This window comes from Notolabrus celidotus, chromosome 18 (genome assembly GCF_009762535.1).
Source record: "Notolabrus celidotus isolate fNotCel1 chromosome 18, fNotCel1.pri, whole genome shotgun sequence".
In the NCBI taxonomy this organism is placed as follows: Eukaryota; Metazoa; Chordata; class Actinopteri; order Labriformes; family Labridae; genus Notolabrus; species Notolabrus celidotus.
In genome coordinates this window covers 15,354,167-15,412,792 of record NC_048289.1, presented here as the reverse complement: position 1 = coordinate 15,412,792, position 58,626 = coordinate 15,354,167, and the positions used below count along the sequence as shown (strand labels likewise).

The 58,626-nt window shown below is 38.4% G+C and overlaps 1 protein-coding gene across 1 annotated transcript; it reads right to left on the bottom strand.

Moving 5' to 3' along the window:
- Window positions 1–12,662: 12,662 nt before the first annotated feature.
- On the bottom strand, window positions 12,663–54,494 carry LOC117829666 (rho-related GTP-binding protein RhoN-like). Its single transcript, XM_034707276.1, has 5 exons — window positions 54,172–54,494; window positions 52,340–52,427; window positions 24,036–24,145; window positions 17,442–17,576; window positions 12,663–13,682 (listed from the first exon to the last, which is right to left on the bottom strand). Exons 1-5 carry the CDS (start codon window positions 54,277–54,279, stop codon window positions 13,428–13,430), a joined length of 696 nt encoding a protein of 231 aa, XP_034563167.1. The 5' UTR covers window positions 54,280–54,494; the 3' UTR covers window positions 12,663–13,427.
- Window positions 54,495–58,626: the final 4,132 nt, after the last annotated feature.

Below are 58,626 nucleotides of genomic sequence, written 5' to 3'. Positions count from 1 at the left end.
GACCTGCTTGTTTCACAAGATGGTAAGTCAAAGTAAAAGAGTCAAGCTATTGTTATTTAAAAACATCCTATGGGCACCATAAGAGTAGGAACATAAATGGGATGCGTCCATTCGTTAGTTAGAAAGATGTTTCTCTAAAGAAAAAAAAAATCGATGAACTTCATGGCAGATCCTTAGAAAAAGAAACTGCATCTTCAAAATTCAGTGGACTTCATACTCTGGGAAATGTGTTTTTTTTTCACAATATGAGGGCAATCTAATTTAGAGGCTGTAATACCATACAGTATCTGTGAGGACCATAGTGGTAGACTGAGAATTACTGATACAGTAAGGTCATTTGATAGAGTCAGGGAAAGTGTGTACTTGTCAGTCATCACTGGGGTTATTAACAAAAGAGTAAATAACTAGTTGAATCATGTATTGTTTTTAAGGTGTAGATTCTAAGTTTAAAGATAGTCCTGTGTTACATCATAACACGGCGGTAACTGAGCTCACCTCTGTGGGTGTGTGGAGGTCTTTGTGTATAAAGCAGGTTGCTTTATGTCCTCGTGTGGACTGAGAGTTCTTGTCATGGAGGACATTTCTGTTCAAATGTTTCACCAGGGAAATTAGCAGACAACAATCTGTTCGACCATCTGGAAAGTTTCAGTGAGCTTGTTTGTTTCTGAAGCTTCACATCTGTGTGTGTGTACGCAAACATGTACAAGCAGATTGGCTTCAAACACCTGAGGGCAGCTCTTTGCCTCCCAGCTAAATTCGGCATAAGCAGAGTGATTTTTCCTGTTTTTCAAATTGACTGAGGAATGTGTGTGTGCTAGGGATTTTTTTGCATCTCCAACAAGAACTAGAACAACAGTCAAACATTGTGAGGGAGGCACAAAAAACAAAACCACTGAGATATGTATTTGCATACTCAATCAAAAAGAAATGAAGGAATCAGTTAATTGATTAAGTAGCCAAAGAATCAATACAAATTATTTTATTTTTTTGACATTTCTTGTTACATTAGCCACATGGCTCTCGGGTTGGAAGTTATTCCATTTTCTTTTAAATATATCAACAACTAAGCATGAAATAAGATACAGGCAGACATGCCTCATTTGATGTTATTTGTTCTACCTTGTTGATACCTGAAATTTTCAAATATTACCGTTAACTGTCATCTTTTTTTTTGATTGTCCAGTACCCTTAAAACAAACAAAAGCAATGCCAATCACATTCGCCTCAGCTGTACATATCTTTATGCTAATTAGTAGTGTTGTAGTACTCAAGACCGGAATTGGTCTCGAGACCGGTCTCGTCTCGGAATCGAAAGCATTTTTACTCGATCTTGTCTCGGTCTCTGACCAGGCAGACTCAGTATTTTATATCAAGACCGGTCGAGACCACCACTGATGCACTCTGTGTCCCTATCATTACTGTGATAAGAGATAAAATGAAACTTAAGGAGCCCAAATAAAGGCAACAAAGACAAAACCAAACCTTGTTTGTTGCTTTTGATTGTATTCAAAGCAAACTTAAATAAAAAAAGCAGAAGTCTTTTATTTTGTTAACTCTCATAATAATTTTTCATTGATATATGGTCTTGGTCTTGTCTCGGTCTTGCCCTGCCTTGGTCTTGGTCTTGACTCGGGCTCGACCCCTAAATGTCTTGGTCTTGTCTTGGTCTCAGTGCACTCTGGTCTCGGACATGTCTTGGTCTTGGTTAATGTGGTCTTGACTCCAACACTACTAATTAACACAAGCTAGCATGCCAATGTGAAATGCTAAACCAAGCAGCAAACTATGGTGTTGAAAAATAAAATCAATGAAGAAGGGAAAATAACTGCTTGTAATTATTTTTAGCAAGAGGTCGACATTAGTTTGCATAATTAGCTGGGTGAGCGAGGTTGTTGCTGTTTGCCAGGAGACCAAATGTCCACTTCAACTCCACTTTTTCACCTGTCTCTAATCTGTTCAAATGTTATGTTGACAAAGGATTTCAAATATGGCTATTGCCGTCGTTTGGCAACGTCAGAAAGAAACCAGTGACGTCAACCAAGACAACTTCTGTGTTTTATACAGTTAGTAGGTTAAACCTGGTCAAGTAGGAATGCATGTGTTGTCTTGAAAGTATCCTTCCACTGATACTTTGATCAAAGCACTGCTGAGCCTTGAAGCCTCACAGAGCTGCTAGCATAGCTTTAGGCTAAAACACACAATTCTCTACTTCCAGTCTGTGTAATGAAAATGTTTTCTGCTTTTATCTATGACAGTTATTGAATATTTCTGTTTATATTTTTTAGACTTTTTATTGAACACAGTCAAATAATGAAAAAGTCATTGCTGGAAAACAGTTGCCCTATCTTCACTCTCGAGATTAGATTTTCTTGTTTGCCATGTTAAACCCAGTGTTACAAATTTAGTCAGGTCCTCCTGGGTCAGCAGTGAATTTTTGTTATGTAAATCTTATGTTTATCCTACGAGATAACACCTGGAAAACTTAACAATTAGGAAGTGCCAGCTGTGTTGGACACACAATTTGTCAGCAGATCAAATATAGCTCATGTTCAAATCTTTAGATGTGCTTAAAGTCTGAAACAAACCTCTGACAGAAATTGTGTGCAAGAAAAAGACCACAAAAATAATGTTCTGCTATCTTGTTTGAACTTTTCTGAATATTTTCATGTTTGTGTACTTGATGTACTCGTTCATGTAATCCCTGTGTAGTCAAGTTTCTGTGAATAATGGAAGCACTTGATTACCCTGACTGCTCTCACACTTGCTGCAGTGATCCTCATTGGCTGCTGACCTGAAGCCTTTGAACGTAACGTAACACTTAACACTATTTCTGTCAGACCCTTTGGCTGCAACCCAAAGAAGTCTCAGTTGGGGTCACGAGTAGGGAAACTATGTAGTAAACCAACGAGTTTGGTTGCTTTGCAAGCTTGATCATACTGCTTTAACTTTCTCCCTTGTTGAAAGTAAGGTCACTGAGGCTTTGTTTACTCCGTGTCAAATTTGCAAGTAAAATTCCACTTTCAGTAAAGTTTTATTTTTAGCAATGTGTGTGCGTGTGCTGTAAATATGCTTGTTTATGCAACTTTTTTTTGTTTTGTGTATTTGTTCTCCCCACGTCTTGACTTCTCAAATTTGCCACCTTCATTGTTGCACAGAGAGAACATAGGGAAATGTCTCAGCCCTCATGGACACAGGGCACATATATATTTAATCTGCTCGATTTTACATACTGTTTAAATGGGTCTTGCATATTTAATGACTCACTCTCTCCCACTGACACGGCAGCCATTACCCTGGCACTGCTATTGTGCTGCCTGTAATTCTCTATGCCGCTCTTATTTCCCCTAATTCCCTTTCCTTGTGATGTTAAACGCAGGGATTTGAGTAAAACTGAACTGATAATAGAGCAATTTTGTCGGCCATCTTCCCCTCTCAGAGCATTAGGGGGTTAGTTTTATGGCCACTGACACTGTGCAAGCCGGAAAGGCATTAAAGATGCAGAAGGGTTGAGCCTCGGTGGTCACTGATCACTGCTGCTTTATAGTGGAATTAAAATGAAAAACGGACCCCCTGCAAAGTGTGTTTGTATCAAGATAATGGAGCATATAATAATAATGTCGAGGAAGCAATTCAGCCGGATAGATTCCTGTCTGGATCTGAAGTACATCAACACACTTATTTTCTTTTCAGTGAAACCGTGATATTAATTTTACATGAAAAAGTAATATGACTACATTTGTACTTTTAAAATCACTGCATATTACTGCACATTTTGTTCAAAGGCTGCCTCATCTCACAAGGGACTTATTATGCTGGTCGTCAGCTGGGTTTTGAAACCTGAGAGTTGTTGTTAGGGTTGATTGTTGCTTCTCTGTAAAACATTATGCTCCCATTCTGGTTAAATGCTCTGTGATTAGATGGTTAGATTGAAAAGCAGCTCTCTAAATCCTGAGGAACAAGACTCAGAAGCGCTCGTCTTGTCGTCTGAGGCATTGTTCATTTAATCAATCCAGCTGAAGTTTTAATTCTTCAGGTGTCCCTGAGAAAGATACCTCAGTTAGTGTGAGCCTACATTTAGACTAGATATACAGTATCTCACAAAAGTGAGTACACCCCTCACATTTCTTCTAAAGATGATGCAGAAGAAAGCCTGCAAACAATTTGCTAAAGACAAGCAGACTAAGGACATTGATTACTGGAACCATGTCTTGTGGTCTGATGAGACCAAGATAAACGTATTTGGTTCAGATGGTGTCAAGCGTGTGTTGGGGCAACCAGGTGAGGAGTACAAAGACAAGTGCGTCTTGCCTACAGTCAAAGCAGAGCATGATCCCCCCCTCTTCGGTAACTGGGCCGCAGGGCAGTATTCCAACATGATAACGACCCCAAACACATCTCTAAGACGGCCCCTGTCTTGCCAAAGAAGCTGAGGGTAAAGGTGATGGGATGGCTGAGCATATCTCCAGACCTAAACCCTATTGAGCATCTGTGGGGCATCCTCAAACAGAAGGTGGAGGAGTGCAAGTTCTCTAACATCCACCAGCTCCGTGATGTCGTCACGGAGGAGTGGAAAAGGATTCCAGTGGCAACCTGTGAAGCTCTGGTGCACTCCATGCCCAAGAGGGTTAAGGCAGTGCTGGAAAATAATGGTGGCCACACAAAATATTGACACTTTGGGCATTTTCACTTAGGGGTGTACTCACTTTTGTTGCCAGTGGTTTAGACATTAATGGCTGTGTTGAGTTATTTTGAGAGGACAGTAAATTTACACTGTTATACAAGCTGTACACTGACTACTTTACATTGTATCAAAGTGTCATTTCTTCAGTGTTGTCCCATTGAAAAGATATAATTAAATATGTGCAGAAATGTGAGGGGTGTACTTATTTTTGTCAGATACTGTATTTGTTGCCTTGTAAGATGTTTCTGCAGATGTAATGCATGAAGTGTTTGGTTACAAGGAATTTGGGCGTGTATATACAGAGACTGTCATAGAGCTTTCACAACCTAGTGAGCATTTTTACGCTGGAAAGTGAAAGTGTTCAATGTCATGGACTTGGATTGAATGTCTATGTTTAGACCAGATTTGGGGAATCTGCTTGTGTCAAAAGATTAATCACACATTCACTTGTTTTCAAGCCACATCTAAATTTTTTTGTAGCAAAAATGACTTTTTAAAATGCATCACAGACACCAACGAGGAAAACGAAAAGCTGGTTTCAATCCCACAAATGCATTAGCACAGTGGCCTGCCGCTCTACACTTGTAGCCAATGAGAGCTCTTAGTGACCATCAAGTTATAATCGAATACATCAGCATCCAGCGCTCTTTCCATGATGGTAGAGTTGCAAAGCCAAAGCCTTCTTCTTCTTCTTCTTCCTTCATCTTTGGAAGATGTTTAAAACTGCTCTCCATCGATGTTTCTGAATCATCCTGGGAACACCACATAGACCAAATAAATAAAATGGACTGACTTTACTTCTGTGCATCAACTAAAGCTACAATCTAGAAAATGAAATTGTATAGATGCAGTCATAAAAAGTATCCTTTAAGCTCTACAATATATAAGTTATCAAAGACCAGATCATATTTATGTTCCTGACAGGTTGCTGTAATTGTCTTTGAGCTGGTTGAACATTCAGACCTGATCACCTTGGTAGTGCTCACTGGGAATGGACTGGGACACCATTTTGGTGGACGAGCCTTTATATACCATTAGAGCAAAGTATCTACAGTGCTTTAACACTCCTCTCTTATCTCAACTCAACTCAACTCCACTTTATTTATATAGCACCTTTCATACATAAAAACATGCAGCCCAAAGTGCTTCACAGAATAACAGTCAGAAAACAACAGAAATGGTAAAATTATAAAAGGCATGATTATAAATAAAATACTTAAAAATAAAATAAAATCAGAACAGTATAATTAATTAAATAAGTAATAGTGGAAAGAAAAGTTAAAAATAAGGTAGTATTAACGAGATCAGGCGAATACAAGAAATAAATAGATAAATAAATAATTAAATAAGATAAATATATTTTAAAGCAATGATTAAAATAATAATACAAATAATAATAATAATGCAGTCCAGGGCTAAAAATAAACTACTCCAAAGTAAAAGCTAGATTAAAAGGGTAAGTCTTAAGTTTACTTTAAAAAAAATCTGCTGTATCCACCTTCATTTGATTTAGCCAAGTGATTGCACTGTGTATTTCAACAGTGGTGCCTTTTTGTTCCTTCCTCCACACAACTTTGATTCAAATTTCTAGCCATTAGACCCAATGTTTTGTTTTTCTTCCCCTTCCCAAATTGAGACTCATATTTGCATCTCTCTCAGCTGATGTTTTCAATCAAATATTTGCTTGCTGCTTCAAACTTAGTCTGCCCTGCAACAGGCTGAGATTTCAGCCCATCTCACACCATGGCTACACATATGGCCAAGTTGGCATCGCCACTGCAGCAACACAAAGCCACCAGTTTGAGTTTTTTGGTGAATTTGATTTTGGTTTTGGGAAATATTGTTCTTGAACACAGAATCAAGCTGTTGCTGAGGTGGTTTCAATTAGGGATGCACCGATTCTACTTTTTTGGTCCCGATATCGATACCTGGGCTTTGGTATCTGCCAATACCGATACTAGCCGACCCGATCCTGGTATTGATTTAACAATCAATTCCTTAGTTCCTTATTCCTTAATGTGAGGATGGAATCATGTTTTGGCAACTTCAGGCTTTTCTGACTTGATGGTGAACTGTACCTGGGTTCCAAGTGCTAAACCAGAGGCTGGAATCCCTTAATTTCAAGGATCCAGAACAATTAAATCCAATAACCTGTCCTTTTTTTTCACACTTTGAATCCATTAATAGAAGGTTTCTTGCTTCTTTGCAGTAGGCTACAGCTGACGTAAACTTCTTCCTTTGGGCTATTTTTTGCAAGTTTCCGGTGGAGTTGTAAGCAAAAGAAGCATGTCCCTGTAGTTATCCTCCATCATGCTCCACCAGGGCAAAAATGCATAGAACGGCCGGTGCTGATGACGTAGGAGACGCACATAGCTGTTGTAAACACAGAAAAGTATAGAACTGAGATGAATAGATCTGCCATATGGATCGGCACTATATATCGGCCCCTTGTCACCCATATCCAATCTAGCTTTTTGAGTCCGATCTAGCCGATATCCGATACCAGGATCGGATCGATGCATCCCTAGTTTCAATTCAGCCTGGGGGACAGAAATATGTCTGCACTGACTTTCATTGCAGTCTACACAATGCTCAATAATCCACAAAATTCCCAAAAGCCTCAGTCCAGTCTTTACTCGTGGATTGGTGACTGCAAGCTAAAGTAGTTCTGTCTTGACTACAACAACCCCAACTTATATCAAAGCCATTTCATACACATCCACACTGTGTTTTTCTTTGATTTTCCCTCACTTTAAACATCAAAGTGATTTCAGCCACCATCTTCCTTTATTGTCAGAGAACTCTCGCTGAACTATCTCATCAGCTTCCTTGGAGTTTCAACTTGCTCTCTGTTTTGTCTTCCTCTTTAATTTGCTTGTGCATTAAATCCACCCTGCTCCTCCACCGAGGACTCATCCCTGTCTGCTTTAATCCCAGGAACTGCACAATAATCTACTCAGTGTATGCACCTCTGGATTACAACACTGTCCATGTGGTACTTTTATTGCCTTTTCCTCTTTGTGATTTGACTCATTTTAAGCTTCTGGTCCATGCAGAGTTCATTTCTCATCGTCTTATTTCAGCTTTTCTCTCCCAAATCCCCTCAACTGAGTGGGAAGCATCCGACATTAGCTGAGAAACTGTTGCTATCAAAACACTTCTGCAGTTGCTCCACAGTGTTGCTATACTTGTTGTTGAATGGGATGTCATTGAGCCAGCTGTGTCTGCAAGGACAAGAGGGATGAGTGTTTGCTAAATGTGTTTGCTCACTTCAGCTTAAGTCCACAGATATCACAAAGTGGTATCTTTCATATTCTCTAGACTAGAGCATCAACATTTCTGTCACCAAAGCAGTGGCTGACCCAGTGCCTAAAGCTGAGGTCACACTAGGCTTCAAGTTTCCACCCTAACTTGATTTAACTGGTTATTCACAGGCCCACAGCTGGTATTAAAAACTCAAGTGTGTAGTGTGAGAGTTGTAAGTTGAGTATTCAAGTCCTATTAATGAGTAATGTTTTTAATACAGAGCCAAATCCCAAATGACATTTACATATAGCACACATAGAGCCAGTCTTAAAATAAAGACCTAACATTAATTCACAATGAGAAAGAACTTTGCAACAGTAGCAGGGAAAAATTCCGTTGGCAGAACCAGACTGAATAGACATTTTTTTTGACTGGATGGGTAGAGAGAAAGTGGGAGAGGGAGAGAAGAACAGGTGGAAAGAGAAAGAAACAGAAAGAGACATACAGGCAAAAAAAAAAAGCAATGCCAGTATGGTAGATACTGACAAATATTAGCAATAACAACTATCATAATGATAAAAGAGAAGTATAACTGATAATAAATGTAATAGTTGGAGTCTAGCAGCTCTTAGATTAACATTGACAACTGAAATAGGATTATGTAAGCAAGAGTGGTAATTGTTGTGGCAGCAGTCGGCAGATCTTCAGATCCAAGTCAGCAGGTGGTACACAACAGTGAGCCACAGGTACTTAAGAGAAAGGGGGATCAAAAAATCCCAGGGTGATAAATGGTTACTGTGTATTAGTGGGACATAAATTCAATCAGATACAGAAAGAAGTTCATATCAAGTTTCATATCAACCACTGCCCTTCTAACATCGCTCCTCTGGCTCAAGGCGTCCCCCAGGGTTCGGTGCTTGGTCCCCTTCTGTTCATTATTTACTTGCTACCTCTTGGTAACATCATCCGTCAACATGGCCTTCATTTCCACAGCTACACTGATGACATCCAGTTCTAAATTTCCACCAAATCCATAACCACTGTAACACACTCCACTATCATTAACTGCCTCTCTGAAATAAAAACATGGATGCACACCAAACTCTTATCACTAAACTATGACAAATCCGACCTCATAATCATCGGCCCCAAGTCCCTCACGAATCCCATTCCAAATTTCAGTCTGACATTCAATAACTCAACTCTGTCTCCTGCACCTCACATCAGTAACCTTGAAATAATTTTTGACACCAACCTTTCTTTTCAACACCACGTCACCCAACTCACTAAAACGACCTTCTTCCACCTCAGAAACATAGCCTGCCTCCGTCCATTCCTCTCTTTCTCTGCTGCCGAAACCCTTATCCATGCATTCATCACATCCTGTTTAGATTACTGCAACAGCGTCCTGTACGGCACATCTTCCAAAGTCCTCCATAAACTGCAATACATTAAGAACTCTGCTGCATGCACCCGCCCCCGTGACCACATCACTCCCGTCCTCCAATATCTTCATTGGCTCCCCTTCCTTTACCTACAGCATACAGTTTAAAATCATCCTCCTCACCCACAAAGCCCTCCACCACCAGGCCCCTTGCTACCTCACTGACCTCCTCCAGCATCACACTCCTTCCAGTAACCTGCGTTCCTCACATGCTAACCTCCTGTCTCTGCCTCACAGAACCAAGCACCAAACCTGGGGGGACAGAGCCTTCTCCATAGCTGCCCCCATCCTCTGGAATTCACTCCCCACTCATATCCCAAACTTCTCTGACCCTTCAACATTCAAATCTCTTTTAAAAACTCACCTTTTTAAGTTAGTTTTTAATTTGGCTTGTACTGTTGTTGTTTTTTGTTTGATTTGTGTCCCTTGTTCCTTGCTTGTATTGATTTTAATAATTGTACAGTGTCTTTGAGTTTTTGAAAAGAGCTATATAAATAAAATGTATTATTATTATTATTAAGTTGGTGTCCAAAGTCTTATTCTTCATAGGATAATTAGAATAAACAGTATTACTTTGGACATTGATTTAACCACTGCAGTAAATCCCTCCCTGTGTGTGTTCCCAGCAAAATATAATATATTTATTTATTTATTTTATTTAACCTTTATTTAACCAGTTGAGTTACTTGAGAACCAATTCTCATTTGCAATAACGACCTATATAAACCCCCACAGGCACTTCTTATTAAATTACTATGCAAAGGTTGTCACATACTGTATACATGCAGGATACTCATAGCTCTGTCTATGTAGACATCCTTTCCAATCTGACTAGAGAACAGTTCTGGTCTCACCCTGGGCTTATGGCGTGACCTTGCTTGGCAACATGGCAGCGAGGCTGTGAAATGTCACTTTTCCATTGCTCATAAAGGCAGCAACTTGCTGCAGGGCCTCATCCGTGATGGTGGGAAAAAAAAGGGTACAAGAGCCACTGTTAAAGGTCAGACTGCAAGATTCATGGATACAGCTGTATTAATTTTAAATGTGAGGGAGCATACTGGTTTTTTTATGATTTTACTGAATACTCTTTTAACAGTTTCTGTGTGAATGGAAGAGTAACATAAAAATTATCATTTAATTTCCAGTGCTGAATTTTGTTTTTTATAACACAACATAAACAGCATTTTTTTTTTCTTCCTTGTACAGTCACTTGATTCTGTGAGCTTCTTGCAAACTTGCATTAAGATGCCTCAGACTTAAATGCTCTTCAAATAGCAGGGTGATCGTAGCGACGCATTATGTCATGTCCATGAAAGTTCTCAATGTTGTCCTATTTCAAGCAGAAAAACAAGGTAGTGTGGTCACTTAGGGTGATCACAGGAGCTAATCAGTACATAAAAATGTTGTTCTTGTTTGTTTGTTTTAAAGAAAGACAACTAGAATCTAGAAATCAACAATACAGTGATAGAAGAACCTGATTCATATTGTGAGACTGTTGATCTAAGTTTTGTGATTGTGCTGCTAAGCTAATGTCATGTTTATGCTAATACTGAATCAATCTGCTATTTGCTCTGGCTTATTGAGTATGCACCTCGTGACTGTGTTTTTTCTACAAAGGAAACAAAAAGAATCTGTTGTCCCAATAAGGTCTACTGTGTGTGCTACTTCGAGGGAACAAGTCAGAAGAGTTTGTTGAGATATTATAAACAGCCAACTGAAGCATTTAATTGTAGCAGACCAACAAATACACAATTTTTTAGGGTCCTATCATGTGACAAGTTAGCTCTTATCGTCAGCTAGCCTGCAAACAGTTGAAGGTGGGTCAGTACCATAGACTGTATAAAATATGGACGTAGTATCCGTGACGTCACCCATCTGTTTCCGAAGAGCTGTTTTGAGGCCAATCGTCGTTGCCAGCCATATTGCTGCTGTCGAGCGAGTGTGAAGTAAAAAGACGGGCTTTGAGCCTCCTAGCCAACAGCTACAGTGTTCCCTCCTGTCAATCAAGTCAGCTGTGCTTCTCATTGGAAGACTCGTAATCTAAATATCTTCGAAATTGCCGCATTAGAAAAAAATTCACCCCCCTCAGAGTGTGAGCTATCCAGACTACACTCGTCTTTTGTACCAGGCTGTAAACATATTTCTGCTGTAAAGATCGGCTTTTTCCCATTCATGTGAATGTGACTTCCGGTACTTCCAGAGCCAGCCTCAAGCGGGTCCTCAATGAACTGTAGTTTTTAGCACTTCTGCATTGGACTCATATTTTTAGACCGGAGGTTGCCGCTTGGCCAATACATGATACATGTGCCAAAAGTTAGAAGAGCCCCATTGTAGCCCAGATAAGGCAGCAGGTTTCAGACTGTGCTATCTGATATCCACTGAGCCCTTTAAGCTGTCACTGAATGCTTCCATTACTGCTCACTTGTCATACAGAATATTAGAGGTATCTTCTAACATTTATCCAGCATAGATTCAATTTTAGATTTCTCAAATGCTGCAAGTTTGTGATGTAAACCTGGACCTTTTTTTATTTTTTATTTTTTAAGTTATATTATTGGCCTTTTTGCCTTTATTTGATAGGACAGCTGAAGCGAGACAGGAAATGTGGGGAGTAGTGAGCGGGGGAAGACATGAGGGTAATGGTCGACCGGCCAGGAATGGTAGACCGCTAGGCCACCAGCGCCCCAACCTGGACCTTTTTGCGCTCATTATCAAACTTGAATGCAAAAATGTCAAACTTTAAAAGCTTTATTACTGAACATAGTAAACATTATGCCTCTTAACACCAGTATGTTAGCATTATCACTTTCATCATGTTAGCTTTTGCTATAGGCTTTTTTTTTTAAAGGCTAGATTACAGACATGTATGGATCATAGGCTTGATGGAAATGTGTCTTACTGTTTCTCATTTAATGTGTCGTGCCATTTGATGAGTTTGAGTTAATAAAACTATAAGATTTCTATTTCGATGGGCTACATTGTGCAGTTCTATAACTTTCTTTTTATTTCAGCAGCTATTTGCTTCTGTGCTGATGATTTAGTCTGAATTTTTAAAGCACAAATTTACATCTTCCCCAGAAGAAGAAGCTTTTTCAAAGAGAAAACCGTCTTGTCTTACAGAGAGCTGGAAACAACCAAGCTCTTTGCTCCAATGAACTGAGACGCAGTGAGAAATAGTGTGGCAAAGATAAAAGCATAATGGATCAAAGATCTCCCAGTGTACAGTTTACTTTCTTCAGCAAAACAATTCAGGATCAATCTCAGTCAAATAAGTGAGTTTGGTATCAAAGCTGTTCCAACACGTTGCAGAGCAGATTTTTTATTTCGTTATCACATGTACAACATAATGTAACAGTCCCACTAACTCCCTTAATGACTTTGATTCCCAGTGTGCATTATCAGAACAATATTAATTTCACAACACTTCTGAGTTATGTGGTCAGTGATTATTCAGATTTTCATATTAAAAGCACTTGTGGTTTAAGAAATTAGTGTCATCTCAGCCCACAGTTTTTTAAAAATATTTTCTGTCCAGATTTTCTTTTGAACGTTTCCTATGAAGTGGAACAGCAGAGTTCATCCGCTGACATTTATGAATGACTCAGAAAAGTTAGCGTGCATCATATTGTGCTTCTTTTACTTTAACACTTAAAGATAGAAAAGCAATTCAAAACAGGAAGCAACATAAAAGAGGTCAGGACCAATTCCTGCTAGTTGATATTTCCTATTATTTTTTCTTTCATCTGCACACTCACTTTTTCTGTCCTTGTTTCGTCTTTCATTATAAAACCTCCTGTTTGTGTCCATGACTGTTTTTTGTCATACTGTTCAAGTAAAAGCGTTAAAGAAATAAAGCTTTTCCCCACAACATATAACCTCCCCTGATGAGAACACGGTCACAAAGAAAAATAACAAGGAGAGTTTTCCTCAAAGAACTCCACAGGATAGCATTTGCTCTTGTTTTCATCATATTGTCTTTTATGCAGTGCAAAGATCTGACAAGAATTCACCAATAAATTAAGTTCATCTGCAGGCCAGGTTGCTGGTAAACTGGTCCTACATTAGTGTGCAGCTCTTGGCCCGGTCCTTTCTGATTGTTGGAGTCTGCTCGTGAATCTCAGTCCGGGGCGGCTGCTGGGAGACCCGCTTCAGGCCACGACGTGACCCAGCTCGTTTGATCTGAGGCCGATGGATGCGGAACACGGACGATAGTGTGGTGACGTGGAAAACATCGCGGACGCTGTTCTCTGAGTATTTTGAGGTGCATTCTGCGTAGGCCACAGCTCCAATCTGCCTCGCCAAATTAGTCCCCTGAAACAAAAGACAAATAAAGAATAAAAGTCTGTTGAGAGAAAAGATCAAATAACTGATTCGGCCAGTGGGGGGCAGCAGATTAAACTGTGAACAAAACAAACTCACCATATGTATGTGGCAAACATGTTAGAATGCTTTGGAGGTGCTACATAAAATCAATATCCATGTCCTCTGATGAATGCTTTTATTATTTACACATCTTTTTGCCCTAATTTTGGTCTCTACCATTTTCCAAGAGAAAAATCTGGCTTTTCAGTCCCAAATTCTCCTTCATGTCTTCATATCTTTATTCTGTCTGCCATTTAAAGCAAGGCTGTTCGTTAACATTCTTGCTGCAGTTGCTCAAAAAGTAATTATGCATGCACTAAACTCTTTAAAATTTCCATTTATTTTGCCTGCCATCTTGGATATCATTTAAGCACTACCCCGGAGTTTCCAGCAGTGTGCTTTAAACGTCATGCCATGCCTCTTAAGACCTCCCTTTCAAGAAGTGTTCAGGAGTGCATTTGTGAAAGGGACTTCAGACTAAATCAGAACCTGTTAATTTGCAGGCTGTAAAACCAAAACAATAACCTCAATAACCCTAAAATGCTTCAAAGAGCTGGAAGAAACTGTAATTGATGAATACATTTAGCTGTTCCTTCTTTACAGAGAAAAGTGTCTTATTGGCCATCTATTCAGTTTTAGGGTAGGTACCTTAAAAAATAATATTGCTTAAAAATATAAACATTATCTAGCTGTACGCCTCACTTTGTTTGTTTGTTGTCTAAAAGCAGGTGACTCAGCTGGAGCACTGCTGAGTGGTGGTACTTGGAGCTATGGCAAGATAATTGTGTTTGTGTGTTTAAAAGAGACAGAGGGGTCATGTGGTGGAAATGATGCTTTTTGCATTTTTGAACGTCCTTATAAATCATGTTGAACCTCTCAAAGAAGCCTCATGTTCCTAAACAGCACAGAAAGTAAACATTCTCATAACACAACACTTGATTTTTTTCGAACCACACAGTACTGTGAGTGCATGTACAGCCAGCTCCAGCAGGGGCACTCGTAAACATCCCCATGAAGTTTGTTATTACCACTATTTGCTACATGATGTTACCTTATCCCTTTGTGGGTATCAGACTATTGTAGCTGGTCATGTACACTAAAGACCCTTAGTTAATAAAAGCCTGCAATCTCAGAGGCATGATAGCTAGCTGGGGCACACAGAAAGCTGAAGATACTGTATACAGCTATGAAATATTCAAGGCCTATCTGTGCTTCTGTAAAAGTCAAATGGAAAAGCGCTGCTAATTCCCAGTAATGGTTTGGACCATCTGAAATCCTGACTGGTTTATCTTGTATATGATGCCACATAATACACTGACTCTGAGTTATTTGTATGCTGAAGTTAGACAAAAGAAAGCTTTAATAACACTTCTTCTTCTTTTATTCTTTCTTTTTGGAGTTTTTCATCAACTGAATTCATCAATGACATTGGCAATAAAACATCTTCACTGTCTGAGAGGGATCAGTGTTGGAGGTTCTATATAAAAGTATCTCTTCCTCTGAAATAATATTAAAGGCTTGAGGTGTGCTTCCAGGGAGGCTCCAATATTTTCGCATTAATGGAAATGTTCCAACACTTCAAGCCTCCATCTGAGAGCCTTAAGGCAATTACAGCGGTAGTCACACAGTCAATGTGCGGTTCATTCTGGTGGGAGCAGTACCCCCCCACTGGAAATCACATCAGTTGGTCAAGTGGTGGAAATGTAAAGTCCCAAGTTTGATTTCAGTCCCCTGAATAGGCCCAGTAGGAATACTAAAAGGCTGAGTTTTAAACTCCAGTCATTTGTGATACTTTTATATTTTACATGTTTTTGTATTTACTTCTCTTGCCAAGATAAAGGCTCTCATTTGATACTATAAAAAAAATGGACACAAATTATGGCTCAGATACTCACTAAGTTGATTATTCACTATAATCACACAACAAAGCAAAAATAATTAATATTGCTATTCACCATATTTTCACAGCAGCTATTTTTCTCTAACATCTAATATGATAATAGCTGTTGTTTTGTCATACTACTGTATCTGAAAATCATGTCAAAAATCTGATCAAGCATTATTATTTCACATACCTTCTGAAATGATTTAACAACTGAAAAGACAAAGAATTAAGTCTGAGGGGACAGCGGGTCAAATTTGAAAAGAAAGCTAACATATGATGCAAGCTAGCTTAAACGTTCAACCGCACCCAAGCTAACATCACTGTTTGATACAGGAGGTGACAGCAAAGGCATAAATTCCTCATGTACAAAAATACGTATCTGTTAGCTAACATCAGGTAGTAACAGTAATGTTAAACATGGATGTTAGCTTTCTCATGGTACGGTAAGCTAGGTGTAATGTTAGCTTAGATGGTTTTTAATGCTTACATTGTAACTGTTCTGACTGTTGTTGGTCATAATGGGTTACTAAATGTGTTGCCTATGTCCTCTATTTATTTTTTTTAAAGTTTTTTTGGGGGGCCTTTTTGCCTTTATTTGATTGGAGAGCTGAAGAGAGACAGGAAATGTGGGGAGTAGAGAGCAGGGGAGGACACGCAGGACACGTTTGACTGGCCAGAAATTGAACTTGTGACCCCTGCAACGAGGACTGTAGTCTATGTATGTGGGGCACTTAGAGCGCTAGGCCACCAGCGCCCCCTATGTCCTCTATTTTTATGGTCTTTTTTATCATTTTAGTTGCTGACCAGTTGAAACCCCACAAAAAACTGATATGCCAACTACTACTTTGTACAATCAACAAATATATTACAAGTGACAACAATGAAATAAGTACGTGAGCTTCCCATCCTACATTTGGCAGAAGAAAATAGCTATAATGTGAATATACTGAAGATTTTTTACGTAGTCTTGATTGTGCTTCATAGAATAAAAGACCATAATAAGATATGCTCTTGGTTTACTTTGTGTGTTCTTCAGTTAAGACTTTATACAGCAAATCAAGGTATGGTCCTTAATGTGAGGATTTTATTTTAAATTGGATGGCTAGAAGTTTTAAAGTTTTTAAAAAAAGCTTCTTTCACACTTTTCAGGGAGACTTCTGCTGTGATCAAACGTTTCTGTTGGATAAGAGATGAATCACTTTGTGCTGAGAAACTCATCTGAGGGCTTGATGGACCAATTTTGATGTCATTACTGACAGGAAAATGAGAGTGGTTACATTTGCTTTGTTGGAGGTATGGGGAAATATTAATATGTTGACAAATGCTGCCAAGAAGCAGGAATTCAAATTTACATGAAAATAGGCTATTAAAATTCATGCATGCCACTGTTCATCGCTTCAAGACACAAACAAAACAATTGCATTATCGCACATCCGGCTGTTTGTCTCCATCTTTGCTCAGTCCTGGCTCTTTCATCCTCCTTGGCTTTTCGTGTTTGTTGAAGTTATGATCTGAAGCAAATGTCACTCTCGAAATTCATTTTCTAAAGTTTTGTTTATGTGTAAAACAGCAGATCAAAGACGTGGGTGTCATTTGGCTAAGATGATGATTTAAGATGAGAACATTCATCAGTGTTACTGTAAGCAAATTAAAATTACTGCTCTGGAGAATTAAAGTCAAGTTTGTTTATAAGTATACGTTAAGTATGTTAAGCTATGGAGGCAGACATTAAAAACAGATGTTACTTTTAACATGGGTTTGCCACTTTGGATCGCTAGCTGGCTTTCTTTGGGAAAAAAAGATCAGTGTATGTTTTTCTTCACCTGTTCATGGGTGACAGGAATGAGTCTGTGTTTGGAGAGCTCTCTCAAGACGTTGAGGTCCGTCCTCATGTCCAACTTGCAGCCGACCAGCACCACTTTGGCATTGGGACAGAACTCCTGCGTTTCACCTTGCCACTGTGTGTAAACAGACAAATGGGAATGAGTCAGTGCAATTTGTTGTTTATCAAAAGGTAGATGAACATAACAAATGTGTAGCTGTGAAAAATAGTCTGGTCAGTGACTGCTCTGTCTGGTGATAAAGCTTCCAATGGTACATCCTTATCAGGCAAATCAAGTTCTTCTGCTCTGAAACAGGATACAAGTTTCTCCTAGAAATTTCTGGAAGCAGAACTATATCTACCTCACTTGAATTAAACAAACCAAGCAGGTGCAAACATTTGGTACACAGTGTTATGTATATATGTCTTTTTTAAGAGTCTAATAAGATCATCATCATTATCATTTCTGATTTCTGCTTAAGAGTAAATAATATTTTTTTAATTCAGGTAAAGTCCTCTCCAGCTTGAATGATTGGAAATCTTTGGTTTAAGGCGTTTGTTAAAAAGTACGTCTTTACACCCTCGTTGTTATTAATAACAAAAACATGATGTATTGATTACTCCATGTTGCATATTTGACACCAGTATTAGCATTTCAAGCATTTGTTATTTACTTGTAGCATGTTGTTTAACAAATGTTGCATCCACCACCTCTCTATTCACATGGGGATGCTGCGATTATGTCACATTGTTAATTAGGTTCTTTACATTACTCTACAACATTTGATCCGTAAGGCAACTGGACTGGTAGAAATTCTTGAAGACGTTTCACCTCTCCTCCGAACTGAAGAAACCTTTCGGAGAGGTGAAACGTCTTCAAGAATTTCTACCAGTCCAGTAGCCTTACGGATCAAGCTTTGGATTACCATGACCTGGATGGCTGAGAACCTTCACAGACACACTCTACAGCATAAACTGTGTAAACTGCATATAAGTCATATAAGTGACTTTGTATCTGACTGGTTGGTCACCTGTAACAACACCACCACAACCCTTTTGCATGTCTGACAAAGAGCTGATTCACGGCAAAAGAAAACCTAAGATATGAAAGAACTTTTGTATAATCCTTAAGGCCCTCGGAGCCGGTGTTGTCGTACATCGCATTTTTGAAAGGTAATTTCAGCTGACAAAACTTTGCCTTTCAATACAGATACAAAATAAATACGGTAACAATACATCTGTTTTGCTAGCTACAACATGTGCTCAAAACACAATGATAGTTTTGGTTCAAAGACAGACAGAGACAAAGACACACAATCCTCATTACATTTGACTGACATGACTCAAACTATTAAACTCTTTGTCTGTGCGACTCCAGTGATTATCTCCTCACACCATGGCACAGGCAACCACTTTGCACACTTGCTCCATTTGTTCTCCTTTACAAAGAGATTCTTTTGTTGTTGTTGTTGTTTTTGTTGTATGTGTGTGTGTCTGCTGTCTGGGGCTCCAGTGTGTTGTGCTGCTATGCAGAGTGAGCTGTTGCCTTTCAATAGACCCATCCGTCGAACAGTACGCAACTGGTAATAAGCAGCAATTTAGATGAGTCACAAAGGAGCCATGGGAAGAGCGGCTTATTGTTTGTGTTAATGTTAAGAATAAGTGAGCGATTTGTACAGAGGGAAGAGCAGAATGAGAGCTGTCGGAGCGGAGAGTGTGGTTAATCAAAAGAGAAAATTAAACTGCAGAACTGAATAACTTCGGCTGACAAGTAACTGCACATTTAAAATATAACACTCAGAAATGCTGTATCTTTGAGGACACAAAGTTCATGCCCTCTGTCCACCAGCTAAAGGAGATTTAATGAAGTGAGTGAATAATTACACTGATGTTTTACAAGTCTTTCAGTCTAATTTCTAGCCACGCTAACAGCACGCCTCTGGGATAATGTCGGTCAGTACACCATTTTGGTCCAGACTAAAATATCTTTAATTATTTAACTGTAATTTTAGCACACACATCCCTGATTCACAGACAATGAACACTTCACTTCACCTTTCATCTCACCCACCAGGTGATAAATTAACTTCATTCATTACTTTGGTTTGTGACTGATTAGAAAACGTCAGCAAGAGGTCCTGTTAGAAATAAAGTAAAGCTGAATAATTAAAGAAGGAATGGGGTTCATATAAATATATCACTTTGCCATGTAAGCAATCATTTTTAACATTTTAGCATACTTATGTTAGCTTTTTGGTAAAAAGCCCCACTTGGCAAAGGTTAAGTCCCACATACCCACTAGTTAGCAATAAATAGTGTTCTTGTTAAGATGAAGTATCTTGAAATTAAACTAATAATGTAAATTTTGATTAATTAAAATAGATTGAATTCCAATTTCACATAGCCGCCATTTTCCTTTACATCATGCTAAAGATACAGATCAGCATTTGAGATTGATCCCAAATGCTGTTTGAGTTTAAATGTTGTATGTCATACTAATTTAGTGTATCTTAAGAATCATTATTTCACTAATTCATCATATTTATTGACCAGCCGCTAGAAATGGATTTTCTATAAAGAACATATTTGGAAACCTATAACTATAAAACAAATGATAATGTAACTACTCAGCCACTCACTAACTTACGCCTCTGTTAGCTAGGTGGTGGCTAGCTAAGGTTACTGAATTCTAAATGAAGAGTTAATTTGCAAAAACAGATAACTCACTTTTAGAATAATTTAAGAAATGTTTCAGAAAACAAATTTTTTCTATTAATAGCTTTAGGTATTATCAACCAATTGAAGTTGGGTGGCTTTGACTAAGTCAAAATGACATTACTAATAAGAGGTATCTTGAAAATGTAACTTTATAAAATCTATGTTTACAAAGAAATAGGTTTTTTGAAAATTTATAAAAACGGAGATATCTGTTTTTGCAAATGAACTCTTCAAATTCATAGCTGATATTACTTTAACTAGGGAGGAACTTAACAGCAAAAAAGCTAGGACTTGTGTTTTTGCCATAAGTAAATACTACAATGTTGTGCAGAGGAGACACTGCGACATTGCATAATTTATTTAACCTCTAAGATTTTGTTGAAATTCAAGAGTTGGCTGACCTTTGAGGAGAAGTGAGTTGCAATAGGAAGGAATTTGGAAAGTATTATTTAATCCTAAACTATTAGATACATGTTTTATCTTTGATTCTTAGTGGTTAATACTCCATAGAAATGGTTTATTATTTCTCATTAGCACACTGTTGCTATGAAGAATACACTGTTGCTAGGAGTGTTTTGATCACAGACAGTAGCGTGCATCAATCCACCAAAAGAAGTCTGGATGATTTGATGTTGCTCTGTTTTCTTTGGAAAAACCAACAAAAGACAGGAGAACAGTGGACAAAAGGCAGAGGAGGTGAAAGACACAGAAAGGCTATGACAGAGGAACAAAACTGAAGAAAGGACACAGGGGTCCTGTAATTGGTTCTTGTGTTTTTTAAATGGAAGTAAATGGAAAAGAAAATGTTACAGACACTGGCGGTGACAAGACAGAGAACTCAACTACGTGGGGTTGAGATCCTACTGACTTTGTTTTACTGCACAACTAGTGGAAATGTTCAATTTAATGTTATTAATTTGAGTTGTCTCATTTTGAGAGGGCTAAAGAGTTAACCGTTAATATGCATACAGCTCAAACTGGCAGTGTAATCATTTTTAGTGGGAGAAATAAAATACATTTTAGAATATTCCATATATTATATTTCTTCAGTAAGTGGCTCTGAAAAAAACGTAATGTGTATGGTGAGCAGGTTGGGGTTTCAATCTGTATATTACTACATATTTACCCTTGAACGTGCCACCTCTCTAGTAGCTGTTTATCAAGCACACAAAAAGAACAAGTTCTGTGTTTTATATCGACCCAACTTGTGGTGCTTTTTCAAATTTACAGACATTTTGTGTGGTAAAACCTGCAGTTATAAAAACATTTACCAAAGCAGACAGTGCTGTTTGATTGATGATATTTGTGTGTTGGCTTCTGACATTTTTGAGTTCTGGCCTTCAGGATAAATGAAACCCTGGTGTGTAAAAGTTGAGGACGATGTAATTTGCAGCCCTGAAAGTTTGGTTTTCAATCAGGAGGTCAAATTGCAGCTTTCAATATTTATTTCACATGACTGAAACTTCTCCATTCAAAAAGGCAGAGAGATAGAAAGATGGCAAAAAAGGTGGTATAAGGATACTTGCAGTCTGCTAGTCAGATAGTTAGAAAAAAGGGAAGGTGAGAGAAACGTCGCCAGTGGCAAAGCAAGTGTTGAAGCATCAAAAAAAGGGTGATAGCTGGAGTAGCATCTTTGGTTTGGTGGGAGAGAGACATGACATTTGAATGAACAGTTGAAGAGGGATTGGACCAAGGAGAGAAGAGGATACAAAAAATAAAATTGAAGAAATAAAGAAAATTGAAGGGGCACAAGGAATACTTGGGCTGACAGTTAGCCAGAGATGGAAAAAGACATAACTGCTGTGTATCAAAAGGAGGTTATTTAAGAATAGAAGCTTGCAGAGAAAATAAGCAAAAAATTGACAAAATAAATGGGAACAGGACAAGTTGGCACATTACCATACTCACACACCGAAGTTAGACAGCATAAAGATAGGTTATTTGTTGTCTTTGAAATGAGGGATCTTTCAACATGTCACTTTGGCATCCTGTGTATGCATTGAGGGATCACTTTATTCAACACTATTCCTGAGGTCATCTAATGAGATCAAGGGTCAAGTTAGTTCTCAAGTGGACTCCCTGGGGATGTGAGAATTCGTCCACCATGAAAGATTTCTATTTTGTCTTGTATTGATGATGTCATTGATGAATGATATGCCGACTGCAGGAATGTCTTTAGAATAAAGAGGCTGAAGGTTAAATGTTCCAATACGATCCTCATGGACATAGATGATATAATGGCTGTGCCACGCTGAACTGAAATTGAATTGTAAAACTGAATCTGAATTGTGTAAACTGAAATTGAATTTTTTATTTTTTGAATTTAAGGAAAATAGAGTGTTGAATTTTCAAGTAGGTTAAATACAATTTCAAAGCAAATAAATTCAGTTTAAAAACATTAAATTCAATTTCAAATCATGCTTTTTAAATTCAATATTATTATTCAATTTCAGTTTCTAGTGGCACAAATCTCAGCCCATACACATCATCATCATCATCATCAGTAGCTGTGAATGAATCTTTGCTTGTGTTGTTCTTGTTCTCGTATGTAAGTCGCTTTGGATAAAAGCGTCTGCTAAATGACATTGTAACATTGTAACATTGAATTAAAAAAGCTGTAAATATCTAAAATGAAACTGGTTCAAAAAAATTTTGAAAGAAGGAGAACACACTAAGTAATCCAAAGCTTGATCCGTAAGGCAACTGGACTGGTAGAAATTCTTGAAGACGTTTCACCTCTCCTCTGAAAGGCTTCTTCAGTTCTGACCAGACTGGGGAAGAGCTAGAAAAAGAAGAAAACTGAAGAAAACTGAAGAAGCCTTTCAGAGGAGAGGTGAAACGTCTTCAAGAATTTTGACCAGTCCAGTTGCCTTACGGATCAAGCTTTGATTTACCCTGACCTGGATGACTGAGAACCTTCACAGACACACTGTAAGTAATAAAGACAATATAGAAATAATACAAAAAGTACAATATACTGAGAGTGTGGTCTGGTCTTGTTCTCTGTATTAAGTGTCATGTGATAACTTTTGCTGTATAGGCTGTAGATAAAGAAAAAACATGCTAACATGAGGGTTAAGTCTGTTTTGCATAGACTGTGTTACCTTGCAGGAGATCGTGAAAGCCTAATCCTGATGGTTAAATTGAGGAAACAAAGCACGATGCAGCAACAAACAAGCATGGCTAGCAGGACAGAGACTGGATTTGGCAAACCCAGACAACTACAGCCTCATGCTAACTTTGGCTAAGTTCATTTTGACTAACATCTACTTATAAATTAAACAATGTGTCAAATGACAGTGTGACATTGTAAAAACTATCTTTTGAGAGACATAGAATCTTCAGCTTCATAGCTCTGAAGAAATTTGAGGCATAGGTTTAGCTAGCAACTTTACTGTTATGATTCTCTTTGATGGTTTCATATTTCCAGGCAGTGTTTTGAGCTAAATGAAAAACTACCTGCTGAGCTAGCTTGTATCTGTAGCTGTTTGAGAATGAAAACAGCTTAAATTGATTGAATACTGCACTGCATGTAGTAACAAGGGGCTAACTTTAACACCAAGTTTGCCAGTCTGTCAAATTAATTGCTAGCTTGTTCCCACTATGCTACAACATCAGTTGTTGCTAATACAGAAGACATTTCTTTCATTTTCTTTTTATGTGGTTATTCTATGAAAAAAATTCTTCCATGGTAAGTATAGAAAAATGTTTAGTGTGACCTTTATGTGCACACTGTATGATTGTTATTTAATAAGAAGGACTTCAAATATCAGAATTCCTCCTCTAAGGCTCCTCTGTTGTTTGATGTCCTGACAAGAAACAGAGCGTACCTTGAAATCTGTCACACTGTGTTCACTTCTCCTAATGTGATACTGACCTTTTTCAGCACGCTGTCCAGTGTTTCCGGACGGCTGATGTCGAAGCAGATGAGCACTGCGTCTGCATCAGGATAAGCTAACGGCCGCACATTGTCATAGTAGGCTGAACCTGTGGGCGAAAACAACACACAGACATGACCAACTTTTTTCAAATGGAAGGTATGTACTATAATTTAGTTTCTTTTCTAGAGAATTAACTTTTCTATCACAAAGTGAATCATTACAGAGCACCTTCAGCTGTAATAACTATGATTAAATGTAATTACCATGAACAAGGCCACTCTGCAGATGACAATGAGTGGGTGAGATTCATTGCTTTCGAAACTAGCAGAGAGGGCCTTGACCACGAACCCTGGGTCTGTTGCTCTGACAGGCTTGAATAAGCAGACAGACAGACGTGTGACAGTGATATAATGACTCGCTCACACAAAGCGTCACCTGGTATTTCAGAATGGCATGTTTTTCTGCAAGGGGCACAGGCTGAATCGAGCATTGTGACCTGGGGAAGGGGACAAATTCCTATCCAGAGGGGACAACATTCCCTCTGCGTTTCCCTCTTTGTCTCCAGCACTGCAAGCTTTTGTCACCACGCACACAAGGCTTCGGCCACTTCACAGAAAAATGTGTTTGTCAGAAAATTCCCAAAGAACCGAATTAATTGAAGCCACTGCCATACATCCAGCCCACACAGGAAAACCTCTCAAAAAAGTTATCTCGAAACAAGCCCCCTTTTAATTAAAAAAATACTGAAGGGCACTTTAAGTTCTTATATGTTAGTCTTCCTTTGACTTATCCTGCATTCTTAAAAAGCAGTCATGAAAACAGCAGCTTGAATTCTAAACATGTACTTGACAGTTAGCTTGTTAGTCAATTCACCACTCAAAAATTTGCAGGGCAGCATTTGTTAACTCATTTCAACTCATTTGAACCTGACAAATTAATTTCATACAGTATACGCTGTATGTAGCCTTCAACTTAGGAGCTTGAGGAAGAATGCCTACAGCTCCAAACTGATATATTGCTAAGACCTGCTCTACAAATGACTTCATTTGTATTCATTTAAAGAATGTAACAACACACTCATGTCACCACAATTCACAACACTGTGTTAACAGCAGTGCTTCAACTAGGCTGGTACACTCTGGTACACAGACTTACTAACTGTTCCTTTCCTGTCCTCCTCAAATGATTGTTTCTTTTTGTGGTTTATAATAGGGCCTAAAATACATCACCCATGGTGCACTACCTGCTAAGTTAAACATGTGTGTTGTTAACACATTTTCAGAGAGTTAAATGTTATTATGAAATGGATGGCCAAAACTATTTGTACTTTTCTGTAAAGTACCATTTCTAGATTATGTAACATTGACCCTTTTGCAGGTAAAAATACATGTGCATTATGTTTGCCCCAAATAGCAGCCATATTTATCCCTGTGTGTGTCATTTTGTCAAAATATAACCCCCAAAGCAGAAATATGCATGTGTACATGTGTTGTTGTGGTCAAAAATGTCAAACTAAAGGTCACAGGCAACTTTTTGCCCCGTCTCTGACTGATTCCTACCCCTGGGTTTCACTCTCACCTACTTTAGCCTTTTGTAGGTGCAGATCGAGTCGTAACATCCGCAGCAAATGAGGATGATTAATTCAGTCGAAGAAAAGAGGGGGGCATAAAGACTTAAATGAATAAGACAGCCTCCATAAACCTGCCGCAGGTTTCCATCAGTGAAAGGACAGCTGCAGTTCAGCTTCACGCTGTCAGCTCCACCTCTGCATTAGACTGCAGCTGTGATCAACTGATCCTTTTAAAAAAATGTTTGAGTCTTTGTCTGCATAAAAATCCACTGGAGTGTTTTCTTTAGGACTCTCTAAACGGAAATAAAACCCCACTTTTCTTTTTGAATGTCACTGCCAGTGTTTTTCCATTATTTTCTGCTTGTTGTGTTCATGCCTTTTTTTGTAAAACAACACCAAATCTTCATCTCGGGTCACCTGAAGCTGTGCAAACCATATTTATGAAATACTGCTGGTCTAATAGGATTGGTTCCAGTAAAAGAAGTAATTTGCAGAGCTGCTGTGTGAGCACTTTCAGAAGTATGCTGAACTATATAGACTACAAATGCAGAGTCATGTGTTTCGGTCAGCTGCTATCAAAACAGCTTTTGCAGAATATTTCAAAAGACTTCAAAAATGTGTTTTTGCCCATAACACAACAAGTTTATACATGCTTCTTGTTTATGATTTTTACATTTAAATATAAAACTGACTAGCACTTATGACTGTGCACTGAAATACATCCAACTGAGCTTTTTTACAGCTATCATAAGTCCCTACAAATAAATCTGCTTTGAAATAACTGCAGCCCAACAGCTTTGTTGACTAATGAGTCCAAATAGTCATAGAACCAGAAATTGAAAAGTTGAATTAGGATCAAATGTGACGTATTAAGTGAGTCCACCAATCTCCCATTATTTTCTTTTGGTGTTTTCAATGAAAAAATGGTTTAAAAAAAGAGTTGAACAACAGTAGACTGTCCAAGGATCACATTAAGATGCACTCTATGCAACTTTCACTGCATCAAGGCAATAATACACTCCTCTTAAGCAGGTAACCAGGGATCAGCCTTATCACTGAAACATCTCCTACAGTGTTATTATCAATGCGTATGTGCGGTGCAACCACTTCGCTTTAATACACTATCCGATTGGCTGCCTATGCAGACAACGTGAGCTGTTTATTTAGCAGTCGGTCTATCAAGTCTAGCGGATTGCTTTTCTCTGGTGTATTAAAGTTAGTTGTTACTTCTTCAGCAGTTATATAGTTGTTTGTTCTTCAGCCAAGTCCTCCTTTGTTCTTTTAAACCTATTCCTGCCAGAATAAACAAGCATCAAGACTCTCTTGAGGTTAATGTTTCTCTCACTTGAATCCCCTCCCCTCTGCTCTCTTCACTTCCCCGAGAAACAGAGACCTAACATGTCTAATTTTAAACAGAAGACTTGATTAAAATGTCATCACACAAGAGGTTGTATTGATTCAACAGATATTTCTTAAAGGCACAGTTACATACACATATAGTTTTTGGGAAATTTGCTATTTTGATTCTTTAGAGAATTACATAAAAAGATCAATACCACTCTCATGACTGCAGATAAAGCAGCTATCTTTACACATTTAATACTCAATGCTATCTCTTGGATGTGTAGATTACTGTGAGCTTAAATGTTTGTATCATAACCTAAAACTAATAACTATGTTTATATCTCAGAATTGTATGTGAAATGTATTTCTGCTTCCCATTGGTGACATAAACAAGTCAGCTGCTGCAGGTAAAATTGGGGCAGAGGCAGTGATTAGATTAGCTTATAGCACAAAGCTAAGGTAATCTTACTGATCCAACTTTCTTTTTTCTGTTGTTGTTCACTTTGCATCAGATTGAACCATAGACCGTTACATTTGTGCATACTCTCAGTGAGATCATTTATTGGTTGGAGCTGTTAGGAAGACCAATAATGGTGGACGCCATATTGGAAATGTTGACTCAAACTAACTTCTGTCTACCTAAGAAACTGGCACAGAGGAGGAGATGAGTTCTAGCCTAGCAACCTAACCCCCATACAGTTGTAAAAATGTTTATTTTAAAAAGGGTTTCCTTTGCTTCGGAGCCAGCCTCAAGTGGACACTTGCGGAACTGCAGTTTTTTGCACTTCCCTATAAGTGTCATTTTCCAACACCAGTGGTTGCAGCTTCGATTGAACACACAAGATACAGCATAGTATTGTTAAAGCTAGAGAAACACGTACAGCTGCTCACTGTGATCTCTGTTTTATGTGCCACATTAAGCTAACTGCCCCCTTGTTTAGTTCCATACCACATGTCCTCAGTTTGCTCCAGTTGACTTCAGTAAAGGTCTAGCATGAACTGGGTATAACTTGTGATCTTCATTTAAAAGTCTGAGGTCATTAAGTGTATTTGACTCTTGAAATACTTCATAAGTAAATCAAAAATCATTTAGTCTTGGTTTAAACAAATATAACTGTAGTACTTATTTGACCCTCATAATAAGGACACACACACTCACACACACACTCACATGCATACCAACTGACTGCAGTGCAGGCCTCAAGGCTCCATGATGTCAACTAAACCATGTTCAGCACTTGAGCAGCAGCTAATGTGTATTGATCTGTGAGGTTTTTTGACCCTCCCGGGGACCTGTAGTATGATGCCCCTCATGGGAAGATTCCTTCTGGTGCAGCAGCATCAAGAAAAAAACCTTCAGCCCATCTGTCTCTGTCTGAAAGCCTCTGATCAAAAACAAACTTAAAAAGCCACTCAGACACTGGAGTACTGCACGTTGTCAGCTATCTCTAAGGACAATGTGAGTGACACTTCAAGTGTTTGAAAGTTCATTAAGCTTGTTTTTTTGTTTTGTTTTTAATGGAAAAAAGATGTTATTACAATGTCAAATTTTGTTTTATTTTGAAAAATTCTACCTTAAGTTTCAACAAAAAGAAACTCAAACACATTAATGCACACATGTAAACTCCACTTCAAAACAAAATGTCAAATGTGCGTTAAACAGAGGCTGGTGTACAGCATTTGACACAGTGACGCACAACAGTCTGGGAAAAAGCAGCACCATGCTGTGACTCCACATGGGGTTGTCATGCTTGTGATGTTTGAAACTCACAAAAAGTCTTGTTTCCTTTCTTCTCACGTCTGTTAGCTCAGAAAAACACACTGCCAAGCGAAGTTGTGTCCAAACCCTCTTGTAGCTTTTTTCGTAATCCACTCGTCTGCTGCTTTTTGAGGGATGAGTCTCTGGCTGTGTGGAGAGGGTTTGTCCTCTAAAAACTCTGCTATCTAAGTGATATGTTTCAGGAGAGCTACACAAAGCTTTTTACAATAATGTGACACATGAAGCTGCGTTTCACTCCATGCTTTGAAAATGCAAATGAACAGAGGCTAAAATCTACCTTGATGACAGGAAAATGAGTTAAACTATGAGAGTTTCAGAGTTTGCATATCCTCTCCCTAGCTCTTGATTATGTGAGAGCCTTTAACACAAAGCATTGAGCCCTCTGATGTCAGTTCACAGTCACAGCTTTCAATGAACATGTCAAAAAATTAATGGATGCAAAGGAAATTAATTTGCAGTTTTTTGGGTGAGTGGAGCTGCGACTTGGGATTAGTTTTATCACCACAGCTCAATTTTCCAAAACTGGAAGTAACAAATTAAATTAATTGTGTGTGGGATTGGTCCAAAACGTGAAGTTTCAGTTTACTATCATGTTCCTGCACTGTAGTATAAAAATGCAGAAGAACACAAAGTAAAGAAGCTTAAAAAAAAGAGTGTTTGGCATCTTTATAGATTAAGTTTTGGGCTTTTAATGCCCTCATTTAGAACATATAACAGTCGACAGAGTAGGAAACTGTGAAGGGAAAAACAGGGGATGACATGAGACAAAGGGCTAACAGCCAAACTCCTCCAGATCCGTGTTCGCTCCATCTCTGATCCGTCATGGCACCGGATCGAATATGTCTCTACTCTGCTCAATGTGTTAACTCCCCTGGATCTGCTCCGTTGCGTTCTGGCTGCGTCTCTGATCCAGAAGGTCAGAGCCCTCCGGATCAGATACACAAGACTTCTATATTTGCTCGATGTCGGAGCACAATGCATCAATCAATCTCAACATAGAGGAACGAGCGGGACAGGAAGTCAGGCACCAAAACAAAATTACAACATAATTTTCAGAATAAAATATTCCATGTTATCATCAGATTGTATTTCACTTAACTACAACAACAAACTGTCATAATGGGCGAAGCAAGGCCTGGAGTCATCAGGTCAGAGGTTTTCAGAGACCAATAAAGACAACCTGGATGAGGAGAGGAGTTGGATATTCTTTAATCAGTAATTACCCAGGGAAAACCTCGGTCACAACTCCAGCTGTCCTGCGGTCCTGCTCCGTGCTGAGATCTGTAAACGCAACCAGTGGGTGTCGACCATAGACTGTATAAAATATGGACGTAGTGTCCGTGAGGTCACCCATCTGTTCCTGAGTGCTGTTTTGAAGCAAATCGACAGTGGCAGCCATATTGGAAATGCGGAACTCAACCAGTCAGAGTGTGACGTAAAGAGAAGGAGTTTTAGCCTCTTAGCCAACAGCTATGTGTTCCTGTCTGGGAGTCAAGTCAGTCATGTCCTTATTTGGGCAAAAACTCGTAATCTTAATATCTTCTGAGACGTCACGTTAGAAAAAAATTCACCCCCGTACAGTGTGTGCCGATAGAGAGATAAGCTATGTAGAGCCAAGACGTGTTTTTTAACCAGGCTGTAAACATGTTTATTAATGCTGCAAAGATCGTCTTTTTTAAATTGCCCTCTATGTGGTTTCCGGTGTTTTTGCAGCCAGCCTCAAGCGGATTCTCAATGAACTGCAGTTTATAACACTTCCGCATGAGATTCATAGTTTGAGACCGGAGGTTGCCGCTTGGTGTCGACGGATCTGGTGGAAGTCCCGGGTCAGGGTTGGATTTTAACCTGGGCTACCTGCTTGGAGGACTGGAGTCTCTGTACATGGTTCCTAAAGCATTGATTGATCCATTTGGTAGCATCGTATTTCCAGAATCGCTGCACATCCGCTGTACAGTCCATCTCCCCGATGTCTCTACTCATTTCTTTTTTTGGCAAAAATGGTTGCAATATGACAAATTGCTGCTCAACATTTAGCAGCTCCAACTCTGACATAAAACGCTCTGAATCGCCATGGTTTCCTGCACAAGGACACATCAATTGAAAAACTACCTGAAGGTGCTTAAGGAAGGTCACAAAAATACACTGTCTGAGCTCTACTGCAGTGATGAACAACCATTCTGCCATAATAAAATAAATGTGGTGTTTTAATGACAGCCTGATAGGTCGCTCCTAAATCTGTCAAAGATAAAAAAGTGTCGGTCAAGTTCCTCCTGTTCAGTTTTGTTGTCCTTCAGACTTAATGCAAGTTTGGATTAGAGGAGCAAAGGCTGTTTAAGAAATAAAGTTCCATTATCAGTAACCTTCAATGAGCCCCAATAGGTTGGTTTCTTAATTATAAATGAGGATGGAGGTATCATCTCCTTTATGTTAAATATAGTCAATCTTATTAGTAGTTTTCTTAACATGCCAGAGATTTCTCTCTTTTCTCATTTTGTATCAACCTGTAAAACTCATAATGAAGCATGCAGTTATTTTTGGAAATGCCTTTTGATAGTCAAGCTCAAAGCTGTAGAGTGACTGATAACAGACGATCAGACTGTGTCATACCTTTCACTTCTCACCGCTCTGGCTGTTTCAGAAATAACACAAACACATCGGGAGATATTCTTCCTAAAAATCGTCAGTTTTTAGGTTTTCATTCAGGGCTGAATTTCTTTCTATCACCTTCCACTACATGCCGATGCTGTGTGAAACATGGGAACAATATGACTTTCTTGTAAATAACAGAAGGGAAATCAGCTTGTATCTTTCAGTGATTTTCACAGTGTAACAGTGTCTACATGACAGACACACAATCAGCTTAGATAACCACTCAGTTTATCTGTGGAAACACTTAGAGACATCCTGCTGAGCAGAAATTGAGCTGTTCTGTCACTCTCCCTTGACAGAATCACTGTTGACTTCAGTGCGATTTTAACCGTAAAGATGTGCTACGTGAAATAAACATATTTGTTTGCCGTGTGATTGAAACCAGTTCCCCACTGAGGTAGAAAAACATCAGATTTTGACTTCCTTTTGTTTACACTGAAACTGGTTAAGGTGTGTAAATCTTTTTATACTTCTACAAATTAATTCCTCACAGGCATACTTGTTGTTTTTAATGGAGTTGTATGAGGTACTCATTAGGGATGTACATTTTAAGTATTTTCCGTGATCGATTTTTGGACATATTAACGATCAATTATCGATTAATTGATAAAAAAAAACATTATTATTCTTACGTCAAAAACAAGGCCAAATACGTTGTTTTCCCCCTAAATAATATTTTCTACAGCAACAAAATGCATCTAACTCACAGGATTGAATACTGGTACATGTTTGACACGCAGAATATCAACGATCAGGCTCATAGAAATATTCTACTCGGACATAGTCTTATAAAGTGAAGGCTCATAATACTAACAGAAAAGTACTTCAGACTCACAGTGTCCAGTTTTCTGTCTATTCGTTCTTATTGAGAAAAATAAACATGTGTATTCGGTCAGGTGTCAGCCAGGAGCGCAACCGGGTCATCAACAGTCCCGCTGGAGAAAAGCCCAGACGGCTCTGATGTTGCTGCTCTGTAAACGTAGCGTACCAGAATTTCCCACCTGTCTGTTGCCTTCGTATCCAAAGGTGGGAAATATCCTGTTTAAAGTTGTCAACCTTCGTGTCTGTGTTGTTGTTGGCAGCAGTTTTGTATTGATCCTCTTTTAAAAAGCGCACGTGGAGACCTGACGCACAGCCGCAGCCGCCAGCTGAGCGTCTCCGCTGTGCGCAACACCTTTAACAGCTGATTCACAACGAAACATGCTTTAAACTTAAAACACCTCCCTGATAGATGAGTGTAATATGAGAGCACATGATGTTTGTTCCACGTGACGGAAAATTGATAACAGAAATGTGTGTTTCGAGTAATTTCTTAACAATCAATTAATCGATAATCGATTAATTGTGGTCATCCCTAGTACTCATCAATAGTAAGTGTATGCCAGCCAGCTTGGCCCCTACCTGAGAACCAGCACAGAAGCTAGGCTATCAAACGCTACAGACAGGGTCAACGAAACCACATCACTTAGCTAGCTTTAAGAAAGTCCTAAACTGCAGGCGGAGGAACACAGAAGTGTTGCGTCCACAAAACAGCAGTGAGAATCTTCTACACTTACAATTCTAGCTTACAATTACACCAACTATATTTGGGTCCAAATTTCCTGTCAGCAGCAGTTGATAGCCTAGCTACTGTGCTGGTTAGTCTAGCTTCACAAGCTGGTTTCTGAATAACAGTTTCAAACTGATCTGCTGCTGGCAATACACTTAAGGCTGATTTATACCTACCTTAGAGCCTGCATGGTATGATGGAAGAAGATTACGCCAACTTTTCAAAAAAATATCACTGCACAGTTGCACTATGGGAAATGTGTTAGTAGCTTTGATTTTGAATTCATTTTTTTAATTTAACTTTTCTTATACTATGTCTGAATAAACTTCATGGAAATGCAAACTCATTGGAATATCGCTTTTGAAGTAAGAAAACTCCACATTTAATAAACGTTGTGCTTTTTCCACAGTTGAAAAGTTAATTTTCACCTGGGTAAAATTAGTAAGGCAAAATGTGTATCAATAAGTCCACTTTTCAAAGTTTGGCTGCTAGTTTAACTTAATTTGCTTTTACACGAGAGACATTATGTAGGTCAAAGTAAAACCCTAAAATAAAATCATGATATGATACAGGAGATAATCACACCTCATCGATTGGTCTCCCGTCCATTAAACCACTTCAACAATGTTCTGTATTCAGGTTTCATAGGGGGAGGATTAACTTACTGGAAGTATCTGTACACTGAATATAAAGCTCTATGCTCACAGAACACAAGTGACTAAGCATTTTTTAAGTAAAGCCATATAAGTCATGGATTTGTGGAGTATCTTGCTCTTGTTGTCATGTGTGCTTCTCTGCTTAAACACAAAGAATAGTGTAAGAAGCAGCATGCAGGAATGACTGATGGTGGAGCTTTTGCACAATATGCTTGTCAATAATATAACAACCGATTACCACACATGTGCTCAGATGCTTTGTAGGGTTTTTGAGACTTCTGGTAAGGTCTTTGTTCTGAATATTTAGGTTGTTATATTCTTGTTCAAGCTTCAAAAAATGTGTTGAGTGTGAAGCAATGAGTCTTATCAAATTTAAGTTCACAAAGCTGTAACTAATCTAATTTCCAATGTCTGACTTATTATTGAGATTGATTCATTTAGATCCAATGACCAGTAACAGAATACCAAATTTAAGTTAAAAAAATCTTGGTGATTGAAAATGTGTTTCTAGTTTAGTAGGCACAGACGGGGAACACTTGCAGTAAGCAGAGTTTTGCCTGAGATCAGCAGTAATCCTTCAAGTATCCTTCATCTTAATGACAAAGTGACATCTGGGCTTCTCCCCTTTCACATTAAACCTCCCAGCCCCTTGCTGTGATTTAAACGCTGTCTAAGCAGCCTTATGTTCATACATTCAGCCCAAAATGTAGTTTCAGAAACATATTTTGATGCACAACCTTGGACACATCCTCAGTGTTGTTTCCTGGAATCACTGGGTGTTTCAAGTCTTGCAACAGACATCCTCCTCCAGGCGACCCGACCGAGGCTGACCCACGGCCTGTGTCCAAGAGGCATTCTACTGCCCCCACTGCTCTCCCCTTTTTAACCAGATCCATCTGGATGCTTTTTCTGCTGCCTCCACAGTGTTGTAGGGAATACATAACCCATGAAAGTTGTGAAGTGGAAGAAAATGTGTATTTTTTTTAGGCTGTGCACATCATTCAAGCAGAGTTTCGTGGCAGCCATTTTCCTAGGATATTTACACTCTGTTAAAACTTCTAACTACTGTGGTTCAGGCATTCCTTCATTCTCATAAGCAACTAAAAACGATGGATAGTGAAACCCAGGGTAGTATCAGGTCATATTTCAAAGTAAAGCAACAGACTTGACAACTGGTCAGATGCCACTAGACAACAGCTAAAATCAGCATTTAGCCACATTTCAGCTAACATTACTGTTAGCTAGTAATACTCACTTTACTCATCGTATTATGGAATACTATCAAATGGTAATCTTAGCAAGGGAGTAGATAAATGCTAACATTAGCTATATGTGCTAGCAAATATGTTATTTGTTATTTTTTGATATCCTGTTAGTCCGTTAAACAGCTGTTCAAAGTAACTGAAAAATTAGGACATCCGACAAAAACCCCTTCACCAAATATGAATCCAGTTGTTGAGAGTTGCCCATAAATACTAAAAGTTTGAGAGAAGTGATCAGGCTGAAACATAGACTGTTTCAGGATGACCACAGCAAAAAATACATCACAGTTCTATGCAGTAGAAACCCCTGCCCTGTAAGTACTGGTGAAGGTGTTGTGGGTTTGATAGAGCAGGGGTTCCCAAAGTGTGGGTCGGGACCCCCTGGGGGGTCGCGAGACAGAAATGGGGGGTCGTGAGATGTCTTCCAGAATCTTTTTCTTTTTTTAATTATTTAAAAATAGCACATTTTACCGATTATAATAACAAATATCAACAAAAATAGTAGCTTAACCTGAAATAAAACCTTGAAAATATAAAATGTAATATGTTTTCTGCCTTTCTTTTTTGCCTGATGACTCCTAATTTTAGGTTTAGTAAACATTAATTATCAAAAGCATCAGTAGCAGCAGGTTAATTCATAACGGCACAGGAAACACAGCCACATGCTCATACAGGTAGGATAATTTTCTGCAGACCAGCTAACTGAAGCCACATTAAATCACTTTGAGGGACAGTGGGGGTTGTGAGTCTTTGGCACCAATATTTTGGGGGTCGCGGGCTAAAAAGTTTGGGAACCCCTGTGATAGAGTGCTCATAGTGTCGTCATGCATTATGTGTAAGGAAAAGAGAGGGTCTTGGGTGGATGGTTAGACCCCTTGAGTGCCAAGCATGTGTGTTCCTGTGTGGAAGTAGAATGCCCTTTAAAATGTACAAACTTTTTAGAGTCACATAATGCAACAACTTAGGGCTGTGAATTCAACTCGCCACCTGAAACATGGCACACATCTCATCCTTTTTGGATCTCCATGGCCTAACAACAATTCAGAACTCTTGCCTTAGTTGTCCAATTTGAAATGTTTTAATTTATTGAATTTGATGTACAATCAAATGTTCACCAATTTGGCAAGGGATCAGTTGCTAGTTGGAGATCCAAACAACATGAAACAAACAACAAAGGAAAATACCAACACTCGGCTTAAAAAGTACATTTACCAAATTGATAAAAAGATCAACAAATTAACGTAAAGGCATACAGCAAAAAAACACCAACAAACCCCTTGACGTTAAGCAAACCCTACTTAAGAAGAAGTTCCATGAATGAGTTGAAACATTAGACTTAGCTGATGTAATGAAAGGTTGGAAACTGTTTGATAGTCCGTAGGTGCTACCTCAGTGAAACTGCAGTTGCCTTTGGGGTTTTAGTTTGGCACACAGTATCGCCATCACGTTTCGATTTGATGACCTAAGTGGCTGCTTAACGGAATGAGGGTTTAGTAATTCAGAAATATAAGCAGGAGCCAAGCACTGAAGTGCCTTATAAGTGATTAGGAGAATCTTGAAATCAATTCTTAACTTTACTGGCAGCCGGTGTATGGAGTCTATAATGGGAGTGATGAGCGATGTAGGACCACTCCTTGTTAAATGCGTAGCTGCTGTATTCTGAACAAGGAGTGGTCGTGCCAGAGCATTTAGATGAAGGTAAGTGAAACTGTATTGCAGAAGTCAAGACAGGAATATATGTCATAAATTAAAGGCCAATACCAATATTCAGATTTCTGCAATGAGCTATAGACGCAAAAACAGGATTTCAGCAACATATTGACATGATTGAAAATAGCACCAAAGTTTTAGAGTGTGGTTTGACACAAGTCGCAACAATTGATTAGCTATTACCATTTGTGCCATTTGCAAAGCCAATAATAAGTTTGAGTTAAGGTGGTAACTAAAGTCTAAAACCCTACAAAAGTTAATATAGATCAACTTTGACTTAACCCTCCTGTTATGTTGCAGGTCAAATTGACCCATTTTTAAAAATGTTAAAAGTTTTTTTTCGCTATGAAACTTCTTCTGCTTGGCTTAATTAGCGTGAACAACTTATAAAATGAAAATGGTTAATTTCACACATTTGCAGCCCGCCCTGCATGTTCATATCACATACTGATCGTAAGTCAATTTGACCCTGCAGTCAAAGTGGAGGCTAAAAGGGGTCAGAAATGTCAAATACTAAATGTTTCTTTGCAACTGTGTTACATATTTCACCCCAATCACTTTCCAATGTACATAAAAAAAGGTTTTAACATTAATTTTTATAAAAAACAAAAACAAAAAAAAAACGACTGAGTTATCCTCATTGAACCATGATCTGTGAAAATTAAAGAACACCAATGCTCTAAATCTTGATTTAAATGGTTAGCAATAGAGTTAATAATGAAATTTAAGAAAAATGTAAATTGGGATTTTTTTGGGGTTATGACACTTTGAATCATTAAATAGAGGATTAAGAATAGTGGGTTAATCTCAATCTATAATTTATAGTAATCATCATCTTTAGGCAAAACTGACAATGGTTTGCTGGTTCCAGGAAACATAAATTTGCTGCTTTTCTTCATCATTTATAAAAGTAAATAAAGAGTATTTAAGTTTGAAGCAAGTTAATGAGTCAGTTTGGACTCTGGAAAGTGGTAATTACCCTTTGTCATTTATTTTACATTCTAAAGGAGAGCTGCCAGTGTGAATGCATTGATTATGATGCGATAAAGGTTGAAAATGTACGTGTATTTTAATGCCGTGCTATTTTGTCGCATATGGCGCTCCATAGTTGAGTCCCCTCAGCGTCTTCCTGCTGTACACTGTTGCTGTGGTGGAAAATAACAACACCACCGAGCCTTTGAATAACACATTTAACTTTAAAGTGCTGAATGAATTGAAAATGTCACCAAATTACTTTGGGTCTGAGCTAACACCTACGAGCTGAGTATACAGGTGCAACTGGTCAGATGGATGTCAGTCTGCATGGATATGTACTCATATATGATATGCAAATGTATTCAGCTTTGTCAACTTAGGTTAACATGCGAGACTCACATTTTAGATTATATGAACTTAATTCCACAGGGAAATTATACAATATCAGTACACATTTAAAAAAAAACACTGATAAGAGCCATGTTACATTGTCGATATGGACTTAAAAACTGCTTTCCTCGTTCCTGATATGGCCACTTCAGGGTGCCACCTCACAATTAACACAAATATGAGATGCTGTATGCAGCCATCTATTTTTGTAGGATGTTAGTGTTACTGTGCTCACTATGTTCACTCAGACTTTCTGTCTCTCTTCGACAGACTTCTCGGTTACACATTCACCAGTATCCAAGAGACGAACCAGTAGTCCCCCTGGGAGAGTGAATGTGGACACATCCAGGCTATTGATTATCAATGTACCCTTGGTTGTCTCATGGGCTGGTTGAGCAGAAGAGATTCAGACCAGGATGACTGGGGCACAGGCTCGCTGCATGAAACCCTACTGACACTCATCAAATCTAAAATCAGCATTCTTTCTCTGGCACATGACTCTGAGCGCTTAGAAGCCTGCGCTCTACTCTGACACTTTATCCTACAGTGTCTGTACATGTATTCCCCAAATTCTAAATTCTGTCGGAGCACTTACTTGCAAGCTTACTTAAACATACACAAACCAACCAATGTTTACTAGAAAAAAAGCATCAACGCTTGGACTCGAAACCCGATCCCCCCGCTATCTGTACTTCTCTCCAAAAAGCCTCTGAAACGATTCAACACATCAAGCTATTTTCTCTGTTCGTTTCTGTCATGGAGCCAGGTGCCACTCACACAGATACTCGCTCAGAGCACATCTGGATAGTGCTTTCAAGCAGCCAACATGTAATTGGGGTCGTAAAAGCTGCTCATGAATGAATGATGGATTGTTGAGGCAATCTCAGCCACAGACTCTGTCTGAGTTAGATGGATGAAAGGATGGAGAGATGTTTTGGTACCATTTTTACCTTTAAAATACTGATTCTGAAAGCTGTCATTTGCATTTTTTTTATACCTTATGCCAACCAAGTACCAGAGTGAGAGTGCTCTGGTACTTGGTTGGCATCTTCTGGCTTGGAGTATGTTTGGCAAGGAACTTTTTGTACACAAGTGACTTGAAGGTTGAACATAACTGAGAAAAATAGAGCAAAAGCATCCAAGGGTACCTTATGATTCAGTAGGATTACTTTCACATTATTTTAATTCAGATACCTGAGCCAACGTAATCAGTGGCTCAGTTTGGAGCGCCCTCAACTATTGTTCCAAATATGCCATTAGCTGAAATCATTGGGCTTCTACCTCGAAAAAGAGGCCATAGAGTGACGCTGCTTTAGCTTTTGAGTTGTCGCTTGTAAATTTTTTGTTGTTCTCAAATTCCTGTTGAATCAGCACTCGCCATTTTATTTTTGCTTATGCTAGCTGCATCTACTGCTGCTTTGCATTTTATCAATACATTTTTCATATCTATATAATAATACAAAATTCACATTACCAGACTATATTTTATCATACTGTTATATACCGTGCATCCCTAAAGAGGATGATTCTATCATGGTTAGAAATGATAGTATGGGAGCACACTGGCCGATATCTGATTCAACACTTTAGGCAACATTGGAGGCATATCTGATTTCTGAATCTTGTATGCACAATTCTAGATAGATAGATGGGTCCAATTTGATCTTTAAAGAGCTTATAATGTTTGCTAAGTCTGCACAGCATGTAACAGAGAGAGCACCTGTGATGTTGAGTTAAAACAAAGGTGTTGTTATTGACTTGTCTTGCCCTCAAGAAAATATCAGAGTTGACATTCTTCTGAGCAGGAAGCTGCCTGAGGGACAGAGTTCAAGACTGCAAACTTAAATCCTTTCCTTTGCTGCTCCTTGTTTTAAGGTGCGACTGTGCAGGTCGAGCCAGTTCTTTCACTAACGCTTACCTCACACTTTCATATGCTAAGCTGTGAAACCAGCATATTTTTCAGGTTTGTGTTTTTCAGTAGGAGACTGCTGCAGGCAGCAACTACTGATCTTTGTTGTCAGAGCTACAGAGAGAAATGAACTCAGAGTTCAAAAGAAATGCATTTTTCAGCAGCGACTGTCACACTTGTTCTTCATGAATCCAGGCAAGATGACTTCAATGCTCTATTTCAGACACTTTTATATGTATTTGTGCATCATGATGAAAAAACAGTTACATGTCAGATCTAAAGAGAAACATACAGAAAGTACTCATTCCCAAGTCACTTAGGATGGCATCTTGGTCGCCAAACCAAACACGTCAAAATAAGATGCTATAAGTCCCCCTCTGTGACATGTCTGGATGTTGTTTTCTAGCTTTATTTTAATTATGAAGACAGCAATATGGCCTCTAAATAGCAGGAACAATTTGTTCCAAATACTTAATACTTTAAACCAAGAAAAAGTTTGTCTCTGGTGCCCAACCACATCTCATCTAAAGACAAACAAACCCATGAGCGATTACGTGGGTGCTAACGTGGGCACAAGTTTGTTGACTATGTTGAAATGAAGACTGCGTCAGGAATAATGGCAATGACACTTGAACTGTGCACCACCGTGTTTTGTGCTGGGTTAAAGAAAAGGCCCTTCATGTTTAGAGCAACAGTTTCACATAAATTAAACTTATCAAGTTACTGTGTGCCTGCCTACTGTACATGTCAAGTCAAGTCAAGTCAAGCTTAGAAAAACAAACAATAAAACAAATAATTTAAAAGAGTGGATATTAAAAAAAAAACAATAGATAGTACAAGAAAAAGCCACAATAAATAAAAGCAAAGTAAAAAAGTTGGATGTCTCGCTCATGTCATCCATCCATCCAAAAAATCATCCAAAAAAATATCAACTCTTACAACATCTCCCTTCATCACATCTGAATAAACTTCTTCCTTTCATTATGCCATGTTCTTGTACCAAAAGACCTCTAACTCTAAACTATCATGCTTGACAAGTCATTCACATACACACACATAAAGTAAGAAGGTGAAAGAGGACACAGGCTGTATTAATGGCAAGTTTGATATTAATACATGATATATAATTACCTTGGATTCTTGAAAAAAAAGTGATTTTAGGGCATATTTATAATTACCATGAAATGAGTCATTAAGAATGTAAAGGTCACCCTTGGAGTCTATGTATTAATCTAATTTATGACCTTTTACGTCTTACATTGGCAAATTGGTTTATTATTGAGCAGATGCTTCTTGTGAGCAATGAGTTTCTTTGGTCTCAAGTCAGAGAAGTTCTTATTTGACCAATGTCAGGGAGGACAGTCATTACCGAGGAGGACATGAAATATAAATGAAAATATCACACACCTACAAAATGTCCAGGCGGGTTCAGAATCTCTAATGCTATGATGATGTCACACTGCTGTTTTCCAGGCTGTAGGTAGGGATGTGTGCTTTTAGTGGACTAAACAATTAAATAATGTCCCAATGTTAGTCAGCACGCAATTTTCTAGTCGCTCAAACTATTAATTAGTATTTTTATATTGTAGGCCCTAAATGCAGGTCATATTTTGGGTCAAAGCTGTAGCCAACCACCGCCGGTCAGGGCTGCAGCTTCTGTGAATGCTTACTGTAATACTGCTTTAATGCTCTACTACCCAGATAATAACAGGCACAGGTGAAAGATGGTATCTTGTAGCCTGGCAGAGTTTGGAGGTATTTTGATCTAGAAAACGGAGATAAAATGAAGAGGTTGGATCTGGTTAAACTGGTGTACAACCACTAGACCAGAGCAATGTGTAACCAGCACAGGCATGTGGAGGATAAAGGCAAAGGAGGGTTGAAAGCTTGTGATGCTAGTACTGCTAACGACAGCCAACCGTTAGCCACAAACAACTATGACATTGTTTACCCACAGTCACTGTGGCCCATGTTTAGCCAAACTGTGCTCAATTTTGACTTTTTTTTTTCTGAGTTTTTTCTTACCTTAATACTAGTAGGCTAGTTGGAATTTACATTTCCGTTTAAACAACTGGAAAATTGGTCACTTCAAAATATCCCTTGTTTGCCAATAAATTCTGAAACCTGACCATGATTTTTGACTCAATGCTTCCCAATTGATAGGCTTAAAAGTCACAAAGTTAAAATCTAAGGGTGACCGAGTGTTTGCTGTGCAGGCCCACGACTGTGAAACGATCTGCCTGAGGATCTCAGGCAAGCTGCATCAGAATCTTCTTTTAAATCACAGCTGAAAACATATTTATCATTGTCTGCTCAGTGCAGAATGGTCGGCAGATCAGTCAGAGTCAGCACCAATTGAGTTTTCTTGTAAATAAAAACAGATTCGAGTGAGTCACTTGTAGTATCTGACCTGCCGGGACATTCTGAGTTAAGGGTAAAGGCAGCACCAAATTTCCAGTGGAAATGAGAAAAAAGACTGAGAGAGGAGTTCAGAAAAGACATGAAGACAGATCGAGAGACGGACAAAGAAAACGCAAGGTAAGCTAATAAAGTGCAAGAGTGCTGAGAGGGCAGTGCCCCTGTACAGGGAGGCTCATGACCTTGACTTGTTGGAACTTAAAAGAAGAAGAGACATGGTGAGGCAGCCAGAGTGGATATAAAAAACAATGAATAAAATTAAAGAGAGGAAGAGGAAAAAGTGCAGAGAACGGCAATTCAAGGCACTAAAACTTTGTTAAAGCACATAAAGTCTGTTGGGATCAGATTTTAAGTTTTTTGTCTTGTTATTTGAGCCATCAGAGAGCAAACATTCTTTGCTACACAACTGCTGTGTCATCATAATCAACAATGCCTGCAATTTGAGACTAATTAGTTTTTGGTTTTATGGTGATTTGAGCTTACAATTGGCTTTTAATGACTCCACAAGGTCCAGTGCACATTAAAATACAGCAGCTGCCTCTTACAGGAGAAAAGTTGAATTATTACTTTAGTCATTTGTTATGAGCAGAAAGGATTTGTTCATTTTTAAGTCTTTCCCAAATGGCTTTTGATATTAAATAGATATTATTTTCCAGTTTATTTTTTCAGTGTAAAAAACTTTTATATCAGCGTTTGTATTTAATCAGCTTGAGAAAGTTTATCTTCTGCTAGCTCTCGAGACGTTTTGTCTGCACAAATATGAACAGTGGTGAATTTTATTATGATTTTAAAAACCAGAAAACGGGGGAATGGGCCAGAAAGAAAAAGAGCACTCTGCATCGGCCAACTAAATACAACTGCACACCAGAAAAGCTAAAAAATAATCAATTTCGGCTTATGCTCAAATTTTTATGTTGCAACATGTGCAACAGTTTTGGTGTGGAATGAAAAGGACAACAGAAGGTGGAATATGTCTCTTGCAATTAAGAGTTTATGGCAACATTCCAAAAAGAACTGGCTAACAAGCGCTCTCTGTCAGACTAAATGATGAGGTGAAACAAAACGGAATTCTCGCACTGATTATAAGACCTTGGCAGAGGCTCACTTAAATATTAAGGTATCAGCAGGGCAACTTTGGCCAAACTAGATGGCTCCACGTCCATTAAAAGGGGGTTTAGTAATTTTAGCATTTGCCGATTAGCTTGTTATATTTAGGGACCTTTAAAGGACCTTGTTATGTAACATAAAACGTTTTGGTTGTCAATGCTTTTATTTTGGTGAGTTCAGTTTGAGTTTTCTCTACTGATCAGCATGGTAGCCATTTTGAGCACATTTCCAGAGGATCACACAATCTAGTTCCATCCTGCTTTCGTTCAACACCTTGGGAATTGCCGTTTTACTATACTGTTTTCATCAGTGCGAAACAGCTAGTCTAACTCTTTCTCTCATTAAAATTCCTGCCAACTACAACACCTGGCCTGTTCTTTGGAGGATATTTTGGGACAACGAGTTAGACTAGCTGTTTCGCACTGATGAAAACAGTATAAACCTTAAGAAAGGTACAAAGAGTTGAAATCTGCTGACTTCTTACTAAGAAATATATTTAATTAACAATGCATGAGGTGGAAAGAACACTTTTGTCCCACGGCCCACTGGCTGATTACTTTTGCCCTTTTCCAATTTAACACCTTGTTGCAATGTCGGGCTCACACAGTTACAGTTACAGTTTTTGTGTTAAGCTTGACTCTTTTGGGTCCCAAATTTTAGACCAACACGAACCAAAAACTACATCTCCAAAGAAAAAAAATGTTGCTCTTGTTTTTTTTTTTACTTTCAATAAAAATTGTTTTTTTTTTTACCATGGTAACTGTAAACTTCTAGCAATAGCAAAGACCTTTAAAGCAGTATACTGCTTCCAAGTGTCAACTTTCAGAGTTGAAATATGAAGCCAATTCAAGAGTGTAAAACACTTCCATTTTTCAAGTGTCAACTTGAGGCTGACTCCAAAGCCCCATTATTGCCCACATTAAAATGCCTTTTTTAAATTAAACATATTTACCCCCTGATGCACAAATGTTTTCAGTTTCTATACTTCTTTACTTTTTGCTACAACAGTTTGTTTTATGACTCATCCATTTTGATTATGTTAAGGCGCAGAGTTCTGCATTATTAGGCATGAGTAGGATTGTGACTGATTTGTCTGACAGGTGGGCATGTTGTAATCATTTTTCAGGCAGCAAGGTACGGCCACAACTTTCTGCCAGTTTCTTGTGTAGTTTGAAAGTCAGTATTATGAATGAATGAATATAGCAACCACAATCTTTGGCTTTCATCATGCCTCCTCTGAAACCACTGGTTGATGTCACTATGACTACATCCATGTTTTATACAGGGTACAACCTTCAGCGTGTTACCTTATATGGCAATATCTACCAACTTTACTGTGATTAAAGCTAGGGTTGGTAGTCACGGAAAACTAGCATGAATTTGAATGTAGCATTTCCTCAGGACTCCGTCTAACCCCTCCCCCACTCCCCTCGGAGCTCCTCCAAAACATGCTCACATGCACGAGCGCCGCTGATTCATGACCATATGATCATGATTCATTCAAAACCGGTCCTCTCCAAAACATTATTATAGTGAAAATTAAAAACACAAACACACATGGCTGCTGTTAGTACTCACAACTGTCATGCTAGCATTATCCGGTTGTACTGGTGACACGATATCAAGAGAAAAGTTATAACACATATATAATACTGTAACAGCTCTACTGTTTGTTGAACGTGTTCAGTGTAGATGCTCTTAATTCCTACAGTGTTGACAGTTAGTGAAGGCATCAGGAGAGGTGTAGAGTGTGCGAGTGGGAGAGAGGAGAGACAAGAGGAGAAGTTTTGCATTCATTCAAACATTGATTGTTGCTTTGTTGGTTGGAGTGATTACGGCTGACAGTAACCGGTTATTAAAAATCAACGTGTTCACGAATCGTCTCGTCATCCCTACAACGTCCGGAGGGACGCTACAATGTAAATTTCTGTAGGACTTACTAAATGTCATTAATTATTTTGCTTGTCAGAGCCCCTGTGGTTAGAGCTTTTTAGATTCTGATCCTGAGCAAAGCACCTCATCGAGTCAGAGGGGACAGGCCTGAGGTTCGAGAGAGAGGGACATAAATAGAGTCAGGGGAAGCAGAGGCAGGAGACGGGGACGAGGAGTACACGCCGGGGGAAATGTACGCGCAGGAGGCGGCCAGAACGGCAGGACAGGATTTGATTGGTTTAAAATTTTGGCACCCAAAAAACGGTGATTGGTTGGTGTTTTCCCAGGTTTACTCCAGCTGTAGATAGCAGCTTTTTTCGCTCTTTTTTAAGAACACATTATGTAATGATTGCCATCAGGACATGAAGATCATTTTAACCAGTATAACAAAAAGTGTATCTAAATTTGACCACCAACACCAGCTTTAATTCAAATAAAAGCCTTACAGACTTTTTCTGAATTTGACATTTGAATGTCTGCAATTCTGTGTCAGTTTTGAAAACTTAATCTGCTGAGGAAGATCGTACGATGTGATTGAAACAGCTTCAGATCAGCGTCTAAATGAACCTTGGGGTGAGGCTTGTTTGTCAACTGCTGTTTCCAAAACCAGGAATGCACTTTGAATCTTGGCTCAACTCGCGCTGATCTTAATCTTAAGCCAGTGTCACACACAACACGGCATGAAAGACAGAAAAGGAAAGAGATTAAGATTGGCGGAGAGATTGGGAAGAAAATGAAGGCTAGCAGAGATGTAAACAGAAAAAGGCCGAGGGGGGAATTAAGTTTGGCAGGCTGGGAAAAAAAAAAAGAGAAAAACAGTTTAACCTATGAGGCAGAGAGTGTGAAAACAAGTAAGCAAGGTTGGTGAGGCAGTGGGTGGTGTAGCAAGATGAAGAATGAAGCAGACAAGGGGCAAGTGTTTGGTCACACAGTGAGAGCCTGATTAATTAAATCCACTGTTTGTTTCTGCACAATGAGAGGGCAGCTTGGAGGCTTGTTCTGGCACCTCGCCTAATACTCTCTCCTCTCTGTGAGATGGAGCAACACTCAGCTCCTTCTCCTCTAATCTGTTATCCACACTTGAGCTGTGGTCTTATATCTTAAAATCTGTGATGACAGTGTGCTCCTTTATCATCTGTATACATGTCCTTTGGGGGTCTTAAGCCACGCACAACAAATCTGTTTTGTTAAAAGTCACTTGCAGAATGAAATTGACCTTCAACTGGTACTGCTCTGCCTGCAATTTAAATCCAAAATCCTCGGTAATTGAATCATCCCTCAAATTTCCACTGATTTTAGCTTGTTATTGTGCTTTATCTCACTCATAAAAGAACTGTTAAAATACTTAGTGTTGAAAGACAAGATTTTTTCATTACGCTTGCATGATCTCTGAGTGTTAGTCACAGCCTCCTACCCAGTGGTATGTTCATCTGCTGTCATGCAAACTGCACACACTGACATGCCATGCACCATCACATACGCACACAAACTAAATGTCTACAAACATTTCTGTGGCTGTCTGTTACACATGCCTGCACATGCCTGAGAATAAACACACTCACAATCCAAAAAACAGCAGTATGTACTTACTCAAACAAAATGGTGATGGCATAAAAAAAAAAGAAAATGTATGAACAGAAGTTTAAAACTCAAGGGTATTGCAGCAACTGTTACAGTAGGAACCATTCTTGTATAATAGCCAACTGACTGTAATCCCCCGCTCAGTCCTTATAGTTAGAGGAGTCGGGTACCAGTGGGACTTGTGGGAATACTGATGTAGTGCCAATGTACCTGTCTCCTGAGAAGGACCCAGAATAGCTTGCAGGGACGCTGCGAGGCAACGCACCTGTCTCCTCTTTAAGCCTTATGGAGAGCTAGAGGGAGCAAGCCTAGGTCAGACTTGCTTTACTTACCATAATTTACATGTTTTAAAATCTTTTTTTTCAGAGAAATATTCAGATTTTTAGCAAAATTGCACTTGTTTTTCTTGCTTTTTGTCTGTCAATATGAAAACATTAAAGCGTGAAGTTACAGTCAGTTAGCTTTGCTCAGACTGGTAAGAAGGGGAAAACAGCTAGTCTGGTGAAGTATAAAGGTTAAATAGTTGCTGCTTATTGTGACATTTTATAATTATTAGAATGTATCATAACAACAGCCGGCAGAATCACAGTCACCACATGACCACAATCACCCCATCTAAAGGCTAAACAAAGCAGTCAGTGACAGTCTTTACTCAATTTTAGTGAATTATGGCCCTTTTCCACCGGCCCGTCTCAGCCCTACTCTACTCGACTTGACTCGACTCTACTCGGTTTGTGTTGCGTTTCCACTGGCGGGGCATCTCGTGTCAGATACCAGTTTTTCATACCTGCTCTGCTCTGGTTCCAAGCGAGCTGAGCCGATACTAAAAGGTGACGTCGACGGACTGCCGGGCACTGATTGGTCAGAGAATGTCGTCACCGAAGGGTCATGAACGCGACGTTTGTGTTTGTGTTGCGTTCAAAATGACATGTCAGTATGAATGAGCGCAGCACGAGTTGTTTGCCTGAACTAGCTTGCAGGTGGCGCTCCATTTTCGCGCAGCTGTGTTATGACGACCCCGCCCACCATGAGACGGTACTCGGGCTGGTGGAAAAGGTACCCAAACCAAGTTGAGTTGAGTCGAGTTGAGTCGAGTTGAGTCGAGTTGAGTCGAGTTGAGTCGAGTAGGGCTGGAACTGTGTAGTGGAAAAGTGCCACTTACTATATCGATGAAAGTTATAAACATTTTAAGTTTTAATGCATTTCTAGCTGCTTGTCTATATAGAAATATGTAAGTGTGATGTTTCAGACATGAGCTTTTTGGTTAGTTTAGCTCTGACTGTAGAGACGGAAAACCAGCCAGCTAAAAAATGCCAGTGCAGGAAATGCTGCCAGTAACTTTAGCTTCACTGCTTAAGGTGCAAAGATTCTGTTGTGCAATGTTTTTTTGGTTTAGTCCAGGATTCAAATATGAGGGAACTGTATTGTAGAAGATGACCTAGCTGCTAGCTAGCAATGTACAAAAGTGTCTAGCTAGGAATTTTCTAACCATATTAACATTACTGAAGCTCATTAGCGTTGGGATACGCATTCATTTGTTGCTTAGGTTGAGATATTGTTTAAGCCGTTTTTCGACCGCAGGAACTTTACCCCGGAACTATTGACTTTACCCCTGAATTACGTGCGTTTCGACCGGAGGAACCAGGGTCTAAATTTAGTTAGTAGCCCCTGCTTGGGGGTAGTACTTTTCAAAGGTCCTGGGACTTTCAGTTGAACGTAACAGTGTTTGTGGAGTTTACACAGTTGTTGAAACACAGAGGGAATTCCTGGGAACGCATACTAGTTTAGTTTTTTATTAAGATTTCAAAATATTATTTAATATAAAAAAAAATTCTCCATACATCACTGGCCTGATTTGCACAATCCACCCAGGACTTCAGCCTGCGGTCGAAACGCAGACAACAATGGGGGCACAGGAACCTTTTAGTTCCGGGGAAAGTAGTTCTGGGGGCTAAAAGACCCCAGAACTCTTGGCCAAAATGCACCTTTACTGGTGGAAGTGTCTACAAGTTGTCATCCCGTCTGTGTGCCATGCTGCGACATTTTAAGTCTTCAGCCTGAACATAAATTAAAGTTTCTTTTTTCTGTGTCCTGTCTGTTGTTTGTACAAGAAAAAGCAAATGGGGGATTTTATGTCAAAATCAATCAATCATCTGAAGGCATTTTACATAAAGAGCAGCTCTAGACCTTGCTCTTAGTCCAAATAAGATTAAATCTCATCTCATCTTAATCCACCGTGAGCAGTGCCCTTTGTGGCATTTAGCAATTTTACAAGGCAAGAAAAAGTTCCTTTTAATTTCTTGGCCTGGTGTAGTTAGCTCTAAACACACACTTGTTCTCACAAGACAAAGTTCTAAATAATAAATAAAACAGGTATCATTTTTTAATGAGTGAGCTGGTGCGTAGACATTGTCGCCTTTGGACAAAGTTGGCTAGCTGCTTGATGCTAAGCTAAGTTACTTCATTTATTTAACAGAAATGAGAGTGGTATCATTTTTTAATGTGACTCTTAGCAAGAAAGTGAATTATCCAAAATGATAAAGCTCCCTTCTTAATTTTTATCTGTACAAGATCCAGTACAATTTGGCATACTTTTCTTAGTTAAGCCAAATTGTTATATAAACACTAGTAAATTAATTATAATTGCTTCATAAATCAGTGGAAAGCCATTAATAATTTCAGTATTTAGGCTGCTTAGTTGTAAAACACCCTGTAGCTGGTGTTTATTCTCCAATAAACCCTTCTAAAGTATTCCTTATTAAAGAGTAATACCCATTTTTCATTCACAAACTCACACTCAGTGAGTTCCTCTATATTCATAGAGGAGGTTTGGCAAACTTTGGTGAGAAAATACCTTACATCTTATTCATTCAGTTACAGACAGTCACACCTGCAAGCGCTATGTCCACTATGTTGAGTCTCTATTGTGTGCCAAATGCCATTAATATGACATATTACAGTCATGAAAGCTTCCCACAAGAACATGAATTGATCTTTTAGCTGGTGGAGTAATTACTGTTTAAGCATGTCTTCAGTGTAATTGTAATTCATCAAACAGCTCATTGAGGAAAAAAGGTGTATGTTAAACAACCAGCAATTTTAGAGGGTGTTGTTTAAACTTAGAGAAGTGGCCTCACCCACGGCAAACCATCAGGCAACACCAGCTTCTGCAGCTGCAAGCTCTTAATCTGCAGCTTGTCTTGCTGGTCTTTCTGTCTGCATGGGTGGAGGCTAATGGAACGCTGCACATTAAAGCTGCTCTCTGTGGCTGTGTGAGAACAAGTTTTGGGGAGTTGTTACGTAAGGGGGAAATGAAATGCAAAAAGGGCCTAAAGGCTGACAAAGGGAGAAAGTTTGCTTATATGCAGAGACTGAAAGAATCTGACTGCTCTACAAACTCTCTAGTCTTATATTCAAAATGCAGAGTGCAAAGTTTGCCAGCCGAAAATAATCAGTCCTCAACAACTGGAGTGAGCTTTAGAGTTTTAAATAGTGTCCTTAAAGCCCTGTCCCCTCTGTGAGTGAACAACTTATTCTCCCATCAGCAATTTTTGTATACAAATAAAATCAATTACTAATTTGAATAGTTTTTTATTGCATGGAATGGTAATTGTGCTAATTTATAACAGTAATAAAGCCATATATGCATGACAAGTCATACCGCACTCAGAATTTTAACGGCTGTTCAATACAAAGCTTTGACAATTTGTTGCTTTATTTTCAGTTCAGTTTAACCCAAATGATGAGTGTTAAGTTTACCTGCTATTCGCATGTTTATCAGAGGTTTGTTTGAGTCAACCAGACAGTGAAACTACCAACTACTTTCTCAGTTAATGAGTTAAATCTCAGCCTTTTTAATCGGAAGAAGGATGTTAGTCAGGTAGCAAAGCTAAGCTTACAGCAGCTCAGCTGGCAGCACCCAAAGCCTAGCCAAAAAATGTGTACTTCATTCACTGAATTTTAAGCAACTTTGAGTATTTAGAAAAGCGCTATATAAATCCTAGGAATTATTATTATTATTATTATTATTATTATTATTATTATTATTATTATTATTATTATTATTAACCTGAAACTGCTTTATTCAATTATTTTAATTACCTATTTTGGTTGCTTGAAAAAGAAAATGATAAACTTAAAAACAAGCTAATGGCAGCTCGGTTCTCAGCCCCTCCATCATGTGGCTATCGTAGAGCATCAGAGAAACACAGCTTTTTTTCATGTGAAACTGGTCTATGTTAAGGGTTTTTTTGTTTTTTTGCTTGTTTGTGTGTTTTTCTTTTTTTAAACATGGATTCTTTGGAGAGATAAATCATTTGAATCCTGCACACCAGAGGGTCAGTGTACAAGTTTATAAGTTGCCATAAGGGCACCACTTGAGATTATCGGCCCTATGAAGGTATATCATTTTGGGCCCCACTTCGTCACAACCACAAATTACAGACAGACCGATTATCTGCCGGGCCGATTATCTGCCGGGCTGATTATCGGCGCCGATATTCAGCATTTTGACGCATATCGGCATCTGCCTTTTTTACAAATTGAATTTAAAAACTTTATTTACCATAGAAAACATTAGGGAGCTATTTATTTGTTTAAGTTTGCATTTAACTTTATAAGACATGCTGCTGAGCCTGGGAGCTCCCTGCACTTTTTGTTAGAATTTCAAAACAAAGATGTCTATTGTCTTAGATTAAAAAAAACCTTTAACATGTTGAAAATCTGAAAATCTGTTTACAAACATATGCTTAAAGGCATTTAAACTAAGTTAAGTGTTGGAGTTTGTATTATTCCAAATTTTGACACCAATATTTCCCCTTTTACTGCAAATGAATATCGGTTCCAAATATCGGTTATCGGCCTCCTTGACTACTAATAATCGGTATCGGTATCAGGCCTGAAAAAACCCTATTGGTCTATCTCTACCACAAATATTCAAATACTGTGTTTTTAGGAACCCTTTCAGTGATCCCCGCTTTTCTCACCACTGTTGCTCCTGCATTGCTATGTGTACCGCAGATATCCAACTGACAAAGTGTAAGGAGGCAAGCGTTGACTGACAAGTTGTTTATCCTCTCACAGAGCTGATATGACTTTTAAGTGGCTGCTCACAACAAACCACAGTTGTCAATGTGATGACAGGATTGGAGTCGTACAAAGACTGGCTGTACACTCAATATGTGTGTGTGTGTGTGTGTGTGTGTGTGTGTGTGTGTGTGTGTGTGTGTAAAAGTGGTGCATCTTTAACAGAATTAGATAAGTAACAAACATATAGTACTCCTAACAGACTGCACTGATACACTCTAGCTGTGGTTGCTAACATTTTTGGCCCAGAGCCTGGATGTTGTTGAACACTGAGGATTCATCTGCTTGCCAATCTGGAGAGCTTGAGTTTCTCAACAACTCATCACATCGGTATGATAATCTATTCACACTAGGAATCAAACCAAACCACTCCTGCATCTTACCTGAAGTGTCCCACATGTTGAGCTCGATCCTCTGTTTGTCGATCTCAAAGCTGGCTGTGTAGTTCTCAAACACCGTGGGAACATAGTTCTGAAATGAAGACACGTGTGGCTATAATTAGATGATGCTCAGAGGAATCTGTACGATGTACGATTTGATTCAAGCCAAGATAGTGTAATGCTGGAGACATGATTATTTCAGTCATATTTCACTCATGGACATCAGAGGCACTTGAGACTGTGTGTGTGTGTGCGTGTGGAAAGTAGATGAGGCCAATTCGAAGCTTTGACCCATTTCCAATTTCTGAAATTTAGGCCAACAAGCTTTGATTTCATTATCCTCGACAGTTGAAGAGTTTAATTTAAAAATTAACTCAACCAACAAAGAGGATACTTCACTCACTCTCTTCTGTTTTGCTTCATGAAGCATATAGCCTACTGCTTTTAGTCATTTCCAATAGAATAGCAACAATCTTTATTTATGTCATCAGTTGAAAATGTAGACATAATAAACATGCTGATTTGATTAAAGGAAAATCCTCTTGTGAGCATCCAATCAAAATGTGAGGAAGAAAATTTGAAGATAATAGGAAAAAGAATATTGTTTTATCCAATATAATTTGGGGTTATATTGCGGAATGATGCCAGCATACATTTAAAAGCTTGTGATTCACTTTTGTTTTTTGTTTTTTAATGGTTTGTAAAGCAGTTTTTGAAGTCTATGGGTGTTCATGATTTACTTGTTTGTTTTTGTTGTTTTCTTTACACTTTGGAAGCTTAATTAGATAGAAAATGCAGGCTAGGGTTCAAAAAGCATTTTGCTTCTGCCTTTTCAGTCATCACTTAATACATGATGTTGCTTTGTTGAAAGTGTCTGCACTGTGAAAATGATTGTGTTGTATATGGACTGAATATATTCTACTACTATTGCATTGTGTATTTTGAAATTGTATTTTTTTTTCCTGCTATATATCAGTGTTATTACCATTTTATTAATGTTCTTTTAGAGGTCATTTTTATTTTAAAATAAAGGAAATCTGTAAAACATAAGCTTCATGTCAGTTGGTATTAAGTGTATGTGTGATGTGATTGTAGGTGAGTTCGTTACAATACAAGGGGCATCAGTTTAAATCTTGCGTATATGACACCAAGTCGGTAAGGGCCGGCTCTGAGCTCGTGAACTTTTTCATTTTAAGCCATCAATCCTTGAGATCAACTTGTCAACCCGATCTGATTCATCTTGATTTGTCACAACAAATTAGTATTAGTCGGTCTAATGAAAACAATTCATTTGGCAAGTTTAAAATCCAACGTTTGTCATCACTGAAACTAAAAGGAAGATAAACAGGTTTTGGTTATTTGCAGTTCGGCTCTGTTGTTGCTGGTCCAGCCAGCGATGTTCAGTGTTTACAGACCAGACTGCTCCAACACCGTGCGTCTTTGCGCATCGCACTATATTAATCTGTTGCCACAGATGTCTTTGACAACTGTGTGATAGAGATTGTTAATATAGACAAGCCTTTAAAAACAATACTTTAGGGTTAGATTATAGAGCCAACTTCTATGATGAACAAACTCCTGTTTAAAGAAGTCACGTTTTGGCGTCATTCGTGTTTTATAGTGCCCATGGTGTCAGAATCAAACTAAGCCAAATAATAAATAAACATCGTTTGGTTTTCAGTCACTAGAATATTTTAGGATGATATAAACATAGTTTGGAGTTTCACTATAGCAAATGTGGAATCTTTTTTTCCAAGCCGTGTGGTTTCATGGACTTCAAGCACGCACTGCAGTCATCTTTCATGTGTTTTTCATAATGAATGAGTGTCTCTTACCTCCGGGTACGAGTCTTTAGCGAAAACATGAAGAAGAGCCGTCTTGCCACACTGCGCATCCCCGACCACCACAATCTTACAGCGAAGTAATCCCTTATTGCTCTCCATCGTGCTCCGAGTATCTCTGAGTGTCTCCGTGTCGATGTCTGCTTGTCATTTAGCTCCACACTAGTTGTGAGTCGGAGAGCAGCTTCAAATGTTGCCAGAGAAGAAGAAATCACTTCAGGTACAAACTTTATCCACACAGTCTGATGGAGTTTTGGCTACATGCTCTGAGCAGTGCTGCGCTGCTCTGACATACCGGTGAACTGAGGCGCACTGACTACACCTGTCATAGAGCGTCTACTGGTTTCCTGTGGTGTCTTTCAAAATAAAAGCTTACAGCTCAATTACTGATGGCCTATTTGTAACTCGATACAAAGTTGTCCCATCGCCAATAGGTTGAAGGCTACTTTTCTTCACGTACTGTTGTTCGTTGGCGTACTGTTAAACTACCAAAACATCGATAATTGAAAAATAAGTATTGTCTTATAATCTCATAACAAATTACAGCCAAAGTGTATTGTTTTGTTTTGCTTCTTTGCACTGTTTTCCTTTGCTTTTCTTATTTTATAATTTATTTTCTTGTAAAGTGCCTAAGATAAACTTTTAAAGCGCTTTTATAAATAAAATGTATTATTATGATTATTATTACTCGATCACTTTTACTAAGTAGATAAATTATAGACTCTGGTGAGTAATATAAAACATGTACTTTTACCTTTTTAATTTATTCATCTATTTTAAGCTACCACTTATTTATCCTATCTTGCTAACATTGAATCTAGTTTTCTGACGTTCTTATTCTATGAATTTCGTCTAATAAAAGCTCCTGATGGTAGCAATGGTGCAAAAAACTTTTTTTTTTTCTGCTGGGTTTGGAGAAAAGGTCATAATGCCCATCGGTACTCTTCGGTAAGTGGAGTAATTTGAGACTATTGCAAAATCTCTGCGTTTTCCAATACATTTGTATCAAGCAATGTTATTATTTCCCTTGTTATGACAGACCAATCATAGCTAATCTCCAATCCTCTGTCCTGATTGGTTAAGGGGCGGCCCCTTCTAAGATCTCCGATTGGTTATGAGTCTGGCACTATCATGACTGCACACGCCGATCTGTGTTTGGGGGACTAAGAGGAAATCTGGTTGGGAGGGATAGTGTTGACATTCGAAGTCCCTCTCTCTGTACAGATGTTTACTCAGTGACTACCAACAGCAGCTTTAACAAGGACATGTGTCAAGATTTATATACAATAAACATTTCAAAAGATGTAGACAACTGTATACTTTCAGTGCTTTATTATTTCGAATATTAGTGGTCTAGTATTAATGTTTACCGTAGCTTACCGTAAGCTACAATGAGCTCCTGCAGTTTGTTAAAGCTGATGTTGGCAGTCGTGATATAAACATCAGTTTGGAGAGAGATTTCAAATGTCAACACTACCCCACCCCACCAGATTTCCCCTACTTCTCGTGCTTGTTCTATGAGGAAGTAGTGCTGGCTTCCCAGCCAATCAGGACAACCTAGTAAGGTCCGGCACTCTGATTGGTCTGTGATGACGGGAATGAAGGGGAATAATAACATTGTTAGATACAAAGGCATTGAAAAACACAGAGATTTGGCCATAGTCTCGAATTACTTTGATTACTGATGAGTACTGATGGGTATTATGACTTTTTTTCCAAAACCAGCAGAAAAAAAGAATTGTTTATTTACCCCATTCCTACCAACTGCACCTTTAAGAAACATATAGCATGTTGTATTATGTAGGCTACATGACAAAAAAATATTGTTTTATTTAAATTAAGGTAAGCCTACTGAATTGACTGGCATGTGACCATTGAACTATTGTAACAGAACGTATTATACATCCATCTACATTTTCACATTCAAATAGCATGTTGTCAGAGACTGGACAGAAACTAACATTTCTTGCAAGTCTTATGGCTCCATCTCCTGGTCAAACTGAGCATTACTTTCGATGAGTGAAGTGAACACTATTCACAGTGATATTCCAAAGTGCCCAATTTCAGAAGTGTTTATAGATAAGCATCTCATTACCTGTCTTCTAGGGGAGTGTTTGGTCAGTTACCAACAGTATAAATGTGACACAGGATTTAAAGATTTGACAGACGATAAACTCCAGTAACAGCCCCATAAATGACTTGCATAAATTATACTTCTGTGTTAGATCTTCTTTAATTATTTTAAAATTAGTTCATGTTTAGTTTAGCTTTTTCCCTGTGTTTCTTGCCTTGGTTCCCTCCTGTGTTTATTCAGTATTAGTTATCCTTTTTCTCCCTTGAGTGTTTAGTGATCCATGTCTCTTGATGTATTTTCTTGTTTCTGTTTTAGTTTGTAGTTCTTGATTCCCTGTGTTCTCAGTTAAGCTTTACTTCCTGTTTCCCTCCTTTTATGATAAACCTGATTTGTTTGACCTGTGTCCTGTGTTCCACACCTGTGTTGATTAGTCTGTGTATTTAGTTTCTTTGTTCTGTGTTGGATCATTGTATGTCTTTCTTGAGTTCTGTGTGTAAGTCTTCCATGTGTTCCTCATCCCAGTGTTTCTAGTGCTTTCTTTTGAATTCAGTGTCTTGGACAGTTTAGTAAGTTTGTGTGTACCATTTGTTTTTTTATTATTAAATCTTAATTTGTTGCACATTGGTCCTCCTCAGACTATTGTTTTGTTTTGCAGATCAATAGAAAATGTACCATGAGGAAACATGCTGTTATTCCGAGGTGATGAGATACATTGGTGGAGATCTCAAGGATACAATTGGAATCTAATTTTTCCTCCATATATCAGACTTATTTGAGTCTTTTTTTCTTTCAATGTTTTTTTTTATTGAACAACAACACTCATGACGAAACACAAAAGCACATGACAACTGACATACAGAAAAAAACAGCCACAGAATAGTTACAAACGATAAGATAATGATCAGTTAGTCAAATAGACAAAATAATAATAATAATAATAATAATAATAATAATAATAATAATAATAATAATAATAATAATATTAAAAAACAGAACAAAAACAGACAGTCAGTTATACAGTAAAAAACATTTTATAAAAAAGAAAAAAAAATTAGTATTTTTTTCCTCTCTTTTTTCGGTACAGTTATTTAGAATATAGGCTTTATGTCACAAATGTTACAAGGGTAAGGCTACATATTGAATAAGGGTAAACCTACATCACATTGGTTGCCATATTTGCATAACTGATAGAAAAGGCATGAATTAGGCTAAGTGTCTATTCTCCAGCTGTTCCCTCAATCAATCCCACTTCTGTCCCTAGAAGTCCGATATCCGGGTTTTGAATCTGTCCAGAGCTTTCTGACTCACATTTGGCCAACAACAAGGATCGGTCACTTTTCCAGCTGGTGAACATCAACGCAAAAAGGGAGACAAGCACCGGAAGTTCTAACATTTTGTATTCAAATAAAAGCCTTTCAAGATTTAAGGTTTACATCAACTTTTATAAATAGAAACCCTTAAAAAATCCGAGGGAAATCATTTATATGAGTGTACTTAACATCTTAATGTTATATCAGGGTTTAATCAGGTTTAATTAAGGTCTTATTACAAATATCTAATCCAGCAGTTCATAAAAGGATATTTATTATACTTTGGGTAGAATAAATCATGTGTGGGACTAGTACATATTGCACATTTTCAACCTTATAGTACATTTTGAAGGTTTTATGTCATTATGTATCTTCAAGTTTGTTTAAAGTGTATATCATGTCTTTATTGGTTATTTTGTTTGCAGGTATTGAACTATTTTCTGTCTTAATGACTCAAAGACGTGTTTTTTGTGTTATGTATGAAGGCTTTCAGCTGGCTTATATCCAGAGCATTGTTTACTCCGTTTTTTTCTGATTAATCCAACTCATTATCTCAAGACAAAAGAGCTTGTTTCCATGTGGATGGATGCTTTTGATTTGATTTGATTTGATTTGATGTCTTTATTTTGAAGATGTAAAAGTAAAATAAAATTTAAAAAAAAAACATACAAGTGAAAAAATAGAAATAGCTATACAAAAAAACCCAAAATCAATTAGTTCCATCAGCGAGCACTGAAAGATTTTAATTTACATGTGCGAAAAGGAGTAGGAAGAAGTTAAAACTTATCTAATCCTCCCCCTTTATTCACTATTTTCTTGCATTATATGAGTGCATTCCCACAAAACAAATATTCATCTCCTATCTTCATATTTACACTGACAATCAAAAGCAAACCCCTCATGATCCTCAACACTTGTCTTCCTCCTTGTAGCTCATGAAAATTACTTATTTATACCTCCTCCTGAACTGGATTATATTTTGACATTGCTGTAGCTCCATGTTGAGTCTGTTCCAAAGTTTAACTCCTCAGACTGAAATACAAAAGCTTTTCCTTGTGGTCCGAA

Excerpts from the sequence above, each read along its gene's own strand:
- LOC117829666 (XM_034707276.1), bottom strand. The coding sequence starts at position 54,279 with ATGGAGAGCAATAAGGGATTACTTCGCTGTAAGATTGTGGTGGTCGGG. Across the intron at positions 24,146-52,339 it reads CAACATGTGGGACACTTCAG|GTTCAGCCTACTATGACAAT; the intron begins GTAAGATGCAGG and ends TTTCGCCCACAG. Across the intron at positions 17,577-24,035 it reads TGGACAGCGTGCTGAAAAAG|TGGCAAGGTGAAACGCAGGA; the intron begins GTCAGTATCACA and ends GTTTACACACAG.